The sequence below is a fragment of the Solanum verrucosum genome, unplaced genomic scaffold (genome assembly GCF_900185275.1).
Source record: "Solanum verrucosum unplaced genomic scaffold, falcon-dt-bn FXZP01000242.1, whole genome shotgun sequence".
In the NCBI taxonomy this organism is placed as follows: Eukaryota; Viridiplantae; Streptophyta; class Magnoliopsida; order Solanales; family Solanaceae; genus Solanum; species Solanum verrucosum.
Window position 1 is genome coordinate 943,684 of NW_026020168.1, and position 72,089 is coordinate 1,015,772.

At 37.3% G+C, this 72,089-nt stretch overlaps 1 protein-coding gene and 1 pseudogene across 1 annotated transcript; one reads left to right on the forward strand and one right to left on the reverse strand.

Annotated features, from left to right (window-relative positions):
- The first annotated feature begins 5,493 nt into the window (after positions 1-5,493).
- LOC125828765 (ethylene-responsive transcription factor ESR2-like) lies at positions 5,494-6,258 on the forward strand. The gene has a single exon (XM_049508093.1). It carries the CDS (start codon positions 5,494-5,496, stop codon positions 6,256-6,258), a length of 765 nt encoding a protein of 254 aa, XP_049364050.1.
- Positions 6,259-24,770: 18,512 nt separating this feature from the next.
- On the reverse strand, positions 24,771-26,828 carry LOC125828766 (putative glucose-6-phosphate 1-epimerase; annotated as a pseudogene).
- Between the last annotated feature and the right edge of the window lie 45,261 nt (positions 26,829-72,089).

Consider the following 72,089-nt stretch of genomic DNA (forward strand, 5'->3'; position numbering starts at 1 on the left):
ACCAACGAGGTTGGAACACATCATCAAAGGAATCTCCCTCCTCAACATTGGGAACAAACAAGACGCTCTCATTTGGGGCCTAACCAACAATGGGCTCTTCTTCACAAGATCTGCATATAATCACATCTCTGAGAGCATCCCCAAGAACCGCCCTATTAACACTAGCAAAGATTTTTTAGGAATCTGGAAAGCCAAAACCCCTAATTAAATCAAAACCTTCCTTTGGATTTTATGCCATAGTCGAACACCCACCAATCACCACCTCCACAGCAGGAGCTTGCCCATAAACCCCAAGTGCACCTTCTGCGTCTTTCATATGGAAGATATAAACCACATCTTCTTCCACTGCTACCACTCTCTAGAATACCCTTATAAACAACAATCTAGACCCCATAAATGTTGACATGAACAATGTCAACATAGAGACTTTGGCACAACACCAAAAAGAATTAGGTTCAATAACTGGTTCGACTGGGGTACCTTGATCCCCTTCTGCCTCGGGAACATCTGACTTATTAGAAATAACAACACTTTCAACAACAAAAGGACCCTATCACCCACCACCACATCGTTTCCCAAGTTTTGGAATGCCACTTCCTTGTATCACAAACCCCAACCCCTAACATCCATAAAGCAACCATCCAAGTTAAGTGGGATCCTCCGGATACTAGAAACTTTAAGCTGAACACTGACGGAGTAGTATCCAAGAATCCAGGGGTAGGGGGACTGGGAGGAGTTTTCATAAATGAGACATGACAATGGGTACTTGGCTTCCATGAGGTGACACCTCATATAAACCTAACTGGTGTCGAACTCCCTGTGCTTCGAAGGGGACTCCTTTTAGTTGTTGAGCACAACATCACAGCCCTGAGATCAATACTGAATCAACATAAATCATTACAATGCTAAATCATACTAATCTGATCTATGATAATATTTTTGTTGTGTGCAGGCACTTAATGACCAGGCTGGTGATAAGAAGGCTATCCCACATATATGGGGAACAAAACAAGGTTGTTGATGCGCTGGCCAAAGAAGGAATGAAGAAACAAGTTTTTGAAAATGTAGAAATTTTGTTAGTTCCTCCGGTGTTTGTGCAAAAAATGATGGAAGCAGACACCCTAGGAACTATCTACATTAGGTGTTTAAATCCTACTTTTGGAATTTTCTAGGGCCGAAATGTGGCCCAAACTACTACTATTACTACTAATGTGCAGCCCGCCACAGCGGAAGCACAAAACTCTGTTGGCCTAAACCTTAATTAATTAATATAAGCAACTCCCTTCTGACAAAAAAAAAAGTATGTATACTCAATAGGAAGCATACATAAATTGAGTATAAATCAACAATTATATATAGTGTAAAAAGAATGTTAAACAACCTACAAAATCAACAAAACAATTCACTAACCCACTAAAATAGTTTAAACAACTAAACAAAATCATATGTTATGTAAAAGTGAAACACATGTCAAATATTTCATCAGTAAGAACTAAGGTGATATAACATAGTAATATGCAATACAATGACAAATGATCCTATTGGTATAGAACCTCTCCACTATGGAATGTTGTGAGGAGGGTCCCTTCGAGTGCTCACAAGGCGCATATACCTACCCAAAACCATTTTTAATTAGCCTATTACACTATTTATCCTCAGTATCATCAATAACCAATCCTTCGACCACTTTCCATTTGATATAAATATGCTCAGGTCGTTATTTCCATAGTACCAAGCCAATAATTCTTGAGAAAGCATTTGTATGCATGATCACAATAATAAAGAAAATTTCAGTTAGAAACTACAAGCCTTCTCAAATAATAAATTACTTTCAAATTAGTGTCCTTAGGCCGCATTTCATCAACTAAGCAGATTTCTTTCAATATAATGCCCATTGAAAAATAACTCATCAAGGTATGGTATAATAAACAAAAACAAGGTAATATTCGATGAGTACACATTTTGGTCATATAGCATCAATCTTCTAAGTCCCAAATCAAAAGAAACAATGATAGTTCGTCTCTACAAATACTCTAATCCCGTCATTTATCCCACTTCATAAATTGTTTTATACAATAAGTTATAACTCAGGCCAAGTCAGAAGTCGAGTAAACGCGCTATGAATCCTCACTCAATCACCTTCTCCTTGAATATTCTTTTAAAAGCTCTCGATCTATCAAAATTATGTGCTACATGAGTAGATCTGTTGAACTACACTCAAATTAGTATATAAAAGTGCGTAAAATATTAGGTCAAAAAGTCAATCTCAAACTCTTGAGGTCAAAAATGGAATTTTCTTTCAAAATAATTTTACCCCTACGGCGAGGAATTCCAATTTGAAATCTTGTTAACATTAATGGAGATTCAATTTACTCTCAAATCAGCTAAACGCGATTTCTTAATTTATGTTTAAAATTTCATATTCAATAATCAAAACAAAACATTGTTTAAACGATAAAATAAGAATAAATCAATAGGTATATACCAAGTAGGAATTTAATATCTTACTCCCACGATAAAATCTCTGAATAACATAAAAAAAAACTCCCCAATCTAAGCTCAAAAATCTGAAATAAGAGGTCTAAGTTCGATTCGGGGATTTAATTTTGTCTGAATCTTACATGTTCTTCAAAACACAACAAGCCATCATAAATGTGAGCCGAAAACCAACCGGATCCCGCGAATGCAATGTCCATATACAACTTGATTTGGATATCGTCTTCCCGAGCATGAATTCTATCCTCGCCAATGTGATGGCCAATGAAATCCTTCTCCACAAACTTGACCAAGGCTTAATGAATGAAAAGAAGGAACTAGTGTGCACCAAAATTCAGTTGACAGCAGTTTGAAACTCATGAATATCTTGGATTTAACAATAGATATTCATTCGGAACCTCATGAATACAAATTGATAGTGCAAACAATCATAAAAAACATTTCGAACTTATTAGAATTATCTAATCACCATTTTGAGGTCATCTTGACTAAATGTTGATTGCGGTCAACTGCAATCTAAAAGTAATTAAAACTTCCCCCCAGAGGTTTAAAATGCCCTTGAATGACTTAGGAACCATGCCAACCCTCCAAATATGTCATAAATCACCATTTATACCTAGTGAAATTGTCAAAACTCAAATTCGGCCCCTCTAACCCCAAATGTTGGGTTTGCTAAAACTTCTGAAACCGTAGAGCTCCCCCGTAACGCATTCAATCACTTCAAGAATCGTTCCTCCCCTCCTAGAAAGTCTCAAACGGATAACAGAAGTTATGGGTAGGGTCAAATAGGGGAAAAGAGGGAGGAGTCACAAAACGACCTTGAGAGTCGTCGTTACAGCTAGATTAAAAAATAACAGGAATTAAGGACGAAAAAATTTGTAGTCATACAAAAAAACTTGTCCTTAATCATTTTTAGTGACAGATTAAACATAAATTATATTTTTTTTAAATTGTTAGCTATGAGCTATTTAGCAATGGATTAGCGGTGATGTTTGTAGCTAATTCAAAATATTTTTATAATGCTGGCGAGGAAGAGGCAAGTTTGTTATTGTTGTACCAGTGAGGATTCTGTCGCAGTTGACATGAATCTTATGGAAGTGAAAAATATATCTTGGGATCACCATGAAGGAATTTTATTGTTTTTTTACATGTTTTAAACTGTAGTTGTTTTATTGTAATTTTAAGTAGTAGAGTGAGTGTTGTATCGTACGTATTATCTTACTTAGGCAGCGAATATAAATGGCAAAATGGTCTGGTGGACCCTTATACTTGTATCAGTTTGTATTTTGAACCCTTCTACTTACACCTTTGTTATCTGGACCCTTAAACTCAATTAAAATGAGACTTTTTAGCCCCTCCAACCATGTGTGTAGCTCACTCTCCTTTATATAATTGACATGTCATATCCACGTCAGATATATTAATGCCACATCATATTATTTCATAACTATTTTTAAAAATTATTAACCAAAATTATTTAATAAAATGTAAAATAATAACATTTTAATTTATTATTGGCATTTCTAATTCTCCCTATTTCACGACCAAAAGAAAGCCATCGCCGGCGTCGTGCCATTTTTGCCGGCGAAATCACATATGCTTTCTCCCTCACCCGTCTTCATCTCCGCCGCACACCATCCCTATTTTTCTTTCCTCCTCCAATCTACACAGTAACAACAACCTAAGCCACCGCACAACCAAAACTGGCCAAACTTTTCGTAATCCAACACCGACTACTATTTTCACACCCCAAATTGCTTACAAATACAATTTCACACCAACCTCTGCCATGAAACTCGTCAAAATCTACCCATTATTGTTTTTCCCCTTCCCACTGTTTCATGGCCCAAACCGGCGTCACCGTCGCCATTGTTGCCGGCGAAACCACTCATATTCCTTCCTTTACCTGCCTTCATCTCTGCCACACATCACGACCATTCGCCGCCATGATTAGATCCTTGCACCCTCACCCACCTCGTTTTCCTCTCCGTTGACCAGCTGCGCCTCTTGTCACTCCACTATGTATCAATGGTATCCGGCGATCGCATCACTAGCGTCGTTGTCTCCCTCCATCGGTGAATTAGTTGACTCAAGGAGGTGCCCAAGATAATCTAAATAAATGAAAATAGATTGTGGAAAAAAAGAAAAAAGGGGTTGGGCAGGGGATGAATATGGCTGAAAAAGAGGTGTAATGGGTGAAGAAGGAGTTTTTTAATTAATGGTTTAAAAATATTGTAAAAATTATTTTTTTATAATTTTTAATATTTTTTTAAGTAAAAATGCTCCTCACTCGCCTTAATAGGCGTGTAGTTACACACTTTTGCCAACTCAGACATCCTAATGCCACATAAGCATGGTCAATGGTCAGAGAGGTTTGTTAAATTGTGTTTTATTGAGTTTAAGGATCCAGATGACAAAGGTGTAAGTAAGGGTTCATACTACAAACTGATACAAGTATAAGGGTTCACCAGACCATTTTGCCAATATAAATAGCTGATCAAGAAACCGTGTGCGTCATAAAGTTTGATGAATTTAGAATTTATGTTTTTACTTTCAATTTAATTTGTAATAGTTGTCAGCTGCTACGCGTAAATTCTCGCAATAAATGCAATGCAACCGTATACCTCATTATAAATACCATTGATACAAAAAAATAAATTTTTACGTTAAATAAATATATATATTAACAAAGAGTGCTAATAAACCTTTTATCAAAAAAAAAAGTGCTAAATCTTTATCACTTAATTGTTATTAGATTTTAAGTACATTTACAAAGAGTGTTCATTGAATCTAAAAATACATATTTAGCGGCAATTAAGCGCTATTGATGGTTAATACAAATCCAATATAATTCCCCGGACCCAACTACTACATTATATTGTGTACGTAGCTATAACTTGTTTAAGAATTGTTATATATATATATATATATATATATATGTGTGTGAATCGATCTCCTCACTCCTGACCAACTAGTGGATCATTATTATTGATGTAAATGGAAGATGCCATGAAGCCTGTTCAAACAAGCATTTTTAAGAGATCAGTCAAATTAGGCAGAGGTGGTGGAGGAAGCATGAGATACCGTGGTGTTCGTCGTCGTCCTTGGGGCCGATATGCAGCGGAGATTAGAGACCCTCAGACCAAAGAAAGGAAGTGGCTAGGCACTTTTGGCACAGCTGAGGAAGCAGCTTGTGCCTATGATTGTGCGGCTAGAAGTATGCGTGGTGTTAAAGCAAGAACTAATTTTCTTTACCCTCCTCTTACTCATGATTTTCTAAATGTCTACACTTGTACCAAAACACATAATCAGTTTTCCCTTGAGTCAAGTCTACCAAAATCATCGAATATGTTTGTATTTCATGAAATTGATGTCAACATATCGTCCAAGTCTTCAAACATTAATAATTTGAACAATAACCCTTGTGACGAACAACTACTTCCTCTCACGGGTTATCATGAGATATCAACTACTGTCGATTCGGGCATGGAATATTTCTTTCCCATTTTGCCTTGTGATAATTCTGGCTTTCTGGAACAGGCCTTAAATGGATTCTTCCCAAAGCCATTGCAAGAAAACAAGAGCAATGTTGGTCATGACATCAAACTTTCTAATTGCCTGGAGGATTTACTTAATTCTACTTCTGAATCATCATCCGAGCCAATTCATCAACAAATCTCTGGACCCATGACTTTTCATTACCCGGACCTTCTAAATATTTTAGCAGCCAACATGAAAAATTCGTCAACAATATTGCTTTAATTAATTACATCTATATATGAATATGTCCCTCCTTGTAATTAATTATTCCTCTTACTGAACTACTCTGCTATGATTTTCCTCTGGATGTTCCAATCTCAAATCTGATTAAGTATGTTAATGCTTTTGTTTTCATGTCTACCAAATATACTTTTCTTTATTCCTCTTTTACCATCAAACATTTACTTTTTTCTAACTAAACCTCTTTAGTAGGATTCAGAAATGAGATTAATGATGACCATTTAATTACTTTGTTACCGCATTTTCATTCACAATTTCTTAATCACCAAAGTAACCTCTAATTTTATAGACTTCAAAAAAATTATTATATACTCCTCAAATCTGTTATATTTTCTATTTTAAGTAAAAGCTAATAGAATGTACCAGGTTGTAAAACAAATATACTTATTTAGTAGCCGTTTGGAAATATTTTTATTCAAAATTATAAAAGAAATATTATTTTTTGAAGTTCAACTAGTATTTGTGACGGAACGAATTCAGTATGGGGTAATGGACATCCCCTTTCCAGTCTAAGATAAGGGGGAAATACCTCATTTCTTTGATCAAATCAATTTGGTATTTTCTATTAAAAAGAAAAATAGTATAAGTGAATGTTTTTTGTATTTGGACATTAATTTCCCTTGAAAAATTAGGTCAAATGAACAATTATGTTAATTTGAAAAATAAAAAATACCTTAAAAATTCAATTAATTTGAAACGGAGAGAGTATTGTCTAGAACGTACGTAATAAAGTGACTCATTTACTATTTACATGTTGTTTCACGTAATTTGATAAATTCTAAAAAGAAGATGAAAGATAAACATATCAAAGAAATAAAAGGAACAACTTAATGAAACAATTAATTTTTGCATTTTTATTTTCAAAGGACATTCAAAAATCATAAATGACAAGTAATAGATAATGGTTAATTAGGTTAGGGTAATGAAAAAAAGGTTTCAAGGGGTCGCATACTAGTGGACCATCTTTGATTATATTACACCAAAAATTAAACGACTACGAGTAGTTATAAAATTTGTGTGATAATCAAAAGGAAAAACGTGGCATAATTAGAATCGAAGAATATAAGAATAGGTTGACCATATCTAGCTATATCTATATGAATTGTGATTATGAAAAGGAAAAAAACGTGTTAGGATTTTTTGGTGATTTTCTTGTCATATTTTAATTTTATTTTTCTCTTGAAATAAAATCAAAGAATTATCATAATTGTTTTTACTTTTTTACTGAAAGGAAAATCTATTTTTTATATATTTTGTTATTCTTTTCTTAACGAAAAAAGTCTACAACTCTATAAATTTAATACACAACTTCTTATACCAAAAATACAATAGCATCCTTAATCAGCTATTTAAAGAGTTTTGTTTATGCCGAGATTTTCTTTTAATATTTTCTTTTATATTGCTTTTAAATATGTAAAGCCAATTGATTAAATCATATAATAATGTTATGTTTGTTTTGGTATAGTTTTGTGTCATCAAATTTATCACATTATTTGCAATTAGAACTTCCAGATGACGCTCTAATTCTTTGGAACCCAACAAAACATGGTCTTCTTACGTCTTAGCATGAAATAATATATTGTATTTAGGGTAAAGGGTCTGAAAAATACTCCAATTTTGGTCGAAATTGCTGTTACGATACCAAATTTTGAAAAGGAACTTTTACCCCACTGTACTATTTATTCGTGTATTTTAAAGGTATATATGTGTCTACGTGGACATCATAAATATTGCATCATTTTAAATAGTAATGTGTCTACGTGGACACATATAACAACTTGGAAAATGATAGGTTGAACTAGAGCCTTGACATTTGGGTTAATGTGACTTTAGGTTGATGTCTAGGCTATTTTAGAACCTAAGTGGGGCAAGGTGGAAGCTTAGGGTGCAAGCAAGGGCCTAGGCTAGCAAGTTAGGGTGAAAGAAGCCTTGTTCCTTTAGGGGCTGTTTGGCGATGGGGTTGTTCATCGCCCAAAGTGTTGGACGAGTCACCCTTGTGCCTTGTGATTGCCTAGTGGCTGCCCCATTTTGGCCAAGATGCTGGACCAAAGGGCGGGCTAGGTGCAAACTCGCCAACCAGCTTGGCGTGTCGCCCTTCTCCCCTCTAGTCCGCCAAGTGGACTGCCCAAATTAGTGAGCTCACTGGAACAAAGGGTGAGCCAAGGGTGCACTTGGCAAATCGCCTAGTGCACTTGGCGAGCCCAAGTGTCTAAAGGGCGAGCTAAGACAGGAACGGTGAGAATTTTTAAGTTGTAACTTGTAGGGTCCTTAGTCCTTTTCCTAAGTTAAGTCCCTATTATTCTATTCCTTTCCTAGCAACTATATAAACCTTTTAAGACCTTTTTAGACTTCAATTCTCTCATTTAAGTCACTCCATATAGAATAAAAAAGAAACCCACCTCCTCTCAAATATTTCTCTCTCTAGAAGTTCCCAAAGAAGAAGAAGAAGAAGAAGAAGTGGGAGCTAGGGTTTTGGATTCAAAGCGTTTCTTCATCAAATTTCTTGGGAATCTTAGTAAAAGTATGGTGATCCTTCATCTAGGGTTAGCTTTAACCCTAGAGTCAATTTCAAAGAAATTTTCAAAGTTTTCAAGTTCATGAAAAACCTAGGGTTTTACTCAATCTCATGGGTTCTCTCTTCAAATGATTCCAAATGGTTACTATTGTCATATATTGATTGTATTGGTGTTTAATTGATGATTTATGATAAAAATACTCTATGAACCCTTGATTCCTTTCAATTCCTAAAATGTGTCTTTATGAAGTGGGATTGTTGATTATGAAAGCTTATGATCGAAATATGTCTAAATTGTTTTGGGTTATTGAATTGTATCATTATCTATGCCTTAATTATGGTAAATTGTTGATGTGTTGATGATTTGAGATTCATGGCCTTGAAGACAAGTTATGACCTAATTACATGTTCAATTAGAATTGTGTTGGAGGTGTTGATCCACTTGAAAGGTGGAGGTGTTTAATTACTATGTATGATTATAATGTGAAGGATATGCATGTTATTTCAATGGTAGAATGATGAGCATGTATAAAAGGTAGTTGTGTTGTCATTGGTAGTATATCCTCAATTGACACTCATGAATGATGAATGATGGAATGTGAAGGGTTTCTCCTATGTATTGTATTTGTTGAATCGATAGGCCTGTGGCATCAATTTCATAAACAACCAATGAATGTGTCTTGACTTAATGAACATGAATCGGTAAATCTAGTGTTGGTAACCCTTGCTTGATGAGTCTTTGACCTATTCTAATGTTGAGTGTTAGGATCGGTAGGATAGTGGCACCCTTCCATAAATGAATGAATGATAAACCTTGAATCGGTAGACCCAAATGATGGTACCCCTTTCATGTGTGAAATGATGACCCTTGTATCAGTAGATCTAATGAAGATGGAAGCCTTCTTGGGAATTTAATGAGCTACCCTTAATGTACCTTGAATCGGTAGACCTAGTGATGGTGGCCCTTTCTTGTGTAATATACTTTGGGTCGGTAGACCTAGTGTTGGTAGCCCTCTCAAGTACAACGATGTTAATGTGAATGAACTACTCTATGGGAATGGAGGATAAACACCGAGTGGATATGGTAAGATGGAATCTCTCCCAATGTCAGGCTTGGGTTCCAATGAACATTTTCCTATCCCATAACTATGTGCCCACATAGGATATATATTAGCCAGTGGTTTTCTTACCAAAGCTAAGATATTACCTATTTCTACCTTAGGCAAGTAGAACACCTTTCTTCGGTGTGGGGTCATATGACACCGGATTCCATGACTTAGCTCTCATGGTCTATGTCAGTTAATGTCTATTCCCATCATGTGAGATGTGTATTATGGCTACTTGAGAGGTTCTATGAAGTGTAAGTGGTAGTATGGGATGCCATCTATACATTGCACGAGTAGGCTTTGATAGGGTCATAGTGAGGTCTCTAAGTCTTAATGACTAATGTATGAAAGTCCTCTAAATGAAGTAATTGAAGAATGTTGGCTCTTAAATGCTAAATGTGATATGCATGCTATACTTGGGTTATATTATGAGTTATATTCCCTTGTCATGTCTTATGAAATGTTATGTCTCTTATGCATGGATATGGTGAAAAGGTGAAAAGGAAGGAATGGTGTCACGACCCGAGAGCACCCCTTAGTCGTAACACGGCGTACTCGACTCCGAAGGACTCTTATACAAGCCTCATAGCTCATTTATAGCATAAGATACTTGAAAACAGAGAGGAATTAAAAACTTTCTTTACAATCGAAAACATTTCCATTAAAAAGCAAGCGGTAGACTTTCCAGACTTTGTACATTATATCTCAAACCATCTAATACTTTGAATACAACATGGGGACTTATCCCATACAAAAGCTTAAACAATACTAAAGACATAAATGGAACACAATGGGTTTTGTCCTCGAAACTATGAGGACTCACCAAGTCTTAATCTTCAAGCACCTTAGAAACCTACTCCTCAAGCATAGAACACCAACATCTCCAAACCCTACACGTTAGTAAGAGAATGGGAAGAATGAGATTAGCACAATTAAGTACTAAGCATGATGACCACGCAAAAACATGCTTAAAAAGGGACATTTTATTTGAAAGTCATGCTTTTATGCCATTTTGGTAAAACTTCATGGAATACAAGTATAAGAGACATGATATTCAATCATAACCAACATACAAGTCATTATTCACTTTAGAACATAATCAACATAAAACCATTACCTTCACATTAGCCTTCACCTCAAGCAACCCTCAAGCTATACCTTCCACCTTTACACAATAAAGCATATAAGAGGCATAAACATTACATAAGTAATATCATCACATTAAAACCAACATCTAAGACAACTCTAAGTCATACCTGTGCAATGTGCAAATAGCATCCCATACTACTACTCACACTAAATACTCCTTTGAAGTCACCATAGACAAGGCACATTCATACTCAACAAGTCATAACAAGGAAGTACCCATATATACAATCCAAGTATAGCATCCATCTTCACATTAAACATATAAGCATTTAAGTCACCCATTCTTCATTAGCTTCATTAAGAACACCTTCATTCATTATACATTAAGCCAACATTCTTATTAACATCATCATAAGAGCCCATTCATTTCATTTAACATTATAAAAGAACATACCATGAGTCCTCTCAAATGCCTACTTGTGCAATGCATAGATGACATCCCATACCACCACCCACACTAAGTAGTACACCCTTAAGAAGCCATAGTTCATTAACATTCTCTGTGGGGGTAAGCTTTAACCAACATATACCATGTGAGCAATTCATGGAATACCGTGTCACTCTCACCGGATAAGGGATTCCTACTTGCCTAAGGTAGGACCATTGTTCTTTAGCTTAAGTGGATCCACTAGCTAGACCTATGTGGGCACATAGTTAAGGGATAGGGAGATTGCTACTAGATACCCCGCCTCAACTCACGGTTGAGCATCCATCTCAAGAGGTTGCTACTATATACCCCGCCTCAACTCACGGATGAGCATCCACCCCAATTCATAGCCACTCGGTGCTTGGCATTATTCCCCACGGAGTACTTTACATTCATTACACTAGTTCATTATGGGATAAGGTATTGCTACTAGATACCCTGCCTCAACTCCTGGATGAGCATCCATCCAAAACCCAACATTAACTAAAATGGGATATAGGGATTGTTACTAGATACTCCGCCTCAACTCTCGGATGAGTATCCATCCCATCCCAACATTCATTCATTGGAAGCTCATAGATTCAAAGATGAGAATAGCCTTTCACCTAAGAATCCTCTTATTGCGAGAAAGTCCTTTCACAACAAGTCATTATCATTTTGGTGTACAATTGAGAAATAGCCTTTCAATAGACTCCACATTCATTAACATTATCATTGAACTTCATTCATTTATGAGAAGGCTACCAACATTAGGTCTACCAATTCAACACATTAAGACATTAAGTCAAGATACATTCATCATATAAGAAAAGGATGCCTAGTCCTACCAATTCAAGAGATCACATTCAACATTAAATTATAGAACCCTTCACATTCCATCATCAACATCCATGAGTGTTCATAGAGAGATACCATTCGATCCTAACACAATTAGCTTCTAAACATAATCATCATTCTATCATTGAAATCACATGTAAATCCTTCACATCACATTCACATATACAATATCATGATAACACTTCAATCCCTCAAACTATGACTTCAAGGCCATGAGCACAATATACAAAGTAATTAAACACCTCCACCTTTCAAGTGGATCAATAGCTCAAGCATAATTCTACTTCAACATGTAATTAGGTCAAACTTTCCCTTTCAAGGCTATGATCACAAATCCTCAATTCACTGACAGTTCACCATAATTATGCATAGATGATGATACAATTCAATAATCTAAATCAATCTAGGCATAAATCCATCAACATTCATTCATAATCAACAAACCCACTTCATAAGGCACAATTTAGGAGTTGAGAGAAATCATGGGTTCATAGAGTATTTTCATCTTAAATCCTCAATTAAACATCAATCTAATCATAATTTAACATTTGAAAACGTTTGACGAAAGAACCCATGAGATTGAGTAAAACCCTTGGTTTTCATGAGCTTGAAAACTTCTTTGAAATTGACTCTAGGGTGAAAGATAACCCTAGATGAAGGATCATCATACCTTTAATAATATTCCCTAAGAAATTTGATGAAGAAACCACCTTGAATCCAAACCTTAGCTCCCACTTCTTCTTCTTCATCTTCTTTGGGAACTTCTAGAGAGAGAAATATTTGAGAAGAGATGGGTTTATTTTTATTCTATTTGGAGTGGATTAAATGAAATGATTTACGTCATAAAAAGGTCTTATAGTTGTTAGGAAAGGAATATAATAATAAGGACTTAACGTTGGAAAAGGACAAAGGACCCTTAAAGTTGTAACTTAAAAATTCTGCCCTTGCCCGTCCAAGCTCACCCTTTGGACACTTGGGCTCTCCAAGTGCACCCTTGGCTCGCCCTTTGTTCCAGTGAGCTCACTAAATGGACTGGTCATTGGGCGATTGGAGGGGGCCAATGGGCGACACGCCAACCAGCTTGGTGAGCTACGACTTAGCTCGCCGTTTGGTCCAGCACCCAGGCCAAATGGGCAGTCCACTAGGCGATCACTAGAGCACAAGGGCGACTCACCCAATCGTTTGTGCGATCAAGTACTCCCATCTCCAAACAACCCCTCAAAGAACAAGGTTTTTTTCTCTCAATTTTGCTAGTCTAGGCCCTTACTTGCACCCTAGGCTTCAACCTTTCCCCACTTAGGTTCTAAAACAGTCTAGACATCAACCTCAAGTCACACTAATCCAAACGTTAAGGCTCAAGTTCAATCTATCATTTTCCAAATTGTTCCAAATGGTAAGTTCACCTTTGGTGACTTAATGTGGTGCCTTGGTGTGGATGGTGGTATGGGACGCCATCCATGCATTGCACAAGGTATAGTATGAGGGTTACTTAAGGTGAAGGTAATGGTTTACATGATGATCTTGTCTAAATGTGGAGTTATGACTTGTATGATGATTATACTTGTATTGTATGTCTCTCATGCTATTGTTCATGGTATTTCTAAAAAGTGGCATAATGCATGGTTTCCAACCAAAATGTCCCTTTTAAAGCATGTTTTTGCATGGTCATTATACTTAGTACATTTCTATGTGCTAACCCATATTTCTCTTATTTTTACTACAAGTGTAGGTTCCAGCAAGTGATTGATTCTAGCTAGGATTGAAGTGCTTGTATAGAGTTTTCCTTCAAGACTTGGTATGTCCTCATAGATTGAGGACAAGGACTTTTATTGTTTCTAGTTCCTTATGTTTTAAAACTATTGTTTAGACTTCGATTGTAAAGGGTCGTGACCCTATCTTGTTAAAATTTGTCCAAGATGGCCATGTGAGACTTAGACTTCCGCTATGTCTTTTGAAAAATTGTTAATGAATTTGAATCGTATGGTGTTAAATAAAAAGGTTTTAATTTTGTACTATTACTATTGCCTATGCAATAAATGAGCTATGATGCTTGTATCAGACCTCTTCGAGGTCGAGTACGCCGTGTTACGACTAGGGGGTGCTCTCGGGTCGTGACAAACATGGTATCAGAGCATAAGAATTTGGAAATGGTTTTTAGGATCGATGTCTCACAAGCCACGTCTAATATAGTCTTGTTCATCGGTGTGAGTCGCGACACATCTATGAGCGAGAGGCTATAGGACGTTGGAAGTTACACTTCTTTCATTATTCTTGAAGTCGTTCCTTAGAGTTTAGCTTTATAGATGTCTTTTTCCTAACCCTTCTCTTGTGTTTATAGGATATGAATAAAAGGGCTAACCCAAGAAGGGTGGAAGAGGAGATTGTGAACGAGGGAATTCCTCCCCAAGGTAACCTAGGTCCTCAAGGTGACCAAGTTCCTCTAGGAAATCAAGAAAATCAAGTTCCAATTGAACCTCCATCTATGACCAATGAGGAAGTTAGGTCGGCTCTTTTGATGATGGCTCAAGCCGTAACTACTCAAGCTCAAGCCATGACGGCTCAAGCAAAAAGGGGTGTTGAGGCCAATGTGAACCCCAATGTGAGTACTATGGCTTCTAGGTTGAGAGACTTTATGAGGATGAATCCTCTGATATTTCTTGGATCTAAGGTGGGAGAGGATCCCCAAGAGTTTTTTGATAACGTGTACAAGGTAGTTAGTTCTATGGGGGTGACTTATATTGAGAAATCAAAACTTGCCGCCTATCAATTGAAGGATGTGGCCCAAATTTGGTTCACTCAATGGAAGGCCAATAGGTCGGTTGGAGCGGCTCCCATTGAATGGGAGTTGTTTAAGGAAGCATTTTTGGGTAGGTTTTTCCCCCGTGAGAAAAGAGAGGTTAAGATGGAGGATTTTATCAATCTTAGGCAAGGTAGCATGAATGTGCAAGAGTACTCTTTGAGATTTACCCAATTGTCTAAGTATGCTCCATCCTTGGTGTCTAACCCTAGAGATGAGATGAGTAGGTATGTGGCGGGTATATCCGACCTAGTTGAGGAAGAGAGTCGTACGGCAATGCTCCATAATGATATGGACATTTCTAGACGTATGGTGTATGCTCAATCTATTGAGGAGTCCAAACTTAAGAGGAAGGGTAGGGAGTTGTAAAGGGGAAAGTCCAATGAGCAAGGTCAACCTAGGTTCAAGAAGAGAACTCCTAACCAAGATTCTTTTAGTGTTCCTAAGGCTAATGAGGAGAAAGGTGCAGGCCTCCATTTTCTAAACCTCTTTGCACCACTTGTGGGAAGAGGCATCATGGGAAGTGCCTAGCCAGTGCTAGTGGGTGCTATGGGTGTGACCAAAGTGATCATCAAGTGAGAAATTGTCCTACTCTTATGGCTAGAGGAAGGGAGGCCAAACAAGCTTCTTATGTTGGCCCGGATCCTAATGCTCCAAAGAAGAATTGTTTCTATGTGTTTCAAGCTAACAAGGACAAGGGGGAAAACCCGGATGAAGGTATCGGTAAGTGATAGTTCCTTATGGTCATGAATGCTTTATTGAGGTTGTTATGTTGTTTCATGTTATCCTTAGTTGGGTTTACCCTTAAGTGCGGGATGGTATGATGAATAGTAAGGTTGTAGAGAGTGTTGATATCCTTATCTCTTTCCTTCTATTCCTATTCAAGCTTGAGACCAAGAGTTCATTGTAGCTTGTTTCATGTTTTGGAGTCTTATGTGAAAATAAGTTTCCATGGTCTCCTTATGTTATGCATGTTCTAGTCGAATTCATGTTTATATGAGAAAAATTTGAGTTTTCATGGATTTTGTTCCTCATGTTCATATGCACCTATGATGAGTTGCTTAAATGCTTCATGAGCTGTCTTGTTGAGCTTGTTTAAATGTGATCTTGTAAAGAGTTGCATAAATTGCCTTAATGATGTTATGATAAGCATGATGTGAGTTGGAGAAGCATAATGGTTTACATGATGATCTTGTCTAAATGTGGAGTTATGACTTGTATGATGATTATACTTGTATTGTATGTCTCTCATGCTATTGTTCATGGTATTTCTAAAAAGTGGCATATTTCTCTTATTTTTACTGCAAGTGTAGGTTCTGGCAAGTGATTGATTCTAGCTAGGATTGAAGTGTTTGGATAGAGTTTTCCTCCAAGACTTGGTATGTCCTCATGGATCGAGGACAAGGACTTTTATTGTTTCTAGTTCCTTATGTTTTAAGACTATTGTTTAGACTTCGATTGTAAAGGGCCGTGACCCTATCTTGTTAAAGTTTGTCTAAGATGGCCATGTGAGACTTAGACTTTCGTTGTGTCTTTTGAAAAATTGTTAATGAGTGTTTTGAATCGTATGGTTTTAAATAAAAAGTTTTAATTCCGTAGTACTATTTCTATTGTCTATGCAATGAATGAGCTATGAGGTTTGTATTAGACCCCTTTGGGGTCGAGTAAGCCGTGTTACGACTAGGGGGTGCTCTTGGGTCGTGACAGCACATATATACCTTTAAAATACACTATGAAATAGTGCAGGGGGTAAAAGGTCCTCCATAAAGTTTGGTATCGTAACAACAATTCCGGCCAAAGTTGGAGTATTTTTCAGACCATTTTCCCTTGTATTTATAGTGAAACTTTTTAAAAAAAATACTTAATATGATGATAATCATCTGTTAACTTATGTTTTGGTGTTTCTTTATGATATTCCAGTACAAGAAAAGGGTATGAGATAGACATGAACTATATATAATGGTGTTTGGCGGGATTAGTAGTAACCAAATTATTAATAAGAGTAATAACTGATATAGCTGTAAGATAATAACATGTATTATAATAAGGCCTTCCCTAAAATTATTTCTCTTGGGAGTAAAATATTTATGGTTTAGACAATTAAACACCAATACGAGAGGGAGCTCCCACCCCTTTTGCTCCCTTAGTGACTCGAACTCGCAACCTTCAAGTTGGAAGTGAGGATGCTTACCATCCGAGCAACTCCCTCTCATCTATATTTGTATCATATTTAAATTGAAAGAACCATTTTTTTTTGTAATGAGGGCCCCACTACGTATCCTCAACCTAAATTGTTTAATGTCCATTCTATTTGATTGGAAATAGAATTTAAAAAATAAAGTAAGATTTTTAAAATTTATGGTCTAAAACATTTTTTTATTATTCGTGTGATCATTTTAATAAGAGTAAAGGGGAAAATTTAAAGTTAAATTGTTTTAAATTATAAAAAAAGTAATGGAAGAATTAAACAAATTGTGTCACATAAATTGGAATGAAAGAATAATACTTATATGTCATTAATTTATGGTTAGGCTTAAGAAGTGAAAGATTAATATTGAAGATATATACGAAGGGACCTCTCTAAAGTATAGCTCCCTCTATAGAAGTTAGAAAATTCGATGGTGTCTTCTATATCTCCTTTTACTTTTTAGAAAATGGGTGTATAAGATCTCATCTGGGTTTACTCTGAATTCATTGGACTTTCTCTTTTTTAATTAAAAAAGAAAATAAAATAAAAATGAACATGGGGGAAAAAGAAATGTGTAAGGATATTATAAGGTGGAGAATTAAACCTTGACAATTAAGATGAAAATTCAGATAATTAACCAACTGAGCTACTAAGATTTTCATTCATTAATGTACGTTATCCTCAAGTACTAATTAACTTTTATATACTGATAATATAAAAAGATTTTACACTCTCAATTTATTTTAACAAGATGCATAAGATAATCAACTTTAAATTCCATGCTATTAATGTCACTTATTAGGACGGTTCGATATCATTTATGCAATGCAAAAATACATCGCTAGTGTATAAAAGGTAAACCCTTAAAAATATAGGATTTGTTCCATGCTGCATAATGTTTATTTATAATAGCATTGAACAAGACAATGTAAATGTTAATCCGTTACCTTGATATATTCATTTTTAGGGATTTAAGTGGTATTTATTTGAATTGACCAAACAAGAAAAATATTAGCTCATTATCTTTACCATATGTTTATTAATAGAGATATTTTGTACTTAAATGGTGTTGGTTGGGTTTGGGTATATCATAATGTGGAGTTAAATAAGATGTAACCACCAAGTTGGGGACAATTCTTTTGCATCATTCGGATGTATGTTTTATGGTGTAGGCACTTGCAAAAATTAAACCATGACATTCATGATAATTCAGGTACTATCTTGTTGTACTGGTATTATTATGGACCTATCCTCAATTACTCTCTAAATGGTGTCATTAATTCTATAACTATCTTGTATTTGGACATATGGTGGTAATATTCAAATAAATATCTTGAATTTTTTTTACAGTGGAAAAAGACAAATTAAAAAAAAAATTGAAATCGTTCATAAGCAATATTGACCATGTCCTCTGGGAGAAAACACTCGATATCCTAAAATGCGAACTCTGAGAGAAAAAATCAATACGTTATATTTCTCATCTTCCTAATATGTCTAATCATGGACTTGTTGACCTGCAACAAATATCTATAGTCTTCAATAATAGATCTAAGTGGATAATGTTGTGGGTTCTCTTCCATGATAAGCACTACTAAAAGCGACGGACTACGTTATTTTTTTGTCAAAATCGATGGAAAAATGACGCACTCACATCTATCTCTTCTGTCCTCGACTCTTTTCAAAAAGCGACGGATAACGTCGCTTTCAAACGACAAACTGCGTCATTTTGTTGTTATTTTAAAAAAAAAACTTAATAGGTGACAGATTGCATCACTTTTCTTAAAAAGAATTTAGAGAAACGATAGACTGCGTTGCTTTTTTGGAAAGTTTTTCTAACAAAAATTCAGAAAAGCGACGAATAAAAGGACCCTATCCGTCAATTCATTCCTTCCATAACAAACCAAGCAATAAACATTATATGCATAATATAATAACAAACTACATTAAATATTCATAAATACTAAAATCATAATTTAAAGACTTATAAAGTCTTTCAAAATTAGTTATAAAAAATCTAATATGTTCACTAAAGGGATGCTAAGGGAGGAACCTCTTGAAGAACCGGACACACTAAGGCCAATGAGCAAGGATGAATACTTGTTTTTTATTTCCTCAACGATTTTGTTCATGCTTTCACTACTAGAAAAGTGCAAATTAAATGGGGATATTATTTGGAAAATATTGTCGCATATAATACTTGGGATTTTCTTGCGAAATTATTAAGTTCCTTAATATTAGAATATATTACTTGTGAAACATATACTCCCAACAAATTTTGCAGGTAAAGTTAGCGTTATTTTGCACAAAATTAGTTGTTGCGATATTACCAAGGGAAAAATATCCAAAAGAACATTATCTATAGGCAAATCCCTAGGTATCTAAAAAAAAAAAGTTTAAAAAATTCCTTTTTAATCTATAGAAAAATCCCCAAGTTGTCTGAAAAATTATTTAGAAATTGTTTTGCTATGATTTTACTTAGGGATTTATTCTTGGGAATTTACCTAGCATTTTGTTATCTTGAGAAATAATTGGAGATTTAGGAACGATTAGAGTAATTATCTTTTAGATAGTTGGATTCTTTTACACTTATCATTTTTTTGATTATAAGACACTGAGTTAAAACTTTAGGAATTGTAAAGTGATAAATAAGACCAATTATTCTAATTCATTTTCCTTCTCTCTAGCTCACTTACCTAAACCCACTAGCTAGAATTTCTCTCAAAGCCAAAGATGGAAACAATCAGACTTTCCCGTGTAGCGGACTCTAAGCACATGCAAAGCTCATCTCAATGGTCATGTCAAATCCCTCCTAGTGGACTTCAATCTTCTCTTCAAGCAGATTTTCATGAAGTACAATAGTGGACTACCGAGAAGATTTGCTTGTCAATCTACCCAGAAACCGATGTTAATCTGTAAATTTCAAGCTCTATGAGGTTAATATGTAAATTTCCATTTACTGAATGAGTTTGGACAAATATTGTGTGAAATTTGACAGGATTTTCATAATTTATTTTCGATCAAATCTCTCAAATAAATTCTCTTAGAGGTTTGTTGATTCACATATTCCTTGTTTTAGTTCACTACTAAATTAGTGTGTTTATGTATAGTTTGTGCATACTATTTTAGTTGAAATCGAGCTAATTAATCCATTTAAAATTAGGTTGTGAGTTTGAGTTGTTTTCATTGACTGTATTTCTTCTTAGGTGCTTATCATGTTGTTAGTTTTTTTCGTTTATGATGACGGTGATTGGATCAGCATCAGAAACTTCTTTTAATATGTGTTGGGGATGTTCTAGTGTAGAATTCAATTCAACATCAATTGGTTGTTGAACAACTGTGACATCATTTTTGTACGCCACATCTAACACATTACCAATTGTAATCCTTCCCACATGATTAGTCTTTATAACAACCCATCAATCGACCTTATCTTAACGTAACGAATAGGAAGCGTAATACACTTGCTTAGATTTTTTGTGCAATGATAAAAAGCTCATAACTTTTGTATTATCTGGTGTGCTTTACTTCAATTATTTGGTTGTCCATCCTTGTGCCTCTATGTGATGGGTTAAACCACTTATACTGAAATAGTACTATATTTTTTTACGTCAACCTAAATATTTTACTTCAATAGTCTCATGAATGACACCATAACATTCAATAGTTTGACCATTATCGCCAACATCACCTTGAACACACACCGCTATTGTTAGTTTTCTTGTACCTAGAAACTTTTTCAAATTGAAACTTAAAACCATTCACACAATACTTTTTCATAGTGTGAATTTGAGATTCAGGGTCAAATGCAACTTCTTTGACTTATTGCAAATGTTTGAAATTTGAGTATTCATCATAAACCTAAATATTTTTATTCAAAATAATACAATTTAGAATAAATGAATACATTATAATTAATGATTCAATATAATCTTTGATACGTACATATTCTTTCAGTCATTTGAAAAATCTCATTTTTTCATGTTCTGATCCTACACCCTAGACATGGCTAACATTCAAAAATTGTTGTTGGTCCCCGAGCGAATCCTTGACCTGCCTGACTACTTAGTGGAAGACTAAACACATGTGCAAAAAAAACTTAAATTAAGGAACTTTACTAAAATAAGTGAGTCTTGTAAGCTATACGAAAATTACTTAATATAATTATAGATTTAGTCAAACATATGAAAAGAAGAATTGAATCAACTCTCTATGAAGCCTCTACTAATTGAGAATAAGTGTTGGGATAAGATGAAGGACTACCTTAAAAGCCCTACAAAAACAGTAATGCTTGATGTAATGACCCTCAGGGTAATTTTTATGCTTTTGGCATGCTCTTACTATTTCACCATTCTTGTAGCTTCTTTATAACTTTTGTGCAGTGTTGGGTTTGGTGACATGCTTCTTAAGGCGTTCGATTGAGTTTGGTGCTACTTTTTGAGTTTTGGAGGCTTAATGTTTGAAAGAGTTGACTTTAGTCAACATCCAAAGACTATAACATCAAATCAAAACTCTATCGGTTTCATCAGTTTCGAAACGGTCGATTTGATCTAGTGTGATGATCAGTTAAGATTTTGAGGCTTCCGTTTGGATTTGGTGCGATTATGTGTTTTAGCTTTTGAGTTTTCTTTAATATTTAACTTCGGTCAACTTTATTAGTAAATGTTCTCGGAATCAAGTTTCGTTAGAGCGATTATCTCTGGAACGCCGAGGTTGGTCTAGAACGACTTTGGGTTCGGTTCCCAAGGCAGCCATGATGATTTAGTAGCATTTAGCATTTTTGCTTGGTATTTCTTTGTAAGTGTTGACTTTGGTCAACATTTTGACAGAAAACCTCTACTGTTTGTCTCATCAATTTCTTTAAGTCTGGAATACTGTTTCTAGTCTAGTAGCGTATTTGCTTAACGTTAATGGGGTTCCAAACGAGTTTGGAACACCAACGGAGAATTTGATAGCCTTGGTAGACTTCTCATGTAATACTGCTGGGGCAATGCTGATTTCATCTTTGCGATCGTGGTCCCTTAGCCACATTAGCAGAGACAATCCCCCCTAACCGCCACATTTGCAAGGCTTTGGCTGCGTTCGTGCAGGGTCTCTTCCTCAAGCTTGTGCATTCGTGGGTATGCTACTGCATTTACGAAGGGTTACTTGCCCTAACCCTCACATTCGCGGGCCTCTCGCTGATTTTGCGGAGGATCAACTTTGTTGACCTCCGCGTTCGTCAGGAGGCCTACGCCTTCGTGAAGGGAAATTTTACGTGGCAGTTCACTCTTTTAAAGACAAATTCAACATGTATAATCTCTTTTCCAATTCAGCTTTTTGGCAATTTTGAGGGCGATTCTTGTCAGAATTGAGTCATTTTTTGTGGTTTGCATTGGGAAAGTTCGTGGGCACGTTTCAGGTTCAATCAATTTTCTGTTTCCCTTGGTAATTCCCACCAATTTCCCTTTTGATCACTATTTTGACACTGAAAGCTAAAAATATGAATGGGCTGGTTTGGCTTTATTAAACCTCAAATTGTGTCCATTTTCGGGCCACAACATCCTTGAAGGTTGGAACCTGGTGATGGAGTTGATTTTTTGACTCCATGCACGAGTTCCACTTTTGCATTTTCTGGTTCTCCAATTTCGAGTTCTTTATCTAACTTTGGCTTTGTTGTGCTTGTTTTTGTGTTCCCTTATCGATGTAGGTAGTGTTAACACCATAGAATAAGTTGATTTTGTTTATCGACACTTATAATTAATCGTGATCCTCGCATGCAAAGAAATCCAAAAGGAAGGTAATTAACCAAGCATGCAACACAAAGAATGAAAAGAGATGTGTTCTCTTAATCAAGGGAATCTAGATTCGCACAACCTACCAATGGTGTAATCAATCCTATTTTGACTCATAACAAAATCTGAAGATCATCAATCCTATCCAAGAATCACGCAAAGCTATCAAGAGAAGGAAGGAACGATAATCAAGTCGAGAATCGAGAAGATCATCACAAGAAGAAAGTAAAGCGATTTTACCATGCACATATCTAGTATGGACATGGATCAGCAAATTCCCTCAATCAAGGAAATTCCTCAATATCTTTGATTGAGAAATACCCTTGGATATTCCTTTCAAGAGCATAAACCTTTCTATATAAACCTCCCTTAGCCTTAGTTATGAAGTACACACTTCACTTGAACTTGTACTGTTGTCTTATGTTGTATTTCATAATAGCAATGTATTCTCGTGAGTATACAACTGAAAAAAGAAAAGAGAAAGAAGAATCTAAGTGTAGGTTATACAAGTAGAGGTTGTGTCAAAGTAGAAGTTTTATTTGCATATCAGATAGAGCTTGAAGTCGAAACACTTTGTACCATCGAAATTCTCAACAAAGCTCTTAACGAAACCCTTGAAACCAGTGGCACTTCATGAAAATTCTTAAACTCAAAAGTACCTGTAAAATTAAACACCCAGTTTGCAAAAAAAATCATCAAGAGTATTCCCTTCCCTTTAGGAATGTTGTACTCGTGCTAATATAGAACTCCTCATCATATTAATAGAGTTGACCTCTATTGTCACACTCCAAGGTGTTTCCCAAACTCCATTGATAATATTCATCAATGCTAAAGAGTCAAATTCCATTATGATATGGGAGAAATGATTCTCTAAGCTTTTGGTTGTGTTGAAGATTAGAAAGAAGGGCTTTTTGGGAATACTAATTCCCTTGAGGTCTTTCTAATAGATTAGGTGTTTGATAAAATATTCAAAGGAGGTCATTTCTGTATTGAATTGGTTGTTTTTTTATCCCTTTCCTGTGTCTACCCTTCTATCTTATTTTCTTTCTTTTACTTTCTTCTTGTTATTCTTAATTTTGTCCTTAGAATTGTATTAATTGCTCTCAAAGCTAGATCAGATTGTTTTTACAAATCTAGTCTTGGGAGTTCGATAAATAAAACAATCTGCCCATTTGAGAGAAGGGTAGAGCAACGCTCGAGACTGGTTGTTGATCTCCAGAAGAGTCATTATAAGGATGCCACAAGTGTATAATGGTTTTCCCCCGAGGAGCGGTACTACAGGCTACTCAATTAAGGAATTGCCTTGGTTGTGATGATGCAATATCGACTTAGGTCACGTTGGGGATGATCCTCCCAAACTTTTTCCTGCCAAAACAAGCATCTCTCAGATTCAGACTCAACCACATGTCATGGTCTCGTTTGTCCTTTTGCTAGATGCGGTTTACCCCGTATAATTACTCAGAGCATAAAAGAATTCAACTTAGTAGGAAGCCAGGCAATTTACAGAGAACCACACAAACCCTTGTTTACTTCACTTTATCTTACTACAACTTCATGTTTCATTGACCTCATCAATAAACAGGGCAGGTCAACTCATGGAACATTAAAATGAAAAATAGCAGGATCATCGTACTGCTCTCTCTATATACACATCAAAGCATACATAACAACACAATGGAAGCCCCATAAGTAACTAAATTAAGCTCAAGTTAACTGATAAAGAACATTTTGAGGATCCAACTGCCCACTACAATAGCTCGAAGAGACCACAGCAATCTCTTGACAGCATTTCCATTCTTGGTTAGGTTTCAGAACATCATTGGCTTTTCAAAGTTTGTGGAATCTACTAACATCATAATCTTGTAATCCTCCATACCAAAATCAGGGAGAGCCTTGGATACTTTGTCCGATGGATTCCAAAGAACTGTCAGCCAAAATGATTTATCAATTTTAAAAGATACAAAAATAAGTAACTAGTGAGTGTATGGATTATACAGACCTGTATCTTGTAGACTTTCCTTATGCAGAACAAAGGTTCCCTTTTTCCCATGGTCTATGATGGCAATTTTTGGAGGTGTACTTAAGTAAACATGATGGACCTGACACGGTTAACAATATTCAGCAACAAGAAATCCTTACAATTGTTTGTCTGGGGAAAAGGAAAAACTAAACTGCTCCATACAAGATAAACTAACAACTGAAACTCAAATTTCCAGAATTCACAATAAGGAAGTTTAACCTGAAGCCTTGTCAAGTATTAACTAGTTAGACACAGAAGAATACCTCCCCATCAAATGTATTAGCATCAGCTTGCTCAGTAAATCTCTCTCGCTGTAGCAAACAATCCATATAGTCAAGTGTCTCTAGTCCTTCAACCCGCACCTCACTACAGATCAACCGAATAAATCAATCTATACAGGAAGATAGCTCAACATAGTCAAATGTTAGCACTACTACAAAGCTCTCTTCCCATCGTGTATTGGTGGAATATTTTTGTAATAGAATATGATTTTCCCACTCATTTCTCACCGAACTAGCTCGTTGAGAAAATGCATGGTAAGAAACACATATGACTGAAATAGTGAGAACCTTCCAAAAAAATTTTGTGTGAAAGAGGTACTTTTTATTCTTTTTTCAGTGATTCAATCAAAATATTTGTGGGAGTAGCTATTGAACATTTTTTAGGGGGGCAAATAGTGTAGAGAACAATTCATTTAGGCTCAGCTGTAATGATTATATGAATAGACAAGCACAAGGCTGAGACCTGATATCAGATACGGACAAGTAGTTGCGTAGACCAAATATAAAGGAAAGGGAATTGTTATCAGTATTCTTCACAGACGGTATCAATGTTAGCCTTCCAGGACCCAGCGATACATGTAGCCGGAGCTCAAAACTGCATGAGACCACCTTAAATGTGGAGAGCCTCTTAAAAAGATTGATTATTTACTAACGACATCATGAACCTAAGCATACCTACTAGGGAATGTTTTGAAATCTTTCCGAATGGGCTGAAAGATGAGGTCAACTGATGACTGGCTTCCAGAGGAAGATGGATCCAAAGGGTACTATCTAATGACCATAGATTCTGTGTCAGCGGCAGAACTTGCCCTGTTGTACCAAGCTTCATATATAGACAAACTAAGGCTGTTGAATAAATTATAGACTTTAAAAAACACATTGGCAAGTGATCTCACCTGTGAAAGCGAAACAGATATTCCGCCCGTAGTTCTTCTCCTCGTTCATTCTTCCAAGAGACAACTTGAGCACCATAAAAGAGAACCTATTTTAGGTTAGAGCATTAGAAAAGTAAATAATTGCATAGAGAATCCTTTAATTTCATTTCATATATAAACTCAAAATTGAGATATTTGAGAAATATGAAAATATATTGTAAGAGAAATACCTGTGCTAAGGAGCCACCAGGCTCAGACAATAACACACGAGGAAAGGCATCAAAAGGCATCTGATTTATTGGAGTGAAAAATCTCCACCTTATAATTTTCTTCACCAACAAATCCAGCTACACAAATAAAAATAAAAATAAAATTGGCGAACATTAGAATACATGAAAATAATAGTGGGAAGATGAAAAGTACCTTGCTTTTCCAATCGATATGATGTCCCCATTTAATTAAATGGGTATTTATAGTTTGTGGGAAGAGAAAGAGACTTGGCAATTAACAGGAAATACAAGAAAAGAACATCCAATTTGAAGTTTGCCTCATTTTCAGATAACCATCCCAATCTTTCTTCATCCATTCTTAACTCCTTGTACAAAGTATAAAGTGTCTACATTCCTCTTCAAGTTTCTCACTATCTATCTAAAAGTATCAACTTTTAATCTACCCATACTTTATTATCAAAATATAAATTTTCTATTTTTCAAAATAACCTACTTCAATCCAATTATCTAGTCATTTTCACACTAGTCAATATTATATTATTAGTATTCGTATTCATTCATATTTAAATGTCATACTTTAAATTAAAAGTAATTTATAAATTTTATTATTAACTTGTTAATGTATTTTAAAAATAGTTATGCTAATAGATTATTACTATTTATATGATCATATTAACCAAATGCTTTGATATACAATTTTATTTGTTATAATATTATTCTAATAGTTATGATCAATTATGCTTTTAGTTTGCCATATGTTAATATTGAGCTATAAATAAAGCTATTATTTTCTTATTAAATAAAAATCAAATTTTAACTTTTCACATGAATTGTTTAATACCATAAGAGTAAAAATAAATTTAAATATTCTATATTAGTATAATTTAAAACCAAAAATTTCAAAAATGTTGTTTATTAATTTTAATTCAAGTCAAATTATTAATGAAAAACTAATTAAATTATAATTAGTACATATTTATTCTCAAATGAACATCCAATTTGAACAACCTTAATGTAATGATACTTATATATTATATACTAGATAATGTGTGCCCGTGCACACACGTGCCCAATGTTTACTTTATAGAATGATCTTGTGTTTTTTATTAAGCTAGCTCATTGTTAATACTTTAACAAGTTTTTGCCATTTGAAATTGCATCATGTTATCAACAAGGGTTGTGGTAAGCATTCCTTCATCCTTAATCATAAGTTTTGGGTCCTATTTATCTTCAGAATTATTTCATTATTCTAGTTGGAGGATTGTGCCGTGCAGCTAGCGTAGTCGAACGTTTTGTATTTTCAAATTTGGTGTACAATGGATGGAAAACACATGCGGATCATTTTTAAGAATAATCTGGAGTATATAATGCGAGCAGTATTTTCTTACTTGAATAGCACACATAAACGTGTTAGCAAGTTAAAAATTATAATAAGAATTGAATCCATAAAATTTAACCACGATTAAGTAATATACATGTACACACATATTTTACAGTTTTTCATTTGACAAAAATATTAGATTGTCTTTCAATCCAACGTACTCATTGAAGTTCAATGCAGGCATTTTCAGGGTACTTAAGATTCTGTGGCAGATACTCCCGCACACCGGGCTTAGTGGTCGTACAATCGCAACTTCCTGGTTGTGATTGAGAACTTTCAAAAGAGCACTACTAGCAACATTTACTCCATATATGGTTCATTCTTCTTACAATTACCAGACATCAAATAGTTCAAGAGATCAATTAATTTTATGATCCTTCCTCTTTAATTAGTTTCAATCATATGCCAAATAATGTGCAAGCATGGGCCCAATAATAATCATAACAAACTATTTCGATAATAAAATAATATATATAAAAAGAGTTGAAATTTAATTAATTCTTTTTTTTATCTACAAAAATTAGTGGAGAATTAATTATTGTTCACTCATAAATTCATCTTTGTATTTTGATGAACATCCGATTGGAAGAAGCCTCAATCCATCTTTCTAGTTTTTTTTAGCACATGAACACACATGATAATTTTTCTTAGATAGATCAAACAATTTCTTAATTAAATTTTAACATTAATAAGATTACTCAAAATCTAGTTGCCTTATGAACCCCCTAATTCACTAACTTAAAAAAACTAAATATATATTACATGTTAGGAATGGAAAAGCACAACAAAATTAGCATTCTCATGACTATCATAAAAGCTTCATGGAATCTTAGAAAGGCAAATCCAAAGTGAAATAATTGTCTTAAAAACACCATGCAATACACTGTAATACAACCAAATGTAGAACTCGAATAAAAAATTGAAACCAAAACACAATCGAGGAGAAAGCAGATGAAGATGACTTGGGAAAACATTGAAGAAGAGCTAACCTAAATTAATGGGAATATGTACAAGGATGGATAATACATGGATTCCTCCAAACACAATTACCTCTAATCTTCCATTGAATATCGCAAATTAAAATCTATAGATTTTTATTTTCAAGTAAGAGAATTTTCTTAGTTTCGATTATTCTTGTAAAACCCCGCTACTAGAAAGACTTAGAATTAGAAAGAAATCATTTTTGGAAATAATCAAATTCGGAAAGTTTGACAAAGTTAAGTATGAGTTTTGGGTCAACTTGAAACGATGATAACTCCAAGATCAGGATGAGTTAGGGGTGCTACAGGATACCGTAGGAAAGATCTTTGAATTATCTTTGCAATGCCGCTGAGTTTTCTCAGTTTCAAGTTCGTATGTGGGAGATATTCCCATTTGAAGTTGGGTTGTCTAGTTAAGGAAAGTCAAAACCGGATTTTAGAAGGGTATTATGGTATTTTCATTACCCAATTAATTAAATTCGTTTTTGGTAATTAAGTTGGGGTCTCAACCGATGGGATTCGGTTTACGCTGTTGAAATTAAGTGAGGGTTTTGAGAGAAGAAAAAATAAGAGGAGAAAAGAGAAGAAGAAGCTAGGAATCGCCAAGTTCTTGAAGAATTGCTTGTGGATTTTGCCAAGGAAAGATCCTTACGAGGTATGTAAGATCACATAGCGTTGGGTTAGTTCACCCACACGCCAATCATGATTTTATTCAGCAAATTTGTGTTCTTAAAAGTATAGAAATTGAGTTCTTGATGAATTTGTTTGAAGTTTCTATTGGGTTCTTGATTGTTGAAGTTGTTGAGAAGTTCTTGATTTAAATTCATGAAATTATACGTTGTTTTGATTAGATTCCTGCATATTTTGTTTATATAGTCGAATCTAAGTGTTTGGAGAAAGACCCAATTGAATCTAGAGGGTTTAGAGTTGAAAAACGATCAAGAGAATTCGTCAAAATTCGGGGAAAAGGGGTGGGGCGCCACGCCACTCAGAGCGCCCCGCACAGGCGTCTGTAGTATGGTCTCTGGGGCACCACGCCAGCCAGTGCGCCCCAAGCCAGTGTCTAAAGTTTAACCTCTGGCGCCCCGCGCCACTCAGAGCGCTAGGGACTCCAAATCTTCTACCCTTTCCCACTTCTTTCCGTACTAGATCCCTTGTAACGTACCTATGTTTTATAGTTGATTTTTACACTCTAAGGTACGTCTAAACAAAATGAAATCACCAGTAACATGAGATGATGAGCCTTGAATCCATAATTCAATTCAAGAAAAGTTAAGAGTTAAGTCGAGAAAAGTTCATAGAGTTTTCCAAAAGTCTTTTATAGATGTTTAACCTTGTTTCAAAACTTGAGTTTTGAGTAGAGTAAAAAGTAAATATTGAAGTTCATTTCTTCAAAACACTATATCGGGACTATGTGTTCCCAAAGAGTAAAATGTTTTTACATTTAAACAAGAAAGAAAACTGAGATTTCAAAAGGAGCCTTTGAGCTAGTTTTCAGTAAAGAGTAAATGCTTTCACAATTAAGTAAGAGAGAAAACTTTGATTTCCATGAATAGTCTTTGAAATAAGTATTGAGCAATTATCTCAAACCACAGAAAAAAGTTATGTTTTTAAACATAAGAGCTAGTATCATATTTCGAGAGTAGTATTGAACACCAATATGGGGGAGAGTTCAAACAACTCCCAACCCCCATAAACCATGTAGCCATCATGGATAGAAAAGGGTCATACTTTTTAGATGATTCCTTAGTGCTTTTTAGAATAGACTAGTCGATCCACTTAGTAGTCAGGTCCTATATCCTCGGTAAGGTATAGGATGTCCCTGGCAGCGTGAGGCAAAATGACGTATCATCATGATAGCTCTTAAGTGATGGTTGTCGGTTAGAGAAACTCCCACAGAAGTATTTTGTATTATTATATACACAGGGTTAATTGTATTTTTATATACATTCAGAGTTCATGTTGTTTCCTTGTATACATACAGAGTTACTATTGTATTTCTAAATACACAGAGTTGTTATCCATGTTTTAAAAAGGTTTTCCTTATAATGCACTTCTTTATACTGCTCTATATTGAAATGAGTTCAGTTCAGTTGAGTTGAATTGAGACCATGTTTGTTCTTTCAGTTCCTTTCAAGCTTATGTCTTGTTTTAGGTTTCCTCTCGCATGCTTGTACATTTAATGTACTGACGCCATTTGTTATGCATCGTTGTTATGATGCAGATACAAGTAACCACGATCAGCATCCAACGCTTCGTTGATCCAGTTGAACATTCAGAGTCTTGTGGTGAGCCTCCTTGCTCTTGCTTTAGTAATTTTCAGTTGTTAGGATGATCTGGAGTCTTGTCCCGACATCCATCTCAGTTTTAGAGGCTTCATAGATAGACAGTTAGTTAGTTCATTTGTCACTATTTTGTTATTGGCTTATGTTTTGAGACTTGAGTACCATCTTTGCTAGTTGAATGCTTTTTTTTAGACATTCTAAGTTTATTTCATAAGTTCATCATTCGAGACTATTTTCTTGTGTTTAAGTCTTTCGCTGAGTAGTAAGCCAGGCCAAGGGTTCGCTTGGGGCCATCAACGGTTCTTACGCCCATGGTGTAGGCTTGGGGCATGACAAACTTGGTATCAGAGCACAGAGTTCAAGAGTCCTAGGGAGTATATGAAGTCGTGTCGGTAGAGTCCTAGTTATCGGTGTGAAGTGCACGAAATCTATAATTAGGAGGCTGTGACACTTAGGAACTATCTCACTTCTTTCACATTCACTTCGTGTGATAGAGTTAATATCTATAAAGTTTCTTCTAACTCATGCTTGTGCGTGTCTTTCAGATAATGCCTTCACGAAGAGCTGTCAGAGGGTATCCGGCTAGAAGAAATGTTGAACCACAGGAACAAGGGTTACCTAATGCACCTAAAGTGCAACCCAAGGAGATGACACCAATACTGACTTCTGTGAGGCCATCTAGATGTTTAGCCAATTGTGACCAACTAAGCTGGGCAATAGAGAGATAATAATCAGGAAGTGGCTGGTACTTCTAGAGTCTGTGAGTTCTTAAGGATGAATCCCTCAAGATTCACAGGTACAAGTATTACTGCGGATCCAAAAAGCTTTATTGAGGAGCTTCAGAAGGTTTTTGAGATCATGCATGTTGTTGATGCTGAGAGAGTGGAACTAGTTGCATACCAAATGAAGGGTGTCGCTAGGATCTGGTTTGATCAATGGAAGAAGAACCGAGCTGAGGGTACACCACTGGTGAGTTGGGTTGTGTTTGAGGAGGCTTTATTGGGGTGTTTCTTCCCCTGAGACCTGAGAGAAACAAAGGTACGAGAGTTCCTCACTCTTAAGCAAGATTGTTTGAGCGTTCATGAGTACAGTCTGAAGTTCACACAATCTCCCTCTATGCTCCGGAGATGGTTGCTAACATGAGAAACTGGATGAGTTTATTCATTTCTTGGTTGTCTCACCTGTCAAACAAGGAAGGCAACACAACTATGCTGATAGGGGATATGGACATAGCAAGGCTAATGATCCATGTGCAACAAGTTGAAGAGGACAAGCTGAGGGATAGAGAAGAGTATAAGAATAAGAGGGCTAAGACATCAGGGAATGAGTCCAGGCAGCAAAAGATTAATGCAAACCGGTCTTCCCTCCAACAAAAACAAAAGGGACCTGCTCCATCATCTACTAACGCACTTGGACCAAAGAACAAATGTGAGTACAATAATCAGAAATTCAGAGCTTAACCTGCCTATTCTCAAGGTAGTATGTAACAAGGTGCTAGTATGCCTCCTGCATGTACTAAGTGTGGTAGAAACCACTTAGGGATGTGTCGTGATGGCTCCACTGGTTACTTCTAGTGTGGCAATAATTGTCACTTTATGTGAGAGTGTCCAAAGAACAAGTAGGGTAACGGTAATGAGGGAAATAAATCCCAGTCTTCTTCAGTTGCTCCACCAGACAGAGATGCATCTAGAGGAGCTACTTAAGGGGCAGGCGGAGGAGGAAACCATCTTTATGCTATCACTAGTCACTAAGAGCAAGAGGATTCGCCAGATGTTGTCACTAGTATGATCCAAGTCTTTAACTTTGATGTTTATGCTTTTCTAGATCTAGGAGCGAGTTTATCCTTTGTAACTCCTTATGTTGTGATGAATTTTGATGTTCTTCTAAGAAACTTATTGAGTCCTTGAGTGTTTCTACACCTGTTTGTGAGTCTATTCTAGCAGAGAGAGTCTATCGTGATTGTACTGTTTCCGTTAATCACAAGATTGCCATGGTTGATTTAGTTGAGTTAGACATGGTAGATTTTGATGTCATTCTTGGTATGGACTGGCTTCATTCCTGTGATGCCTCAATTGATTGTAGAACTCGAGTTGTCAAGTTCCAGTTTCCTAATGAGCCAGTTATAGAGTGATGAGTAGTTCAGCAGTGCCTAACAATCATTTTATTTCGTACCTTAAGGCAAGAAATTTAGTTTCCAAGGGGTGTGTCTATCACTTAGTCTGAGTTACTGACTCTAGTGTTGAGATACCTCTTATTCAGTCAGTTTCAGTAATTAAAGAGTATCCAGAAGTCTTTCTAGATGATCTTCCCAGTCCCTTCTGAGAGAGAAATAGAGTCCGATATAGATATTCTTCCTGATACTCGTCCTATATCTATTCTGCCATATAGGATGGCACCAGCAGAGTTAAAAGAGTTAAAAGAGCAGTTGAAAGATCTCCTAGAGAAAGGTTTTATTCGACCAAGTGTCTCACCTTGGGAAGCTCCGATCTTATTTGTGAGGAAGAAGTATGGTTCTCTTAGAATGTGTATAGATTAGCGTCACTTGAACAAGGTTACCATCAAGAATAAGTATCCCCTTTCGAGAATTGATGTTCTCTTCGATCAACTTCAGGGTGCTACTTGTTTTTCCAAGATAGATCTCAGATCAAGCTACCATCAGTTAAGAGTAAGGGAATGTGATATTCCAAAGACAACTTTCACGACCCCTTATGGTCATTATGAGTTTCTGGTCATGTCGTTCGGTTTAACTAATGCACCTGCAACGTTCATGGACCATATGAATAGAGTATTCAAGCGTTATTTAGATATGTTTGTTATTGGGTTCCTTGATGACATACTATCTATTCGAGGAATGAAGAAGATCATGCTAGTCATCTCATAATAGTTCTCCAAACTCTAAAGGATAGAGAGTTGTGTGCCAAGTTCTCTAAGTGTGAGTTTTAGCTTGAGTCTGTGACATTCTTGGGCGGCCACATTGTTTATAGAGATGGAATTAGAGTTGATACTCAGAAAATAGAGGCAGTGCATAATTGGACTAGACCTACATCTCCAACTGAGGCAGTGCAGAATCGTACATTGGATATTAAGATTGCAAGTAGGTGTCAATATCAAGGAACTAAACTAAAGTTTTAGGTCAAAGGCACCCCTCAAACAAAGTTCATGATAAAAGAAAAGGCTCGGGTAGAACTTCGCCCATTTGAAAGGTTTAACTTGTCTCATACCTTGTGGATAAGCCTATGACTGTCAAACATGCTAAGAATAGTGTGTTATGAGGTATTATAATAACACAAGGGTCGTATGTTAAGTTTGGAAGTCAAGAAAATTAGTGAAACTAAAGTCGGCAAAAGTTATCGAAGTTTCTCTAATAATATTTTCTTAACTTTGGGTCAAATGTCTTAGATATTTTCTCCCAATATATAAAGAGTTAGAAAACCTATCACGCATTAAATCGAAGGTCTATGAGTCTAGTTTGCAATGCACAAAACCCCGTATCCAACTGACATTGAAGTAAAAAGTTATGGTTTTACTACGGACTGCTGGGGCAAAATCCGGGTTGGGTAAAAAATGTGGTATGTCGACTTACTCAACGTTTTAAGCCATGAAAACATTTAATTCTACTTACAAAATAGAAATAAAGCTTAAGAGAGGGTTCCTATGGAGTACTTGCATGATGAAGGTCAGTTTTTGATGATTTCTACCATTAAAGATTCCCCCGTGCCTAGAAATGTGATCTCTACACATGGCAATCATTTTCCCCTTCTATTAGCTGCGTTTGGAGCAAGTTTTTAAAGATATAAATTTGTAGTTATTGGTGTTTCTTCAAGGGTTACACTTGGTTAACTAAGGTAATCATCTCCAGACTCTTTTATGATTGTTTTTATGAAGTTCTATGGAAATTTCGTCAAGTTGAGGCCATTTGCAAATCTGCTGATTTAAGAACAATTATGAACTATTTATAGGTGTGTACCAGCTGTGTTTATATAGTGTTTGCGAAGTTTAGGACGTAAGGAACAACTTTTGTGAAGAAGCTACGACCATTCGAGAGTTCATTGAAAAAGTATGTTAAGGTGAAGCTACGTCCCTCATTTTAGCACCACTCCTGGGAAATTCCTAAAACGCCGAATGTGATATTTTGCTATTCTCTTGCTAGAAAGACCTTTAGTGAAAGACATTGAGATCTCAGCTGAATTATTTTCATGATTCTGTTATTTTGATATTTCACTCGTTCGGATAAATAGAGTGTTCGACATCTACATGTCATTTTAACAGTTTCCTTGATTATATGTCCGCACGTATGTATTTGTATTCTTCCTTGGGTGTTGTGAATTAAAATGTCACGCGAGACCCTTACTACTTGTGACCAACCCTCTTTTTCCACTAAGGTTATTATTAAAAAAATTCTTTAAAGTAGCTCACGACCTTCAAAACTCTCAAATATAATTTAAATGTAAACTATTAGAACACTTGGTTTCTGAAATATTTCTTTTATAAATTATCTAGGAACCAAGTTAGGAACTAAGTAACTCACGTTAAACTTGTTATAAATATCAACAAAGTTAGGTTATCCTTCTAAAATTCGAGTTAACTTTTCAAGCTTATTTGGAAGAACATATCAAGTTCCATGAGATTGTTATATGTTATATGAAAGTTATTATTGGGTTATGAGAACAAGACTACAAACGGGCCAAGATTGGCAACATGACAACAATAACTCCTAGGTGTTATAAATCCATGACATGACATGCTATGCATTCTACTCCCGAGCTATAATAGGGAGGTATGGGGCCTATTTCCGATATTTATACGTATGAGACACAGATGGCCACAAGTTGGCGAATATGATGTCGGTTTGCTACCGAAAAGCACCACCATTGCTAACTTTTGGTTGGGTATGTCATGCATTTGCATCTATATATATATATATATATATATATATATATATATATATATATATATATATATATATGTATTCACGACATACGATTATATGAGCATACCGTGCATATTGAAGTAGTAGGGGGCTAAAGGTCAGCAATAGAGATTATTTGGGTTTCAGTTTCAGGTGGTATCTCTATTACCCTTTTACAGTAAATGTTTATGATTTTACTTTTCGCTTTACATACCAGTATATTTTTATTCGTACTGACGTCCCATTGCCTGGGGACGCTGCTTTTGTTTTGCGCGAGCAGGTACAGGCAATGACTCTAATCGACTCACCCGCTAGGATTCAGGTTCAACTGTGAGTTGGTAAGCTCCATCTTATCCTGGGGCTTTCAGAGGATGTTTACTTTTGTTGTACATTTTGGGTATAGTCGGGGCCTTGTCTAGACAGTGCTTATGTCACTTCTAGAGTCTATTGTGGACACAATATTCTGGGTTTTCTTTTTGTATGTTTCAACCTCCAGCCAATAGTCTTGGCATGTATATATATGTGTGTGTAAGTAGGTATATTTTTGGTTGTAGCCTCGTCGGCTAGATAGTACATCTTTATTTTTTTTCCAATTTGTCTACCATTGTTTGTATGGTTATTCTCTTTCAGGTCATGACCTCTCGGTCTAGACGTAACTTCTTAGAGGTTGTGCTGCCCAATCTTTTTGCCTCACAAGTTTGGTTTAGCTAGTATGTTTCAGTGGGTACCTCGATGTATTAGGATAACGAGTGCCAGTTACGCCCCTTTTTTCTGGGCGTGACACAAGCGTCTTCAGTATGTATTTAATCAGAAAGAGCTGAATCTCAGAGAGCGAAGGTGGTTAGAGTTGCTTAAGGATTATGACATCCATATTTTATATCACCAAGGTAAGGCTAATTTTGTTGTTGATGCCTCAAGTAGGTTGTCTATGGGTAGTATTGCCCATGTTGAGGAAGAGAAGAAAGAACTAGTAAAAGATGTGCATAGGCTTGCATGATTGGAAGTTCGACTAATGGATTCCACAGAAAGAGGAGTAATGGTGATGACTGGGGCTGAATCATCATTTGTGTCAGAAGTGAAAGAAAAGCAAGACCAAGATCCTATTTTTCTTGAATTGAAGGCAAATGTTCATAACCAAAAAGTAATGGCTTAAGAGAAATGAGGAGATGGTGTATTGAGGTATCAAGGTAGGTTGTGTGTACCAATGGTGGATAAGCTCCAAGAGAGGATCATGGAGGAAGCTCATAGGTCCAGATATTCTATCCATCTGGGTTCCACAAAGTTGTATCGTGACTTGAGATATGTTTATTGGTGGAGTAGTATGAAGTAGGGCATTGCAGAGTTTGTTGCTAAGTGGCCGAATTGCCAACAAGTTAAAGTAGAGCATCAGAGGCCTAGTGGTATGGCACAGAATATAGAACTTCCGAAATGGAAGTGGGAGATGATCAATATGGATTTCATCACAGGTTTACCAAGGTCTCGCATGCAGCATGATTTTATTTGGGTGATTGTTGATAGAATGACAAAATCAGCCTACTTTTTACCGGTAAAGACTACCCATTCAACAGAAGATTATGCTAAGTTGCATATTCAAGAGGTAGTAAGACTTCATGGGCTTTCGGTATCGATTATTTCAGATAGAGGAGAACAATTTACTGCACAGTTTTTGAAATCTTTTCAGAAAGGCTTGGGCTCAAAGGTGAACTTAAGTACTTCTTTTCATCCTCAGACATATAGTCAAGCAGAGCGCACTATTCAGACTTTAGAAGATATGTTGAGGGCCTGCATGATTGATTTCAAGGGTAATTGGGATGATCACCTACCTCTCATTGAGTTCACTTACAACAATAGTTACCACTCTAGCATCCAGATGGCTCCTTATGAAGCTTTTTACAAGAGAAGATGTAGATCTCCTATTGGATGGTTTGAAGTTGGTGAAGTTAGGTTGATAGGACTAGACTTAGTTCATCAAGCTATGGAGAAGGTGAAAGTTATTCAAGAGAGGTTGAAAACAGCACAGAGTCGTCAAAAATTCTATACATATGTTAAGAGAAGAGACTTAGAGTTTGAACTAAATGATTGGGTTTACTTGAAAGTTTCACCTATGAAGGGTGTTATGATATTTGGCAAGAAGGGGAAATTTAGTCCCGGTATATTGGTCCTTACAGAATATCCAAGAGGATTGGCAATGTAGATTATGAGTTAGAGCTACCACAAGAGTTAGCAGTTCTTACGGTATTACACATCTCCATGTTAAAAAAGTGCATGGGCGATCCTTCACTTATCATACCTACTGAAGATATTGGTATCAAGGATAGCTTATCATATTCGAACTTGAGAGCTAATGAAGTAGCATCAGTCAAAGTTCTTTGGAGAAATCCTTTTGTTGAGGAAGCTACTTGGGAAGTTGAGGAAGATATGAAGAAGAGATACCCACATCTCTTCGAATCCGGGGAAGTTCCAAATGAAGGTATGATGCTTATCGTGACCAACGACACTATCCTACGGTATGAGTGTCTACGATCGTCGATAATATAGTAACCCAACCAAGGGTTGGGGTCGTGTCCTAAGGGAGTGGTAGTGAAAATAGTAGTTAGGCTACAATTTCGTTCTAATTAGCTTTAGTTTGAGAAATTATCGATTAAAAACAAAGTAAATTCAATTGAGTGACACCAAACTGTCAAATATCAATGGGGGTTTGACACAAGTATAGCTAAAACAACAAAAATAAAGAGAAAATTCAAGTATGGGGAGAAGTTCTTGGGGTGTGACCGCAATATATATTGATATAAATCATTGGGTACATGCTTTCGATAGGAAATTTGTAAGATAATAGTGACTAGGCTAAGCTTTAGATGGAAATAAGTTCCCTCTCGAGCAATTTACCCCGTTTCAAATGTGTTCCTCTCGGACACCCATTTCCCGCATGAAGACCAACCTACACCTTACCCCATTCACTCTCTCGAGCTGAGTGTTAGGATATGGGACTAGGGCTCACCCTCTCGGGCTGAACCTCATGTCGACCCACTCCTTAGGCCATCAGTCTAGTGGTTTTGGTTTCGCGACCTCCCTCTCGGGCAAGCCGAAAACACATGGGTGGTTTTGTATTTGCAACTACGAACCCATTAAATTAGACCACAACCACTAGGTGAAATCACCATTAAAATGCATCTAACCTATCAGCAAGCAAGACCCAACAATAATATTAACACATATTTGCTAAATCACACCCAAGAATGGGGGCTTTTAGCCACACATCAAGAAATAAGAAATTATACCTAAAATGATAGAAATCAAATGGGTATAAGATATTAAACCTTGATTTAAGCAAAGGAAGAAGAATAGAGAAGACCCACTTCCAATTTGGGGAGGATGAACTCCTTTCTTCAAGTCTCCCACAAAACCCTCTCCAAACTTGAGAGAAAATATGAAAGCTAAAGTGAAAAATTACAATAATGTTCGCCTCCTTTAAAACTAATAGAGATCTAGTATTTATAGTTTCAAAAAATAGTGTTGCGGTGGATCGGTCGGTGAGGTAAGTGGGAATCGCCGAACGACTCGGCAATTCGTTCATCATCTAGTTCATTGCCTTCTGTGCTTGCCTATAACATCTCTGTGTCTTGGACCATTGGGCGATATTGTACTACTTCGCGGAACTGTTCGGCGATGCGCCGACTGCTCTTTTTTACCGCCGATTTGATCCTCTTCCTTCAAGGCTCCGAGTACTGGAACAAACGGCGAAGTACGTCCCTTCGGCGATTCGCCAAGTGTGCTTGGCGATGCTCAAGCTTCAGTTTCTTCGTTCTTTTCAGCCTTTTTGTTCCTTTTTGCACCTAAGTGTCCATGCTTCCACTCAAACTTCAAATACGTGAAACTTAAGAGTTGTTATCAGATATTGGGATAAAAGAAGCATTTGAGGATACTAATTCTATTAAAATATGGCCCTAAATGAGTCCAATTTGTGGACTCATCAAGGTACTAATCCTTTTCTTGGCTTTTATTTTAAGATGGCATGTTGTATTTACATTTCGCTTGTTGGGTGTTTGAGCTAGGTGTTAAATGTTATGCCTTAGCCTACTAAGAGTAATCTCATTCGAGGACGAATGTTTCCAAGGGGGAGATATCGTAACACCCCACTACTAGAAAGATTTAGAATTAGAAAGAAACCATTTTTGGAAATAATCAAATTTGGAAAGTTTGACAAAGTTAAGTTAAGTATGAGTTTTGGGTCAACTTCAAACGACCATAACTCCAATCTCATGATGAATTAGGTGTGCTACAAGATACCGAAGGAAATATCTTTGAATTATCTTTCCAACATTGCATATTTGTTTAGTTTTAAGTTCGTATGAGGGAGATATGCCCATTTGAAGTTAGGTTTTCTCGTTAAGGAAAGTCAATATTGGATTTTAGAAGGGTATTATGGTCTTTTCATTACCAATTAATTAAATTCGTTTTTGATAATTAAGTTGGGATCTCAATCGATGGGATTCATTTTACGCTATTGAAATTAACTTATGGTTTTGAGAGAAGAGAAAAGAAGAGGAGAAAAGAGAAGAAGAAGCAAGGAATCACCAAGTTCTTAAAGAATTACTTGTGGATTTCGCCAAGGGGTGATCCCTACGAGGTATGTGAGATCACATAGTGTTGGGTTAGTTCACCGCGCGCCAATCATGATTTTATTAAGAGAATTTGTGTTCTTGAAAGTATAGAAATGGATTTGTTTGAAGTTTATATTGGGTTCTTGATTGTTGAAGTTGTTGAGAAGTTCTTGATTTAAATTCATGAAATTAGACGTCGTTTTGAGTAGATTCTTGCATATTTTGGTTATGTAGTTGAATGTAAGTGTTTGGGGAAAAACCCAATTGAACCTAGAGGGTTTAGAGTTGAAAAACGACATAGAAAATTAGTCAAAATCTAGGGGAAAGGGGTGGGGCGCCACGCCACTCAGAGCGCCCCACACAGGCGTCTGTAGTATAGCCTCTGGGAAGCCGTGCCAGCCAGTTCCCCAAGCCAGTCTCTGAACTTTAGCCTCTGGCGCCCCACGCCACTCAAAGTGCCAGGGACGTCAGGTCTTCTACTATTTTCCAGTTCTTTCCGTACTAGTTTCCTTGTAACGTACCTATGTTTTCTAGTTGATTTCTACACTCTAATGTACGTCTAAACAACATGAAATAATCAATAACATGAGATCATGAACCTTGAATCCATAATTCAATTCAAGGAAAGTTAAGAGTCAAGTCAAAAGAAGTTCATAGAGTTTTCAAAAAGTCTTTTACAAATGTTTTAACTTTGTTTCAAGACTTGATTTTTGAGTTGAGTAAAGAGTAAAGATTGAAGTTTATTTCTTCAAAAGAGTATATCGGAACAATGTTTTCCCAAAGAGAAAAATGTTTTCACATTTGAACAAGAAATGAGATTTCCAAAGGAGCTTTTGAGCTATTTTTCAGTAACGAGTAAATGCTTTCACAATTAAGCAATAGAAGTTTTTAAACATAAGAACTAGTATCATATTTTGGGAGTAGTATTGAGCACCGATATGAGGGAGAATTCAGACAACTCCCAGCCCCCATAAACCATGTAGCCACCATGGGCAGAAAATGGTCATACTTTTTAGATGATTCCATGGTGCTTTTTAGCATAGACTAGTGGATACACTTAGTAGTCAGGTCCTATACCCTCGGCAAGGTAGAGGACGGCCTTGGCAATGTGAGGCAAAACGTTGTATCATTACGATAACTCTTAAGTGATGGTTGTCAGTTAGAGAAACTCCACAAAAGTATTTTGTATTCTTAAATACACAGGGTTAATTGTATTTTTATATACATTTAGAGTTCATATTGTATCCTTGCATACATATAGAGTTACTATTGTATTTCTAAATACAAAGAGTTGTTATCGATGTTTTAAAATGATTTTCTTTATATTGCACTTGTTTATACTGCTTAATATTGAAATGAGTTTAGTTCAGTTGAGACCAGGTTTGTTCTTTTAGTTCCTTTCAATATTATGTCTTTTTTTAGATCTCCCCTTGCATGCTCATACATTCAATGTACTGACGTTATTTGACCTTCATCGTTATTTTGATGCATATACAGGTAACCAGGATCAGCATCCAACGCTTCGTTGATCCAGTTGAGCATTCAGAGTCTTGTGGTGAGCCTCCTTGCTTTCCGGAGGGTCCCTATTTATCTTGCTTTAGTAGTTTTCAGTTGTTAGGAAGCTTCATAGATAGACAATTAGTTAGTTCCTTTGTCACTATTTATTATTGGCTTCTGTTTTGAGACTTGAGTTGCCATCTTGTTTAGTTGAATGTTTCTTTTAAGACATTCTAAGTTTATTTCATGAGTTCATCATTCAAGACTATTTTCTTGTGTTTAAGTCTTCCGCTGAGTAGTAAATCAGGCCTAGGGTTTGCTTGGGGCCAACAATGGTTCTCGAGTGCAAGTCCCGTCCAGGGTGTAGGATCGGGGCGTGACAATTATGTTTCTCTAAATACAACCTCAATCTCAACCTCAATATAGTTCAACAAACAACATCATAAGCAAGAAGTTATACCTAGAAAATACATACCATTTTCAGAGTTTCTATCAAATCTTTATTAAAGCGGTGGATAAGCAAATCAGTTAATCACCGTCGATCATTCTGTGGTTGGCAAAAAATCTCTACTTCCATAAAATTATAAGCACATAAAACTTAAACCTAGAAAATTAACTGTGAAAAGAGATAAAATCGAGAGAAAATTGTCACGATTACTCAAGTTCTAGGGATATGGGAACAAAACAAGCTATGAAAGATTTAAGATCTAGAGAAAAATTGAAAAATAGAGAAGTCATATCTTACGTGGCTTTTCAATGGAGGATGAAAGACACGTATGTATAAGTGCAGTAAAAAGTCAAAATTGCCCTTGAGTTAAATTTGAATGACCAACAAGCAAGCATGTTGATACCAAGCTGCTTTACCCATACTTCTAATATAGTAGAAATATGTTTTGACTGCAATGATGTCAAAATAATAATACTAAAAATAATTAAATGTTGATTTTGCAATAATGAGAAGTAAGACACAAAGTAGAAAATTATAGACTTATATTAACTAAAATAATGATAAAATAAATATAAATAATTTGATTTATTTCAAAAGAACTTTAAAAGTAATAAAAATTTAGTGTATCACGACCTACTATCAAAATGAATTTTTCATAAATTTCATATCAATTTGAGAAATAACTCAAAAAGGTAAAAGTAAAAAAAATAAATAAGAAACACTTACAATATAAAATCAAAAGAAAACAATAGGATTATAGAGAATGACATGAATTTTCTATTGTCTTTTTCTTCCTTCAAAATATGTAACTTTTTATAATTCCTTTCTTCATTTCTTTCAATATTATCTCATCAACATCATTTGTCTTAGGATTACTATTCATGTTTAAAAATTTTAAATCATAAATTTATCACTATAAAATCTCAAAAGCTGTTTTTATCATATCATTTGAGATTGTACTGTAGCAAATATAGACACATCAACTTTTATCTAAAAAGATTATATCTTGAAGACAATATTTAAAAATTATTAAAATTATTCTTTAAATAAGTGGCTTTTAAATTAAGAAAATAAAAATGGCTTAAAATATCGTTTTATAATCAATAAGTGTCACAAATATTTTACTTTTATTTTTTTTACTAGATAAGCATTGCCTGTGCAAAGCACGGCCCGAGATATAAAAATATTAGTATATACTACTTTACATGTTTCTTTCTATTGCATAATTTCATTCAAGTAAGATGACTTAAATTCTCAATATAACAATAACTACTTATAAATAACCAGAGAGAATCCTTTTTGTTCATTCAAAAACGGTATATAAATTATTTAGAGAGAATACATATAGATATACCAACACATCTGTGATGCTCAATTTCCTATCTACGAAGTAATTTAACAGAAAAACTGAACAAACAATTTTATCACATGTACGTTCTAGTGTAGTAAATTTTGCTCCTTTATAGACACTATTTTGAGGAAGCAATCATCTCCACATCGAATATAACATAGTTTATTGATGATAAATTTCTCAGGAAAATTGCTACACTTGATCCAAGCTGACGATCAGACAGTTATTTCCTGTGGAAATTGCTGAATTCTCTATTTCGTTGTGTCTATTTCTCCATCTCTGTTACGGAAGTCATACCGGGATGACATAAAATTTAAAATATCAAGCAGGTTATTTGAATCAAACATATGCATATATAAAAGATATAAGATGTTAAGCTAAACTGATGTTGCTCAAGTGATGCAAGTTGACAACAAAAATATGCAAGAACAAATACCAAACATCCTATATACCATGGTAATAGGTTGTATAGGTGGGAAATGGTGTGGAAAATTAGAGAGTCACGAAAGACTACAAGAATATGGCTAGCTAGGTTCATATCCTACTCCACATATGGAGTTGCTGCCTTAGCTCTTTCAAAATACTGTACTCAATTTTCCTCACTATATCAATCCTTATCCAAAGCTTTCTCCCACACCATCTCCGAATGATATATGTCGCACCACGGCCACCGCAGCGATGATAATGGCCTCGCAAGGCGAGGATGATCGATACATACAATTAGGAATCTACTTATTAAAAGATCATTAGTTAGTTCTATAGTTTAGAAGAACATTAGTTTACTTATGTATATCAATACACAAAGTTTACATAGATGGGTTATCAGTTCATATGAATAGAAACTGCTGAATACTTTAGTCAAGAGACAATTTAGTTGAAACAACAACAAAGGAAAAATTACCTGAAATATTATAGAACTACATGAATAGAAAGTTTACTGAAATAGAATGCAAAACTACGATAATAAAAGAAGATAAAGCGCAATAGCACAGTAGTGTATAAGTACCAGACAGTTGCATCATAAGAGGTAGAGAAAATGAGAAATTACACTAGTCTTAGTGTTAGGAGCAGTTATGTTTTTTAAGACGAAATAAGTACCAGCGAGGCCATGGTTATCTTTACCATTTAGAGAAAGGTCCAACATTTATGTGTTCAATTACTACACAATTTATTCTAAACAAAATAACCAAACAAAGAATAATAGACTTATGACTGCTGATACTAAAACTGTACATTTGACTGTGATAATGTACATTTTCAGTGACAGTTCTCTATTAGTGCATACTCAGTGTCATGTGTAGTGTATTCAAGTGACACTCTAGGAAAGGACATGTAAAATTAGATGTCCAACTCCCAATTATATAAGTTGTAGCTATATTCTATAGAGGGAATAAGTAACGAACGTTTCGTGAGCTTCTGAACACATAATATAGAGATCATTAAAGGAATAGGAAAGGACATGTAAAATTAGATGTTCAACTCCCAATTATATAAGTTGTAGCTATATTCTATAGAGGGAATAAGTAATGAACGTTTCGTGAGCTTCTGAACAATAATATAGCGATCATTAAAGGAATAAGCAACTAAATTAAACAGTTCATTCATGCATTTTACCAAACAGGTAGTCCGTAGTTAACGACTAAATTAAATAGTATATTCATGCATTTAACGAAACAGGTAGTAGGCATTTCACTACACTTCCAAAAAATGATATCTTGAATCAAACAACTCATTCCAACATAAAGATTCATCCCTAAGGAAGTTTATCGATTGAAGTTGTACTTGGTGGGTGTTATATTCTAGGTGTTTTGATGATCCTCACAAATGCAGGGACCTGGTCCCTGGCAGAGTGCTCTCGTCCAAATTCAAATGGGGTACAATTGTAAAGCTGTCATGTCAGGTGGTAGGTGAAAAGTGCAACACTGCACCAATAAGAAGAGCGGACGAGACTGTCTGTTTCTGTGGCTCACAAAATGCAGGGACCTGGTCCCTGGCTGAGTTCTCTTGTCCAAATTTATAATGGTGTACAACTGGAAAGCTGTCATGTCAGAGGTTTGTGAGGCGTCAGTGTAATACACAAATCAGAATGGACGAGGTTGTTTGTCCAACGGTCAATAACTCTTTATGGTTGATTTAATCAACATGACAAACAACAAATTAAATCATTCATTCCAAAGGAGAGAGAGCCAGCAAGTCTTCTCAAGAACTCACTAAGAAAAGTTTGCAAGGGACCTGGTCCCTACAAGACTGCATATGTGAAAGGACGACAAGACAACTGTCAGAAAAGCTGCCACCTGTGACGCGGTAGGTGCACATCTTTCCAGAGAAGCAGACTCTCAACCAATGAGCGGTCCCAAGGAGTTTGTGTCGTTTTGATAGAGTCTCTTCTACAAAACACAAACTCAAGATTTGGCAAACAAAATTTGGATTTTCTCTGAAAATTCATAAGATGGAAAAGAGAAGTCCATCTTCAAGGAAGAACACTTTTTATATCAACAATGGACCTGATGGAGTGCTCAAGCGTCTTGTTGTATTGAGAGCTTTGTATCTTATGTGCTTAAATTGTAAATCTATTCCTATGTTATAAAGGAATTAGATTTTTTTTCTTTTAATCTAAACGTCTAATTCAATTAAGGTAACTGATTTAGTGGGCAGTATTGTATCTGCTTAGTCAAATTCTAAATCATCTAGAGTTAGGTGATTTAGTGGGCAATGTTGTATCTGCTTAGTTGAAGTCTAAGTTATCTAGAGTTAGGTAGCTTAGTGGGCAGTGTGATATCTGCTTAGTTGCTTTCTTAGTAGTAGAGTTACTACATAGAGGGGGAAAGGGATTTAGAGTTAAATTCCTAGGTTTCAAGAGTTTGTAATTTGAATCATTGCTCCGTTTAAGTGAAATGGAGTTTGGGTTGAAATCCTGTGAGTATAGGTCGTGGTTTTCACCGCCCTTGAGCAAGAGGATTTCCACGTAAAACTCTTGTGCCTGTTTTACATTGTGCTATTTATTTTCTGCACTTTAATTCTGTCGAAGGACTAGGTCCTGTGATCACTGGTGGACACATACATTCCAACAATTGGTATCAGAGCTTGAACTCTCTATTTGGTTAACACCAAGAGAAAGATTCATGCGAGGAATGGCGACACCACTGAACCTGCAAAGAAGTCAGTCCCCCACAAGGCCACCTCTTTTTTATGGTCAGTTCTATAAATGGTGGAAGATTCGAATGAGAGACTATGTCATAGCTGAGGATGTTGAGGTATGGAACGTTGTTTGTGAAGGTCTTTATGAACCAACTATGGAGGTTAAAGATGGACAGGTCACAAGAGTCATTCCCAAAAACTCGACAACAATATAATGACTCTGACAGAAGACTAGTCCTGAAAAATCACAAAGAAAAGAAGCTACTGATGTGTGGCATTGGAATAGATGAATACGATCTGATCTCATCTTGTGAATCTGCCAAGGAAATGTGGGATCTGTTGAGAACAACATATGAGGGTACTGAGGAAACAAGAAAATCTAAGCTAGATCTCTTTACTACTAGTTTGAAAGTTTCACCATTAAAGAAGGTGAATCCATTCATGAAATACGTACTAGATTCTCCACCATTACAGATGAGCTTATGTTCCTTGAAGAACCAGTCCCTGTGTGCAAGCAAGTCTCTAAGATACTGGAAATTCTTCCTAGATCTTGGACAAATGAATTTGTGTTTGGCGATGAGACAAGGGATCCTGATGTGGTGACTCTGAATGCACTATTTGAACATCTTCAAGTTCATGAGTTGCACAGAAAAAAGGGAGGGTTTCATTTTCGAAGGTAAAGATAAAGAGGGGGACCAGGTCTGTCACAAGATAAGCAGAAGAAAAGTTTTTTCCAGGCGGTGAAGAAGGATCTGACTGCATGGGAAAATTCCTCATGTGATTCAGATGATTCTGAGTACTCTAATGATGCTTTCATGCCAAAGTCAGATGAGGAAGATGCTGATGAAAAGGTAACTCTGTCATATTTCAAGAAAAACTTGAATACTTTTTCTACCAGTAAATTGAAAAAGCTAGTTGTTGTATTACTTGATTTGATAAGTAAGCTAACGACTGAGGATGATCTCGTGAACAATAGCCTAAATATCTATCAAGATGGAAAAATTGCTTTAGTTGCTCAAATATCTGATATTGAAATCAAATTGTTGTTCTAGAAGTTGAAAATCTAGAACTGAAGGAAAATATAAAAGGGATGACTACTACAATTTTTAAAGGAAAGAATGAGGCGAGTTGCTTGCAGCTGGAGCTTGCAAAATAAGTTGCATACTGTTGAAATGAAGATGGAATTGGCTTTAGATAGAAATCTTGAGTTGGAGAGGGACCTGGTCCGTGTAAAAGAGGAACTTGAAAATCCCTCAAATGGACCAATTACTCTAAGATCCTTACAAATCTAATTGGTCAAGGCAACAATAGTAGCAGAGGGCTGGGATGTGAGAAGATATCCCCCGTACAATCCTCACAGCAAATCTGTCTCTGATGCTGATAATCTGTTATGTGTGCATTGTGGTCGAGATGAATATCTTAAGAAAGATTATTGTGTTTTGAAAAATATGAAGGAAGTTCGTCAAACTATTCCAAACAAAGGAATACACTGAACAAGGGACCTGGTCTTGCTTCTGGTCCCAAGTTGAAGAAAACTAGTCTGCCTTACAGGACAAAATATTTTTTTATCACTTTGTTATCTGCTTACTCTCCGTCTCAAATGGGTTCTCAAGGCTAAAAAGTAATTTGATATGCAAGTGAGAGGAGGTAGCATCAGTCAGTGTTGGTTTATGAATAGTGGATTCTCAAAGCACATGACTGAGAAAACTACAAAACCTCCTCTCTCTCAAGGCACTTCAAGGTGGAGGTGTCTCTATTGGCAATAGCAAGAAATGGTACATTCTTGGTGTAGGCAGGACTTGAAAGCCTCTGGAACACTCTTTTGAAGTTGTGTACTATGTCAATGGGTTGAAGTACAATCTTTCAAAATTTTCACAGATTTGTGACGAACAAAATGAAGTTAAGTTCTTATTAGAAAGAACGTGTGGTCAAAAACTTGCTCTCTCGGGTGATGATCTTGACAAAAAAGAGATGCAAGAACATAAATATTGCTTATCTGATTACTGCTCGTAGTGACAGTCTCACTTGCCTTAGTACTCAAAGTGAGAATGCTGAGGTATGACATGAGAGATGTGCTCATGTGAGTGCTTCTCTATTGCACAAACTTGTGTCAAGGGACCTGGACCGTGGTCTGCCCAAAATAAAATTTGAAGATGACAAAATTTTAATGTTTGTGTTAAAGAGAAGAGATCAGATCATCCTTTAGGCGAAGTAAGCATGCTTTTAATATTTTAAAGAACTTTCGGGCTGAAATGGTGAATAGTACATGTTCTGTGACTGTAACGACCCGTAAAATGGTAGGTTGATCTAGAGCCTAAACGTGAGGGTCAATGTAAAGGTACATGTCAGACTTTGTAGTTGAAGGACCTTCTAAGGCTGGTTAAGGGTTGCAAGGGCAAGTGTCAAGCCAAGGGGGGCAAGGCCTAAGCCAAAGGCCAAGGCTGCCCAACCTTGGCCAAGCACTGCCCCAAGTCCACGAGCCACTTCACGGCCAGTGGTCTTGACCACGGTCCATATAAGTGGCCATGAAGAAGACTTAGCCTTGATAGAGGCAAGGCCTTGAGGCCAAGCTACTGCCCCAAGTCCACGGACCACTTCACGGCCAGTGGTCTTGACAACGGTCCGTAGAAATGGCCATGAAGATGCCTTGGCCTCATGAAGGCTTGGCAAGTGAAGGGAGCCACTGCCTAGAGGACCACGGGTACCACCACGGGCAGTGGTCCCTCTTCACGAACGCTATACGTGGGCATGGTCCCTGACGGGGCTGCCCAAGTTAGGGGTTTAAGTAATTTCATTTTAATTATTTAAAGTGTGGGGCAGATTTTAAATGGATTATATCACTAGTATATATAGTTTTATGTCCTAAAATAAGTCATTGACTCCTTATTTCTCTAAAACCCAAAAAAAGTTCTTCCTCCAAAAATATCTCTCCACTAAACTCAAGGAAGAAGAAGGAAGCCATTGAAGCTAGGGTTGATGGATTGCAAGGTGCTTCTTACTCAATTTACATGGGTAATCTATAACAAGGTATGTTAGTATTGATCCTTATCTAACTTTTCATTCCAGGAGCCAATTCAAAGGTGATTTCAAAGTATGAAAAATCTAGGGTTTTACTCAAACTCATGGGTTCTTTCATCAAACGTTTCCAAATGGTTTCTAATGAAAAATTATGATTGTATTGGTGTTTAATTGAAGACTTATGATGAAAATACTCTATGAACCCATGAATTCTCTCAATTCCTAAATTGTGCCCTTTATGAAGTGGGTTTGATGATTATGAAAGCTTATGAATGGAATTTATCTAAATTGCTTGGGTTATTGAATTGTATCATTATGTATGTCTTAATTATGGAAAATTGAAGGTTTGTTGGTGATTTGTGATCATGGCCTTGAAAGGGCAAGTTATGACTAAATTACATATTGAAGTAGAATTGTGCTTGAACTATTGATCCACTTGAAAGGTGGACGTGTTTATTTACTATGCATGATTATGAAGTGAATTATATGTGTGTGATACTATGGATGTATTATGATCATGTTTAGAAGGCAATTGAATGAATGATGATGATTATGTGAAAGGTTATTCTCACATGCTCACACACACTCATGAATGATTAATGAATGAAATTCTATGATAATGTTAATGATGATGGGTTAATTGAAAGGTTATTCTCAATTGTAATCTAATGATTGTTAATGGCTTGTTGTGAAAGGACTTTCTCACAATAAGGGGATTCTTAGGTGAAAGGCTACTCTCATCTTTGAATCTATGAGCTTTCCAATGAATGAATGAATGTTGAGTTTGGGATGGATGCTTGATGAGTCCACAAATTGGAATCATTTAAGGCTATATTTTGATAGAATTTGTGTCCTCAAATGCATATTTGTCTCAATATCTGATGAAAACCCTTAAGTTTCAGGTATTTGGAGTTTGAGGCAAAGCATGCACACTACTTGGCAAGAAGGAACAAGGCGGCTGAAAAGAATGAAAAAATGAAGGCTTGAAGATCGCCAAGCCCAGTTGGCGAGTCGCCGATAGGCCTGAAGATCACCTTTTGTTCCAGTGTGCTGGGCCCTGAAGGGAAAGATCAAGTTGGCGATGAAGTCGAGCAATCGACGTGCCGTCGAGTAGTTCTACGAAGTAGTACTATATCGCCCAATGACTCAAAGCGTGAAGATGCTGAAGGCTAAAGCAAGAAGGCGATGAAATCAACCAAAAGGCGGATCACCGAGTGCACCGGCGATCCCGATTAACTGCGTTGAGTGATCAGCTGCAACACAAATTTTCAAACACTATAAATATTTTTTTAAATTGGTAACTTAGTATCAAGTCATAGACAATTATTATTCAAACTTAGAATATTTTCAGTTTCAAGTTTTAGAGGGTTTTGGAGACTTTGTTCTAAGACCTTAAAGATTCAAAGGGGTTCAACTCCAAGAAATTGGACGTGGGTCTCAAAGATTCTTCACTCTTGATGTGTTTTAAGACTTAATTCTTCATACCCAGTGGATGGAAACTGATATTGATATAATTTTTTGTCTCTTTTACATGTCTAGCTAAAACCCCAATTCTTGGGGTTTGATTTTGTGAATATGGGTTAGATTATCTGTTGGATCTTGCTTGTTGATGGTTTATTTATTGTTTAAATGCGATTTCGTTTAGTAGTTGTGTATGAACTTAATGGGATTGTAGTTGCAAATACGATTTCATCTTAGTATTTTTGGCTTGCTCGAGAGTAGGTCGTAAAACTAAGACTACTAAATTGATAGCCGATGGTATTGGGTTGACATGGGTTCAGCTTGAGAGAGTGAATCCTAGTTCTTTTTCCCACACATTCAGCTCGATAGAGTGAATGGGCTAAGGCAGAGGTTGTGCTTAATGCGGAAACTCAGTGTTCGAGAGAAATCAAGTTGATTCGGGGTAAGTTGCTCGAGAGAGAATTTACCCCCACTATAGTCTAGCCTAGTCACAAATGTTCAATAATCTACCATCAAAAGCATGTACCCGATAGTCTAGTTTATCCCGTATTCCTATCACATCCCAAGAATCCCGTCTGCCTATCTCGTTTCCTTATATTTTTGCTGTTTTTAGTTGTTAATTAATACAAACCCCCATTGATAATTGACACTTGTGTCACCCCTTAGATTTAGTATGTTTTTATTCATTAATATCTATAGCTATGACTAATTGGAACTAGATTTTATTTTTCTATTAATTCTCAAAACCACTCCCTGTGGGAACGATCCCAACCCTTGGTTGGGTTATATCACTACACGCGATCGTATGACCCTTGAACCAAAATAGTGTCAGTTGATTATGTTTGAAACATCAAAATGGCGCCACTGTCGGGGAGTGGTGTTATTTGAGAATTCTTAGTTTAGTAAAATTATCTTGTTCTACTTAGTCATATTTTACTAACTTTATTTTTATTTTTGTTTTTCTTAGTTGTTGTTGTTGGCAACTACCCTAAGCATGGCTGAGGGAAATGGTAGCAAATTGGCTGAGACGAATCAAGAAGTCAAGAGGGACTTCAAGTTAACCGCACTGGTAACTCAGCCGAATGATTTGGCCACCAAAATATCAGAGGTGGAGGACCAGTGCAAAAGTCAATGGAGATACATACCTCCTCATGAACGGAAAAAGTCTAGAGACAGGGAGAACAATCGTGTCGAGGACATACTACAAATCATTCTCCAAAAGATCACCGAACAAGATCAAGTGTTAGAAGAGATGAAAGAGAATATTGAAGTGTTGAATTAGATGATTGGCTCTCATTCTAGATTGATCCAACTAATCAGGACACTCATGAGTTATGCAGTGCCCCCTCTCCACTCAAATGAATTATTGGGGTTACCTAGTAACACTAGGGCCAACCTCAATGATGGAGAGTGAGTAAGGACTTATGTCGTGCCACGACGTTAACTAAGGCGTTCTTTGGGAGGCAACCCAAAACCCTTAAATGCTTTAGTTTTGTTTTTGTAAATAATGGTGTGTTGGTTGTGCAGGTTTAAATGCGGAAAGTGTTTGGAGAATGTAGATTGGTGAGAAAATGGTCTAGTCGGCGCATCACCGAAGAGGTCGGCGTGCCTGACTTGATTCATCGGTTTGGCTCAACACAATTTCAACTCAGAGCTTGTAAAACTCGGTGAGCTAAAGAGCAGTTTGGTGAGTTGCCAACCAGGTCGGTGACCACGATTAAGACCACTGTCTTAAACCCTAAGAAAATACAGGTCCTGTAGAAATCGGCGGAGTAAGTGACCATTCGGCGCTTCGACGAGTGGATCGGCAGATGTGACTAGCGTCGCTGAATGGACGCGAACTGGACGTTTATATATGGCCAAAGGTTTTAAAGTTTCAAACTTTTTACTTCCCCTAGCTTTCAAACTTCAAAAACTCACACCAATTTAGTATTTTCAATATTCTTGCTTTCCATTAGTATTTTGGTTGTTGATTGGTGCTCAGAACTAGGATTCCTTTGCCGCCTAGCATTTCAATCCTATTTTAATCGACATCTGAGGTTGGTTTCCGAATCCTGAGTTTACTTTCAAAAATTTTGTACTCATTTGCAATGATCATATCATATTGTCGTGTGTTGGGCCTCTCTGATAGGATTAGATTGTTTAAATGCCAATTTTAAGTTAATAATATCGCTCGTATTGTTTTGATCGATAAATGCCTGTGAATTTGTGCTTTTAGACGAATGAAATTTTATGAGGTTGTGCTTGCGTGATGTTTATATTGGTTGGGTGAAGTTTGATTAGCCCGTGTTTGTGCTAATTGACGTAAATTGCTCAATGATAGATCGGGTGACACCAATCTTAAGAACAATTGTGGTCAAATGGCCAAATGGCCAAATTTGGCAAAACTGAAATAAGTCTGAATATTTCAGGGTGATGGGTGTTATGAGTCTGAGATTAATTTAGATATTGCATGTTTTGATTTTGTTTTCGAAGGTTTCGAGGTTGAATTCGAGAAGGTGGATTTAAAATGGGCACGTTGGGCCATTTTGCGAGCTGGGTCAAGCTTGCCGAACCACTCGGTGGTTCACCTAATGACCCCATCTCGCCTCTAATTTCATGCTATATGTATTGTTAATTTATGTAATTTTTGGCGAGAAGCCTTTGGTCGCCAAAAGCACTCGGTGACTCGCGATAGTATGCTTGATCGCCCTTTGTCTGCACCCCTAATACCCTTGTTGCACTGTAACTTTAAGCGGACAAACCCTTGCTCGCCAAGAGAAGTCGGCGATTTGCCAAAAGGGACTTCCCATCGCTGACTTGCCATAATATTTGAGCCAATCCCTTTGGCGAGCCCGATTTAGCTTGCCAAAAAGGTTCAGCTACTCGCTGACTGGATCGGTGAGTCTGTCTACAATTAATTCTCTGTGCTTCAATGTGATTGTTATTTAACTTGCCTTTAATGTTTTGCAGATATGGTTCGGACTAATCTAACCATGCCACCCCAGAAGAAAGTACATGGCATTACAATAAACGAAGGGGGATCAGGTCCTTCAAAGAAGAGAAGGCAAGAACTCCCACTGGGAGACAAAGGCAAAAGAAAGAAGCACATAGCTAAGAAAGTAGCCACTGAAAACTAGGCTGAGTTGTCTGAACCTGAAGACGAGCTGCCTTTGATTAACTAAAGGAATGAGCTCCGAGCGAGATCTCAATCCACATCCACCAGAGTTCCCTCAGTTGCCACCCCTCCTGAAGCAGATTCAGTGCCAGCCCAGGCACCTCCAGTGATCCCTTCTCTCCCTATCGTTCCTCCACCTAGACTGCTGAACAGATTGAAAGGTGATGGGATACAGACCATACTAGAGGAGAAGATGTTATCTACAGAGGGCCTGGAGGGCAAGTACCTCGATGTCAGGGAAACCATCCACTACCATGAGTTTGAGCAATTCACCAGGCCCCGAGGCCCTTATATTTCTTCCTGGGTTTGGGAATTCTATATAGCTTATGGGGAATTGGTGCCCAAAAGCAAGAAGAAGGCAAGTGAATTCAGACCGGTGAAGTCGGTCATGGTCAGATGCAAGGAAGTTGGGTGCGGCAGTGAATATATTAACATTGTTTTGAATAGACCATTGCACTCTGCACTTCCTTATGAGGGGTTGCCCATTGCTCAGTCCCTAGATGACTTGAAGGGTTGGTTGTCTCCTCTGATTTTTGACAGCACCCCGAGGTGGATGGATGCAAGGCCCCTATTGAGAAGAGGGACTTGAGCATCGCTGCTAGGTTCTGGTTTGGCTTTATCAGTAGCACCATAATTCCTTCTCAGAACGAGTCCATTTTGCGCCATCCGAAAGTAGCTTGCCCTGGTTCTATCATGTCTAAGAGACGCATCGACCTGGGATTGCTGATTTCACAAGAGATGGCCATGAGAGCCCAACAAAAATAGACTTCTCTGTCATTCCTAGTCCTGATCATTGTGCTATGCCGGCATGCTGGAGTACCCCAGGACACTACAAGAGATATTGAGGTCACCCCTTCATCCCCCACTAACATCCGACGTATTGAGGCCGAGTACATACGAGAGGAGGCTAACGGGAGGAGAGCAGTTCCGACAAATATTTCTCCGGATGTTGACATTGACTCGTTACCTACAAAGGTATCTTTGCCTACTCCGGCCTCTGGGCCTTCAACTACATCCACTCCTTCCTCATCTTCGCAGCCCCTAGGTACTTTCTCCTCCTCCCAGCCTGTCAGGATTACTTAGGCCATGATCCTGAAGATGGGGAATTTGGCCCAATAAGTTGATATGCGGGTGACCCAACTCGAGATATCCATCCCTAGGATGATCGAGAGAGCCATACTTGCTGCACTCACCCCCCTCCAAACTTCTGTTGATGAGTTGACTGTGAGAGTCACAACTTGTGAGAGCAGATAGGGGATGGCCTCTGAGGTGACGACTTTGAAAGCTGAGGTAGCAGAATTGAGGAAGGACGTGGACTATCTAAAGTCTACCGACTTAAATTCATTAATAGAGGTTGCTAATGATGAAGATGGCCCATAGACTTTAGGGATTCCTCCGGCCACCACCGGAGAAGTACAGAGGGATGGCACAACAGAGAAGGAGTCGGATACTGAGACTAATGAAGAGATGATTGAGCACTGAGAGGAGAGCATATTTAGAGATTTTCCAGATCTTGTAGAGACGGTTGTGAAGCTGGTGATCCAGACTGAGACGTCCACATTAGCTCCTATTGGATCTGACATTGCTATTTCCTTTGAGGTGACTCCGGGCATTGATGCCCAGATCTTGAGCACTATTCCGGGCACTAATGCCCAAGTACAGACTACTACACGGGGGACTGAGGCCTATACAGATGGAGAGACTGCATAGACATGATCCTTTCTTTACCTCCCTCTCTGTCTTACTTTTGCTCTTTTTTGGATACTTTAATTCATTTACATTTGAGGACAAATGATTTTTGTTTGTGGAGGGGTGAGGCCCACCTTTGTGCATAATTGTTTTATTTATATATTTGGGTCATTGTGCTTATGTTGTGTTTTATACTATTTTTCGTGGAATGTTTGAGCTTGTGGCTCATTAATATTAAATTGAAAATGATCCTTCAGAATTTCTTTTTGCCACATCGTGTATGTACTTGATAGTGGCTGTTGTCATCTGGGAGTTGAGGCGGAGTATCTAGTAGTAATCATTTGTCCCCTAATGAACTAATGTAATGAATGTAATGTATTCAATGGGGAATAATGCTAAGCACCGAGTGTATATGTTTTGAGATGGGTGCTCATCCGGGAGTTGAGGCGGGGTATCTAGTAACAATCTCTTGAGATAGATGGTCATCCGTGAGTTGAAGCGGGGTATCTAGTAGCAATCTCCCTATCTCTTAAACTATGTTCCCACATAGGTCTAGCTAGTGGATCAACTTAAGCTAAAGAATAATGGTCCTACCTTAGGCAAGTAGGAATCCATTATCCGGTGAGGGTGACACCGGGATTGCATGAATTTCTCACTTGGTCTATGTCGGTTAAGGCTTACCCCCAAAAGAATGTTAATGAACTATGGCTTCTTAAGAATGCACTACTTAGTGTTGGTTGTGGTATGAGACGCCATCAATGCATTACACAAGTAGGCTTTGGGGTTATGATGTGTTCCTTTATAATGTTAAGTGTAATGAATGTGCTCTTATGATGATGTTAATGAAGAATGTTGATATAATGTCTAAATGAATATAGGTGCTCTTAATGAAATGAAGCTAATGAAGAATGTTGACTTACATGCTTGAATGAGATGATGCATGTTATACTTGGATTGTATTATGAGTTACTTCCTTGTCATGAATTAATGAATATGAATGTGCCTTGCCTATGGTGACTTCAAAGGAGTACTTAGTGTGAGTAGTGGTGTGAGATGCCACTTGCACATTGCACAAGTATGACTTAGAGTTGTCTGAGGTGATGCTCCTTATGTGTTGATATGACTTGTGTATTAGTGTTGTGCAAGGATGGAAAGATTGAATGGTAAGTTCACTTTTGGTGACCTTAAGGTGGTACTTTGGTGTGGATGGTGGTATGGGACTCTATCCATATATTGCACAAAGTATAGCTTGAGGGTTACTTGGGGTGAAGGGTTAATGTGAAGGTAAAGGGGTTATATGTGATTATGTTCTAGTGTGGTTAAATGGCTTGAATGTTGGTTGTGGTTGAATATTATGCCTCTTATGTTTATGTGCATCAAGGTTTTATCAAAATGGCATATATCATGACTTTCAAAAAAATGTCCATTTTAAGCATGTTTTTGCATGACTATCATACTTAGTACTATATGTGCTAACCCATTCTTCTATGCTTTTACTACAAGTGTAGCTTCCAGCAAGTGATTTGCATTCACCCCCCCCCCCTCTTAACTTTCAATTTGTATGGTATCAGAGCAAATATCACTAGCAAAAGTGTTTAACCACACGTGAGCAAAGATCCAATGACACACTATCAGATTCTTGGTGCTTTACTTCAAGATGGACATTCCTCAACTCGACCACTGTATTTTAACGGCCAACATTACTCCCACTAGAAAGATAGATTCAGAATCTTTGTGTCTTCAAATGACCATCAAACCTAGATTGTGATCAAGAAGGGTCTAAAGCCTATTCCTGGACTAAGCGAAAAATATGGCACAAAGAAGCCATTTGATCCTGAATCCTTCGATATGACAAAGGAGCAACAAGAGGTAATTCAAACTAATACTAGAGTTATAAGTTTGTTATACTGTGCAATGAGTGGAGCTGAATACGATAAGATATCAACATGTGAAGCTGCAAAAGAAATGTGGGTCAAACTAGAGGTAACTTATGAAGGAACCACCAAGGTAAATGAAGCTCAGATCAGTTCACTAGTCAATGAATATGAATTATTCAAAATGGCCGAAGATGAAAACGTAGAAGACATGTTCTCGAGATTTAGCAAAATTGTTTGCGAACTCAAATCTCTTGGAATGGTATACTCAAATGGGTTACAAGTTAGAAAACTCATCAGAAGTCTTCCCAAGGCTTGGGAAACTAAAACTGCTATTCTTGAAGATGGAGATCTGCAGATAATGACGTACGATGAACTTCGAGGCAACCTAATGGCCTATGAGCAAAATCATATTAACAGGTATAAAAAAGATGATAAAAAGAAATCTGTGGCCTTTACTGACGAGATATCTGAAGTCGGAGAAGAAGGTGATGAATATCAAGATGAACGAATGACTCTCATAGATCGAGGAGTGAAACAAATGCTTAGACAAAGAAGACAAAGACCCTAACAAGATTTTAAGAATAATGAAAGGAATGATGATCAATGCTAACTTTTTTCCCGAAAACCAGGACGTTTCAAACAAAACTGTCCCGATCAGAGAAGGAGAAACAATCGAATAAATGAAGATCCAAAAAGTCTTGAAGCTTGGGATCAAGGAGAAACATCCGAAAATTATCATGATGAATCTGCCAACATATGTTTCATGGCACTAGGTGAAACAAGTGAGGTAAGATATTTTAACTGTCCTAACTATAATGACTTACAAGACTCTTTAGTCATGGTTACTAATGAGTTACAGAAAGTAATTGATGAATACAATAAGATTGCTCAAGAAAAGAAAGACTGGCAGATTCTTCTCGAAACAAGTCAGATTGAAGTCGACTTACTTGTAGAAGAACTGGAAGAAGTAAAAATGCAGCTGAACATTATCAGAAATTATCCTAGTCATAGTTCTGTTAGATCTAACAAAACTGCTTTCAACAGGAGAAGATCTCCTAATCAAAGTTCCAACAGATCCACAAATCTATATCTAATTCTCCTTATCATTCTGCTAAAAATTCTATTAATTTCTTTTATACTTGTGGTGACATTGGTCGCAAATCTTTTAACTGTAGGAAATTTTCTTCTGAAAAAAATGAATTTGGAGACCAAAAGTTGTTAATCCTAACCATCAAGGACCCAAAAATACTTGGGTACCAAAAGAAATTAATCTACTTGGTTTGCAGGAGTAGACCAAGAGAACCTACACAAAGGGAATGTGGGTAATAGATAGTGGATACTTCAGACATATGTTTGAAAAGAAAGAACATTTCAAAACTCTTAACAAAAACGATGGATGATATGCACAGATCATAGACAATACAAAAGGAGAAGTAGTAGGAGTTGGATCAATCACTTTTAGCTCATCATGTGATATATTGAAAGTATACCTGGTGGAGGGAATTAAACACAACCTACTTAGCATCAATCAACTATGTGATGTTGGATTTAAATTCTCATTTAATGCTACAACTTGCACTGTCAGACATATGACTAAGGATATCACAATCGTTGGAGATCGTAATGATAATATCTACGTTGACTTGCCAACACTTACATGTCTAACTGCAGTATCAAATGAATCTTGGTTATAACATAGAAAACTTGGTCACCCTAGCATGCATGCCTTTGAAAAAATTGTCCAGACTTGAACTAGTCATTGGGCTTCCAAAGTTAAAATTCGAAAAGGACCATATATGTGACGCTTATCAGCTTGGTGAGCAAACTCGTTCTTCGTTCAAGGTCAAGGATACTGTAAGTACCACTAAACCTTTGCAACTTCTATATATGGATCTCTCTGGTCCCACTCAGACCGCTAGCATTGGTGGTAAGAAATATGTCTTCATTATCGTTAACATCTTCTTAAGATTCACGGGTAATCTTCCCATCTCATAAAATGAAGCTTTCTCTAACTTTGAAGTGTTTTGTAGAAGAGTACAAAGAGAGGCAAGATATTTTGTTTCCAAAGTTCATAGTAATCATGGAGGAGAATTTGAGAATAAAACATTTGAGGAATTCTGTGATAAAAATGGATTCACCCAAAATTTCTCGTCTCCTAGATTACTGATGAGTTCACAATTTGGACTCATTTAGGACTTCATTTTAATATAATTAGTGTCCTCAAATGCATATATTGTCTCAATAACTGATGTAAATCCTTAAGTTTCAGGTATTTGGAGTTTGAGGCAAATCATGGACACTACTTGGCAAAAAGGAACAAAATGGCTGAAAAGATGAAGAAAAGAAGGCCTGAGGATCTCCAATGCATTAGGCGAGTCGCCGAATGGCCTCAACCTCACCCAAAGTTCCAGTGTGCTGTGCCCTGAAGGAAAATATCAAGTCGGCGATAAAAAGGAGAAGTCGGCGCATCGCCGAATAGTTCCGCAAAGTAGTACTATATCGCCCAATGATCCAGAACGCGAAGATGCTGAAGGCAAAAGATGAAAGGTGATGAAGCAGACCAAAGGGCAGATCGTCGAGTTCATAGGCGATCCCAACTAACTGCGCCGAGTGATCCTTCGTAGCACATTTTTAGACAACTATAAATACTAGTTTGTATTTTTATCTTAATATGCAGTTTCAGAGACAACATTTTATTTTTCTAAGTTTCAAGTAGAGAGACTTTGTTCTTAACTTTTGAAGATTTGAAGACTTCCAATTCCAAAAAATTGGAAATGGGTGTTGAAAATTCTTCATCTTAGACTCGATTGAAGTGAATATAAATCATACCCAGTTGATGTTACTTCGATTTGGTATCATTTTCTTTCTTTTTTCCATGTCAAGCTAAAACCCCAATTCTTGGGGTGTGATTTTGTGAATATAGATTAAATTTCATGTTAGATATTGCTTATTGTTAGTCTATTTGTTGTTTAAATGTGATTTCTCTTGGTAGTTGTGTTTGAACTTAGTGGGATTGTAGTTGCAAATACAATTTCATCTTAGTGTTTTTGACTTGCTTAAGAGAGAGGTTTTAAAACTAAGATTACTAAATCGATAGCCGGTGGTTATTGGGTCATCATGGGTTCATCGAGAGAGAGTGAATCCTAGGTCTTTTCCCACACATTCAGCTAGAGAGAGTGAATTGTCTAAGGTGGAGGCTGTGCTTAAAAGCGACAACTTGGTGTTCGAGAGAAACCAAGTTGATTCGGGGTATGTTGCTCGATAGAGAATTTACCCCCACTAAAGTCTAGCCTATTTACAAATGTTCAGCAATTTATTATCAATAGCATTTACCCAATTCTGTAGTTTATCCCATATTCCTATCACATCCCAAGAATCCTGTCTCCCTATATTCACATTTTTTTGTTTTCACTGTTTTTGTTCATTAATTGAATACAAACCCCCCATTGATAATTGACATTCGTGTCAACCCCTTAATTTATCATGGTTTTACTCGATAATGATTTTAGCTATGGTTAACTTTAGCATATTTGTGCTTAACTCTTAATTCTCAGAAACCGCTCCCTTGGGACTTGACCTCAACCCTTGGTTGGGTTATATTACTATTGAATGATCGTTGACACTTGAATTGGAAGTTGTGTCTTTGATAACGTCATTCAATCAATTACCTCAGCATAGCTAGTGGTAGAATGGAAAAATCATTCGTTACAAGACACCACCAGAACTCTGTTACTTGATCAAAATCTCCCTGATCATTTCTGGACTGAAGCTGTAAGTATTGCATGCCATATTTTGAACAAATGCCTCATCAGACCTATTTTAACTCCATATGAGCTATAGAGAGGTAAGAAGCCTAATATCAACTATTTTCACCCTTTCAGATGCAAATGTTTCATTCACAACAATGGTAAGGCAAATTTGAGTATGTTTGATCCAAGAAGTGCTGAAGGTATATTCTTTGGTGATGCATCCATCAGTCGTGCTTTTCTAGTTTTTAATAAAAGTACATTAAGTGTTGAAGAATCTGTTCATGTTATTTTTAATGATACTAACCCAAGGATGCAGGAAATAGAGTCTATAGATGATGAAACTACTCCAGTTGAACACTGATAACCTCTCAAATACTTCTGATCAAATTACAATAGAGGAGTTGACTACTCTAGAATTGAAGTCAACTAGTCCAGAACCGAAGTCGACTAGCCCAATCGAAAAGACAAACATGGAGACACAACACTAGCTATCCAAATGACTTCATTATGGGTAAACCAACGACTCAATACAGACCAGAGCTTCATTGAGAAAAACAAGCATTTGTTGCACTCGTGTCTCAACTTGAACCCAAACGTGACAAACATTAAAGAAGAACTTGACCAGTTGAAAGAAACGAGGAAGGTATTGATTACGATGAAACTTTTGCTCCAGTAGCAAGGTTAGAATCCAAAAAAGAAGGCTCCAAAGAAGCCGTTTCCCAATGCTTCAGGATCCTTCTCTCCAGAGGACATGTAACGCTTCTGGGGAATCGAGCAAAAGAACATTTTATGCAGTCTTGATCTTTTTGAGGAAGTTGTTCGCCTCTTCTATGCAAACCTCTATATTTCTTCTGATGATGTATATGAGTCGGCTGCCCTGCTGTTACATGACAATGAGGAATTCAAAACTCGCATCCTGGCTGTTGAACGTGCACGAAGGAATCTCCACAGTCAACAAGTTGACTCTCTCAAGAGTGGAGTCAGCTCCTCCAACACCGACCCTGCTGTGATGGTTCAAAACTCCTACTCCTGTCTCTCCAGTTTTTATTGTTTGGATTGCATATTGAGGACTCGTTATCCTCCTATCTACTACACTGTTTTTTTTAATCTATTTTTGGTCCTATTATTATCCTATTTTCCCTGCTTTCTTTTTTATTATGCCAAAGGGGGAGAACATCTTTGCTTCCACAATTTCCATAAAGGCAGAGGGAGCCAACACATACAGAGGAGTCTTACAGACAGGGGTAGCTACGAGACCAACAAAATCCTACAGATAGGGGGAGCTACAAGACCAAGGAATTCCTACATGAACATCAAAGAAGCTTCATTGTCTCTCAGATTACTATATTGAAAATATGAATTTTATTGTCATTATCAAAAAGGGGGAGATTGTTAATTCCTTAGTGTTGATTTTGATAAATGACACTTAAACATTCACTCATACTCTTCGTAGGCAAACATATCAACAAGAAAGGAAACCAAGCTTATAAAGCATAAAGAAGAAATAAAGATATGCCCTGATCTGTAGAATCAATCAGAGATTCCAGAATAAAGATATGTCTTGATCTCTAGAATCAATCAGATTCCAGAATCAATCAAGCATATCATGATCAATCAGAGATTCCAAAAATCAATCAAATATATTCAAGATTGCAAAACAAATCACCTAAGGAAGGAAAGAGATAATGTGCATCAATCAAATGATACTTTCAAGACAACAAGATCAGTTAACATCCAAGACTACAAGGAAGATATTGAAATCAAGGGATGCATTCAAGTTAATGAGATCAGCCAAAGATTCAAGACCACAAGAAGATCATCATACAAAGAAATAAATCGATTTGCTCATCCACATATCTGATATGTACATGACTCAGCAAATCAATCAGAATAAAATCAAGGACTTCAAAGATCCTTGATTCAAACACCCTTGGGTTTTCGTAAAAGAGCAAAGTCCTCCAAAGCTGTATAAACTTCTCTTAGCCATAGTTGTGAAGTACGCACTTCACTTGAACTTATATTGTAATCTTTTTTTATCTTTCATAAAACTTTGTACTCACTTGAGTGAACAATTGAAAAGAAAAGAGAAAGAAAGATCTGAGTGTAGGTTATACAAGTAGAGGTTATGTCAAAAAAAAGATCTGATTTGCATATCAAACATGTCTCTCAATTGTAACATTTTGTAACACCCAAGTTCTCAACAAGCTCTTAAGGAAACCCTTGAAACCAAAGGGGACTGGAGGTAGGCATCACACTGATATTCTGAACCAGTTTAAAACTATTGGCGTCATTTAGTTAGTGCATTTATTATCCTTTTTTATCTGTATTACTAACTTGAAGGTGAGTCGACTGACCAATATAGAAAGTCGACTGAAATAATTTTTAATTCAGCCCCCACCCTCTTAACTTTCAGGTACAAGAATTGAGATGAGACACAAATTAGAACCAAACACCGCTATGATATCGATCTTCACATTGATCTTGACCATAGCACAGAAGCTCAAGTATACACAAAGCTATTCTGGTTAAATGTCATTCTTGATTTGGTTGTTAATCTATATGCTAGAAGTAGAAATAATAGACAACACATTCTACTATTATCTAGAACTTTATTGAATGGAAAAAAAGAGAAAATGTGTAACACCCCGACTTTTCAAAACGTCTAAATTAACTCGTATCTTTATGGAAAGACAAGGAGGGTGGATAATAAATGAAGAATGATGTGGTATGTCATATTTTTAGTGTTCAAGGATTGTATCTCAAGTTTTGAAGTTAGGTAAATGGCAAAATGAAAGTTGGCGAAAGGTATCGTAAGTCCCTTTTTAAGATTTCTTTGAAATTTGGGTCAAATGTCTTGGATGTTTACTCCCAATACATAAATAGTTAGAAGGCCTAAAACCAAATAAATCGAAGGCCTACGAGTCTAGTTTGCAATGCACAAAACCCCGTATCCAACCAATATCGGAGTAAAAAGTTATGAGGGTTTTACTACGGACTGCCGGGGTAGAATTCGGGTCGGATCCGGGTCGGGTAAAAAATGTGGTATGTTGGCTTTCTCAACGTTTTAAGCCATGAAAACATTTATTTTCACTTCCAAAACAGAGAGAAATTTTAATTGAGGGTTCCTATTGAGTTCTTGCATGATGGAGGTTAGTTTTTGACGATTTCTACCATTAAACGTTGCCCCGTGCCTAGAAACGTGATCTCTACACATGGCAATCCTTTTTCCCTTCTATTAGCTATGTTTGGAGGTGGTTTTTGAAGATATAAATTTGTAGTTATTGGTGTTTCTTCAAAGTTTAAACATGGTTAACTAAGGTAATCATCTCGGGACTCTTTTATGACTGTTTTTATGAATTTCTATGGACGTTTCGACAAGTTGGGGCAATATGGCAAATCTGCCGATTTAAGATTAATTATGAACTGTTTATATGTGCATACTAGTTGTGTATATATAGTGTTTGTGAATATTAGTACATAAGGAACAACTTTTGTGAAGGAACTACGGTCTTTTGAGCGTTATTGGAAAGGTAAGTTAAGGTTATTCCCTTCGTTCGACATGTTTCCTTAGAGGTAGTTAATGTTGGTGATCTTGTGGATGTAATTGTTAGTGGTTGGCTGATTGAGTGGTTATAAACCCTCATTTTAGGGATTCATTATCTGTTAAGAACGACCCTAAGTGAGGAACAACTTGGAGATTATTCCTATATATTGTTTATAGCTAAATTGCTCGCCTTTAGCCTATTCAATTGTTTGTTGTCGCCCTTGGGGCTATTGTGGTTAATTGTTGAGCTATGAACTGCCTTTGGAGGCTATGATGTTATCTAATAGGAGTAGGTTATTTCCAAAGAGGGCTATGTGTTGCCCACGAGGCTATATTGATGCCAAAGAGTGTTATGTGTTTCCTATGGGACTATTTTGACACCAAAGAGGGCTATGTGTTGCCTACAGGGCTATGTTGATGCAAAAAAGGGCTATGTGCAGCCCACAGAGCTATGATGTTTCCTAAGAGGGCTATGTGCTGCCTACAGGGCTATATCGTTGCCAAAAAAGGCTATGTGACTTCTTACAAAGACAAGGGGCTACTGATAGGGGTATGTTGATTGATTTGGTACCTTCTGGGCCTATGGGGACCTAGGTAGGTGGTATGTTGTTTGTACCTGCCGAGCTTATAGGGGCTTGGTTAGGTTGATGTTTGATCATTTTTGTATATTTTAGATTCAGTAGCGGGTTAACATGCTTATCTAAAATTTTGATTTCCTTACGTGATTGTTTTTGGTATATTATGATACTTTCTCACTTAGTCTATAGCCTTTCATACTCTGTACATTATTTTGTACTGACACCCAATTGCCTTGGGGGAGCTGCATTCATTCGTACAGGTTCCAAAAGACGACCCATTAGACCTCCTCAGTAACAGGATTGACACTATCCGATTGGCTAGCCCCTTTCCTCTGGAGCTGCCAGAGTTGGGATGTTTGTTACCTTTTGTTGTATATATCTTTATGGGTAGGCTGGGGCCCTTTCCGCCAATATTTACTATTCTTAGAGGCTTGCAGACTAGTGTGTAGGGTGTATCACTACGTTATGTCCATACTGGCCTAGTTTAGTGGTTTGCTGAAGCTTGTGAGCTTTTTAATGTATTGTCTTGATATATACATGCTTTTAGTTTTGGTATAGATATCATGGTGGCCTTGATGGCCCAATTAGGACTTTTGTGCTGGTTGGCTATTTATTTATATGATCTCTTGGGAGTAGTTATTTCTATTATAGATCAGTTGATAGGGGCCTTGCCGACCGAGGGCTTAGTTTTAAGCGGAGATATACTTATTTGTTTTCTTGATTGCGTGTGGCTGCCATGCGCTAGTATCAAATGGTTCAGTAGGGTCATCTTGGGCCTCTGTTTTGGCATTAGGAGCCAGTTGCGCCCCTTGAGTTTGGGGAGTGACAAACTTGGTATCAGAGCAACGACATATCCTAGGGAGTCTGCAAGTCGTGTCTAGTAGAGTCTTGTTTATAAATATGTTGTGGACCACATTCGATAAGCAAGAAGCTACCAGGCAAGTTAGAATGGCTATCCTTCTTTTGCTCACCTCGTGCTATAGAGCAGTGTCTTAAGGGTTGAGGTTTCTGGCTTATAATTGATACTTGTATGTAGATAGAGACGACTGACACCAGACAAACCATAACTAGCCAGGGGCTAGATATAGCTGCAGGCGAGGGTACCTACAAAGTACCACAGGTGGAGGCAGCCCATTGTGATACCTAGGGGGAGACATCTTCTCAGACCCTTATAGCTTCTCCACTGCTTCAGGAGCCTCCGAGGGCTATATGAGTTTTAAATCCACCAGCAGTACCACCTTTAGTTCCTCCTATTCCATCTGATCAGGATTTTAAGAGTGCAGTATGTATGTTAGCATAGTTAGTAACTGCACAGCGCCAACCAGTTGCGGCAGATATTGCCGGACCTTCTGAAGGGCCCGGAAGTTCGAGAGTTTGTTAATTTCTTGCCTTAATACCTCCACAGTTTACAGGGACAAATCGCAGAGAGGACCATCAGCACTTTGTTGATTAGCTTCATAGGATCTTTAGAGTCATGCATGCCTCAGCGACTGAGGCAGTTGAGTTAGCAGCATTTTGATTGCACGATGTTGCAATATTGTGGTACGAGAGTTGTGAGAGATCTAGGGGAAAAGATGCATCTTTACCCACTTGGTGAGGGTTCATGAGCATCAGGCTCAGAACAGCAGAGGGGCTCAAGCCAGGCTAGGATAGCCCCACCGCGTTGCGCTACTTGTGGTAGGATGCATTTCGGGAGGTACAAACAGGGCTCCATAGGTTTTTATTCTTGTGGACAGGAGGGGCATGGGTGGAGAAACTGACTGACCATAGGTCAGAGTGGTATAGGTTAGTCGACCAGGTCAGTAGTAGGTTTCTTCTCCTCAGCACAGTCTACAGGGTGTGAACCCCAAACTTCAGCAGGTAGAGGTAGAGGCAGAGGCAGAGGAAGAGAGGGAGCATCTAGTTCTGGTAGTCGACAGAACCGTACATATTCACTAGCCGGCCAATAGGACTCAGAGTCATCACCAGATGTTGTGACCGGTACATTGATTATTTTCTCCCATTGTGTTTATGCTTTGATAGATCCTGGATCTACTCTGTCTTATGTTACGCCATTTATTGCGGGAAAGTTATGTATAGTAGAAGAGTCATTAGATCAACCATTCATTGTATCTACACCAGTTGGTAAGCCTATTGTTGCCAGGAGAGTCTATCGAGGTTGTATGGTAGAAATTATCAACCGTCATCCCTTTGTCAATCTCGTAGAGTTAGAGATGGTCGATTTCGATGTCATTATGGTTATGGACTGATTAGCATCTTGTTAAGCTAATGTTGAGTGCCAGACAAAGATTGTTAGATTCCACTTTCCAGGAGAGGCAGTTCGGGAATGGAAAGGTGATACAGCAACGCCGAAAGGTAGGTTTATTTTGTATCTTAAGGCGAAGATGATGATTACTAGGGGTTTTATTTGTCATTGTGATACCCAGGGGGAGACATCTTCTCAACCCCCTATAGCTTTTCCACCGCTTCAGGAGCTTCTGAGGGCTACAGGACTTCCAACTCCACCAGCAGTATCACCTTTAGTTCCTCCTATTCTCTTTGATCAGGATTTCAAGAGTGTCGTATGTATGTTAGCACAATTAGTAGCTGCACAGCGCCAGCCAATTGCTCCAGATGTTGCCGGACATTCTGAAGGGCTCGGAAGTTCGAGAGTTCGTGAATTTCTTGCCTTGAATCCTCCACAATTTACATGGACAAATCGCAGAGAGGACCCTCAACACTTAGTTGATCAGCTTCATAGGATCTTTAGAGTCATGCATGCCCGAGTCACTTGAATTAGCAGCATTTCAATTGCGCAATATTGCAGTATTGTGGTACGAGAGTTGCGAGAGATCTAGGGGAAAAGATGCATCTCTACCCACTTGGGATAGCTTTACTAAAGCTTTCATTGATCACTATTTGCCTCGAGATATTAGGGATGGCTGGGTGGACCAGTTCTTTGAACCTCTGACAGGGCAGCATGAGTGTCCGAGAGTACGGGCGGAGATTTTATTCATTGGCTAGATATGCACCAACATTTGTTGATACGATGCATGATAGGATGTGTAAATTTGTGGGAGGGCTCGACTCAAACTATATCGATGCTTGCTCTATCTGTGCACTAAATGATAATATGGATATCTCGCGAATTCAAGCTTTTGCACAAGGCATAGAGGATCACTGACATTTACAATATATGTGTGAGAGGGTCTAGAGAGAGACAGAAAAGGGCTACGCCCACTGGTTCACAGAGAGATTTTCAGGGTGGTCCTACACTCTGATATTCTATTAGGCCACCTAGACCTCCACCATAACAATTCCAGGGTAGTAGATTTGATCATCATGGACAGTCAGGCTTAGGTGAGGGTTCACGAGCATTAGGCCCACAACAACAGAGGGGTTCAGGCAAGGTTAGGATAGCCCCACCGCGTTGCGCTACTTGCGATTATGATGCATTTTGGGTGGTACAGACAGGGTTCCACAGGTTATTCTTATGGACATGAGGGGCATGTGTGGAGAAACTGTCGGACAATAGGTCAGAGTGGTATAGGTCAGTCGACCAGGTCAGTAGTAGGTTCCTCCTCATCATCACAATCTACAGGGCGTGGACCCCAAACTTCAGCAGGTAGAGGTAGAGGCGGAGGCAGAGAGGGAGCATCTAGTTCTGGTAGTTGACAGAACCGTACATATTCACTAGCTGGCCAACAGGACTCAGAGTCATCACCAGATGTTGTGACAGGTACATTAATTATTTTCTCCCATTATGTTTATGCTTTGATAGATCCTGGATCTACTCTGTCTTATGTTACGCCATTTATTGCAAAAAAGTTATGTATAGTAGAAGAGTCATGAGATCGACCCTTTATTGTATCTACACCAGTTGGTGAGTCTATTATTGCCATGAGAGTCTATCGAGGTTGCACGGTAGAAATTATCAACCGTCAACCCTCTATCGATCTCGTAGAGTTAGAGATTGTCGATTTCAATGTAATTATGGGTATGGACTGGTTAGCATCTTGTTATGCTAATGTTGAGTGCGGAACAAAGATTGTTAGATTTCACTTTCCAGGAGAGGCAGTTCGGGAATGGAAAGGCGATACAAAAACACCGAAAGGTAGGTTTATTTCCTATCTTAAGGTGAGGAGGATGATTACTAGGGGTTGTATTTATCATCTTGTTCATGTTCATGATATAGATGCAGAACCACCGACTCTTCAGTCTATTATGGTAGTTAATGAGTTTCTAGATATATTTCTAGACGAGCTTCCTAGTATCCCTCCACAATGGGAAATTGGTTATTCTATCGATATGCTACCAAGTACACAACCCATATCTGTCCCTCCTTATAGAATGGCTCTTGATGAGCTAAAAGAGTTTAAGGATCAGCTGAAAGACTTGCTCGATAAAGGCTTTATTAGGCCTAGTGCTTCACCATGGGGTGCGCTAGTGTTATTCGTAAGAAAGAAATATGGCTAACTAAGAATGTGTATTGATTATCGATAGCTGAATAAGGCAACTACAAAGAATAAGTATCCCCTTCCGAGGATCGATGACTTTTTTGATCAGTTACAAGGTGTTAAGTGCTTCTCAAAGATTGATTTAAGATCAGGGTACCACCAGATATGAGTTTGGGAGAAAGATGTTTCAAGGACAGCTTTTAGAACAGATATGGACACTTTGAGTTCTTGGTAATGTCTTTTGGATTAACTAATGCCTCAGTAGTGTTCATGGACCTGATGAATAGTATATTCAAACCGTATCTATATTTGTTTGTGATTGTATTTATTGAGGATATTTTGGTGTATTCACGTTCAAAAGCTGAGCATGCAAATCATCTGCGAACAGTCCTTCAAGTTCTTCGAGACTAAGAACTTTATGTAAAGTTTTCTAAGTGTGAGTTTTGGTTGGACTCTCTAGCTTTCTTAGGCCATATTGTATCAGATGCAGGAATTGCTGTTGATACACAAAAGATCGAGGCTGTAAAGACTTGGCCTAGACCCATGACTTCGACTGAGGTTCGTAGTTTCTTAGGGTTAGCTGGATACTACAGAAGGTTTGTAGAGGGTTTTTCTTCACTTTCAGCCCCAATAACGAAGCTGACTCAAAAAGCAGCTAAGTTCTAGTGAACTAGGCTTGCGAGCATAGTTTCCCGGAGCTGAAGGATAGGTTGACATCAACACCAGTTCTAGCATTACGAGAGGGTTTAGAAGGCTATGCGGTGTATTGTGATGCTTCTGGTGTTGGGTTGAATGTGTTCTAATGCAACATTATAAGACTATCGCATATGCTTCGAGGCAGCTGAGAAAGCATGAGAAGAACTATTCGACCCATGATTTTAGAGTTGGCTGCAGTTGTGCATTCGTTAAAGATCTGGAGACATTATTTGTATGGCGTTCATGTTGACATCTTCACTGATTATAAAGCCCTTTAATATATCTTTAGATAGATGTAGTTAAATCTGTGACAGCGTCGATGACTTGAGTTGATGAAAGACTACGACGTGGATATTTTATATCATCCAAGAAAGGTGAATGTGGTAGCCGCTACCCTCAGTTGAAGCTCTATGGGCAGTTTATCCTATTTAGGTGTTACGAAGCGTGAGCTAGCGCGAGAGATTCATCAGTTAGCTAGCTTAGGAGTCAGATTGTTAGAGGTAGAAGATAGTGGGGTAACAATTCAGGACACATCCGTATCATCTCTAGTTGTAAAAGTAAAATCACGGCAACAAGAGGATCCTAGCTTAGAGCAGCTCAGAGCCAATGCTCAAGATCTATAGTCTTTAGCATTTGATATAGCAGGAGATGGAGTTCTTAGATATAGCGGTCGATTGTGTATTCCAAATGTTGCAGGGCATCGACATTGGATTATGGAAGAGGCACATCATTCCCGTTATTCTATTCACCCTGGTTCGACGAAGATGTACCATGATATTAAGGAGATCTATTGGTGGCATGGGATGAAGAAGGACGTTGCTG

Coding starts and splice junctions, on each gene's coding strand:
- LOC125828765 (XM_049508093.1), top strand. CDS start 5,494: ATGGAAGATGCCATGAAGCCTGTTCAAACAAGCATTTTTAAGAGATCA.